Below are 69,842 nucleotides of genomic sequence, written 5' to 3'. Positions count from 1 at the left end.
AAATAAAGTGTTAAAAAGGTCAAACATGCGACCAGAAACTGTGTCCAGCGCCAAACTGAAGTGGAACACGGTTTCCCAGGGGGCAGCGAGAGGGGAGGTTGGACCTTGATCTCCTGGAGGGAGAGAGTAGTGACTGTCGGCTGGAAGGGGGCTAGATTGAATGGTGGAATTCAGTCAGGGTACTGAGCGTACCCTTCAGGGTTGGGAGCAGTGTCGGTGTTGTCTTTATGTCCCCGGGAATATCGAATTGACAGGAAGAAGAGACCAAGGAGTCAACGGATAGAGTTGTGTGCGTGGGTCACATGGCCATAGATGCAGTTGTTTTCTGAAGATGGTGGGTGGGCGCGGTGAGATGGGGCTGTGGTAAATGGGGAGAGAAGCAGCCCGGCTTCACCAATGTCTCCGAGAGCCAACCTACCACCTTCCGGATGCGGTCCAGGACCAGATCCACGATCTCCTTGCCGATGGAGCAGTGGCCCCGGGCGTAGTTATTAGCCGCGTCCTCCTTGCCGGTGATCAGCTGCTCAGGGTGGAAGAGCTGTCGGTAGGTGCCGGTACGGACCTCATCTGGGGGACGGGGAAACAGGGATTTACAAACGGGAACGAACAACAACCCGGCAAACGTCGGAGTTTCGGACCCGTATCGGAGAGTACGGCCTCACCGCGCCCCACGACCCGGACCCTCCCCCCTCTCCTCTTACCGATCACGGTGGGCTCCAGGTCTATGAACACCGCCCGGGGAATGTGCTTTCCCGCCCCGGTCTCGCTGAAGAAGGTGTTGAAGGAGTCGTCCCCACCTCCGATGGTCTTGTCACTGGGCATCTGTCCATCCGGCTGGATGCCATGCTCCAGGCAATACAGCTCCCAACAGGCATTCCCAATCTGTACGCCGGCCTGGCCAATGTGAAGAGAGAGACACTCGCGCTGCGGGTGGGGGGGGGGAAGAGAGAACATGGAACAATCTGCACGGTTCGGAGGCTAATGCTGCCTCCTGTCAGCTAAGAAGGAGCGAGAGACGTGGGGAGCAGCGAATTCACACCCGATGTGTGTTGTGTGTGACGGCAGCTTGGTTCCTGATGGGATCCTCCATCCCCTCCCTCCTTTGAGTTGGCCTCACTGTATCGGTAAAAATGGACGCCTCCTAGCAGAGCGCTTCAGGGAACATCTCCGGGACACCCGCACCAATCAACCACACCGCCCTGTGGCCCAACATTTCAACACCCCCTTCCCACTCTGCCGAGGACATGGAGGTCCTGGGCCTCCTTCACCGCCGCTCCCTCACCACCAGACGCCTGGAGGAAGAACGCCTCATCTTCCCCCTCGGAACACTTCAACCCCAGGGCATCAATGTGGACTTCACCAGTTTCCTCATTTCCCCCACCTCACCCTAGTTCCAAACTCCCAGCTCAGCACCGTCCCCGTGACTTGTCCGACCTGCCTAGCTCCTTTTCCACCTATCCACTCCACCCTCTCCTCCCTGACCTATCACCTCCACCCCCTCCCCCACTCACCCATTGTACTCCAAGCTACTTTCTCCCCACCCCCACCCTCCTCTCGTTTATCCCTCCACCCTTCAGGCTCACTGCCTTTATTCCTGATGAAGGAACGTCGATTTTCCTGCTCCTCGGATGCTGCCTGAACTGCTGCGCTCTTCCAGCCCCACTGATCCAGAATCTGGTTTCCAGCATCTGCTGTCATTGTTTTTATCAGGCCTCACTGTATCCCTCCTGTGTGGATCCCCATGCAGCATCTGTTTTATGGCCCTTTCTCCAGCACATTCCCAACATCCCTGTTGACTTACCTCTCTGTTAGCGCTTCCCTCGCCCCCGGCCCCCTTTTGGAGGTTTCTCATCTCCCTGAGGTCCCTGTCCTTGGGGATTACCTGGCTTCCCAATGGGCTCGACTTTCTCTTTCACAAAGGACCCCTTCCCTTGCTGTGGTTTCTCTCTGTCTCCCAGGGGATCTCCCTGTCCTCCTGATATACTCCTCCTCCCAATTGATTCCCATCCTTTGGTTCCCTGCTATCCCTGTGGCTTGATCCCTGCGTGTCCTCCCCTGCACGCGCTCACCATGATCTCTGGCTGTTCTAACCGTTCCTGAGAATGTGACGTGTGGGGCATCGCTCGCCCTATTTATACTGCGCCCCTGCCCAGCATTCCATTCCACGGAACCGCGCTCTGATTGGCCACCGACAACGACGCGCTGCGGTTACCGAGCGAATCAACAACAGCAAACGTTCGGCGTTGCTCGGCGCCGGCGACATCATCGCGCAAACGGCGGAACCATTCGATCGCGCGGTTCTGTTGTTCGCGGATCACTCGACAACGCGGCTGTCAAATGGTCCTTAAATCAAATCGCGACCCGTAACACGGCCCATCGGCCAGACCCACCTCAGTTACCAACTAAAAACCCAAAAGGGACCGGAATTGGAAACAAACCCCAGAAGTTGCCGGAAAAGCTCAGCAGGTCTGACAGAACCTGTGCAGAGAAATCAACGTCAGCCTTCTTCGTCCAGTCCGTAGAGACGCCGGATCCAGAACGTTACCTTTGATTTCTCTTCACAGGTGGTGCCGGACCTGCTGAGCTTTTCCAGCAACTTCCACCTCATTTTTGTTCCCAATTGTACCCTCATCTGTCAGATCCCAGCTCACCGCGACAACCATTATTCTGACACCATCCATGTGATGGTTCTGTATCAGAGATGCCAGTTGCTCTGTAGAGTGTGTGTTAGCTTTAGATCGGCTCATAAACTAACCATTCAACCCAGAGTCTGGGTCAGTGGTGCTGGAAGAGCGCGGCAGTTCAGGCAGCATCCAAAGTGCAGCGCAATCGACGTTTCGGGTAAAAGCCCTTCATCAGGAATAAAGGCAGTGAGCCTGAAGCGTGGAGAGATAAGCGAGAGGAGGGTGGGGGGTGGGGAGAAAGTAGCATAGAGTACAATAGGTGAGTGGGGGAGGGGATGAAGGTGACAGGTCAGGGAGGAGAGGGTGGAGCGGATAGGTGGGAAAGGAGATAGGCAGGTAGGACAAGTCCGGACAAGTCATGGGGACGGTGCTGAGCTGGAAGGTTGGAACTAGGGTGAGGTGGGGGAAGGGGAAATGAGGAAACTGTTGAAGTCCACATTGATGCCCTGGGGTCAAAGTGTTCCGAGGTGGAAGATGAGGCGTTCTTCCTCCAGGCGGCTGGTGGTGAGGGAGCGGCGGTGAAGGAGGCCCAGGACCTCCATGTCCTCGGCAGAGTGGGAGGTTCTTAAGCGTCCTCCCATCTTTCCTCACATGACCGTTCATTATAGCTCTGACCTTGTACAAAGCTTGGTTCATCAGGAAAGTGTGCTGTAGTCTACCTTGACCGAAAGCATTTGGACAACTCTCGATGTCCAGGTGTTAGAAACAAAATTCAATAAAATTTAGATGAGACCACCAAAGTTGGAAACAAGGCAATTTATTCTACGATCTTGCAAGAAAGGACCCCAATTGCAGAGAGCAATTGAGGTGATGATTATTCAAGCTATTACACAGTTATACTTTTGAGCTGCGTGAGGCCACCTCTTCCGATCCCTACATGAGCTGAAAATGGGTTGCTGAAAAAGCGCAGCAGGTCAGGCAGCATCCAAGGAACAGGAAATTCAACGTTTCGGGCATAAGCCCTTCATCCCTACATCACCCAATCTTTCTTACTGTTTCGCCTCGGCCCATCTGTGCTCCATGCCCATTGCCCCTGCTTTCCAAATTGGCAATTTTCCCCTTTGCGCGTGCTGTCATGAGGCTAAACTTTTATCTCGATGTTCCCCTTTGTAACTTCTTTCATTGTCCATAGGTACATTCCAACTCAACAATATATCTTTCTCGTGCTTCGCTTGTATGTTTCAGTAATCTTAGTTTTTTGCTGAAACTGTTATGATAAAAGGAAGTATTTTCTTTAATAAATTACATTAAAGTTAGTACTTTATTATCTACTGAAAAGTAGAGATACTCTTCCCTAAATACCTGTAGAGTTAATAGATCTCTTGCGGGACCCCTTTTTCTGTATGCTTTTTCTATATTTGCAAAAACAACACTTTTCCCCATTCCTAACAACTCCCCCATTTCCTTTCTTAAACCATTTGTTGTCTTGGCAATTTTAGTTTCGGCCCTCTTTTCATCCGGTGGTGCTGAGGTTCACAATCTTGCCATTTCTGTCCTTCTAAGTCTCTTTTCCAAACTCTAGGAGTAATCTGCTCCTCTCTCTTTATTGCGCTTGTGCTATACTGTCATGGCCATTATTGGTCGTTGTTCTCCCAAAGACATTACCAGCTTAGTCACTGTCCATTTTAACACGTTCAATCCTATCAGTAGACCTACGATTATTAGTAATACATGAACGCCTAAATGAACGAACCATTTTCCCCAACCGGTCAGTCCCCAGTTACCCCATCCTTTTTTCGGAGTTCATTCCCAATTTCTCTTCACCATTTCTGCTGTACCTTCCACTGTGGGAGAGGTGTCTGGGATGAGGGTGCAGCATTCCTTCCCAATCAGAGCACAGGCTCCCCCTTTCTCGGCCAAGAGATCGTCGAAAGCCATTCGATTCTGTAAAGCTGTCGGTCCTGCGGCGACCATTTCGGTGGTTATGGCCGATATTTGGGATTGAGTTTCTCCCATTGTATCATTAATTAACTTTTCAAGGACAGCCGCTAGTTTCTACCCCTGCCCTCGTAGTGCCGTAACTTGGGAGTAGTGTCCACAGCAGACGGTCCTCTTCAGAGACCTCTCGGGCCTTATGTCTTATCCTCCCCTCCTTTCTCAGGTTGGGTTCATGTTTTTCTATTCGGAGGTGAGGGACGATATAAGCGAGGTAACAGCAACCACTCTAGCCTTTCTGGTCTTGCAGCAGTGTTTCGTCAACTTCATAACATACATGTATTTCTCTACATTCGATCACACGAACATGTTTTCCCCCGGGAATAAATGGGTAGGCCTTCAGACCGCATACCCAATATGTTCCGTTTAATATTCGGGGGGTTGGTTGTGACAGTGGCTCAACTGGTGTGGACGCAAGATGATTGTCCGAATTGGAAAGGTGCGGGGTCATTCCGATTACAGAAACAGGTGGGATTCACTGCTCCTTTCGGTGGGGAAATTCTGAGGCTATCGATAACGCCCTGGGTTTTCGGGGCTGGACTTGGGAACCATCCCGCAAAGTTATATTTGCTCCTTTCAGATTCCCATTTTGTATTATTTGAGGCCCTGGTCAAATTGTTGTACACCGTCCACTTCTTTTTTAGTGAGCTGTATTACAGGGGTAGGGATCCCAGATTTGCCATGGTGTGGGACCTCTGCACAGACCCAACAAGTTCCTCTTGTTTAGCGTAATTTCGGCAGAGTGTAGTGAAGTGATTTTTCCCGCTTCCTTGAACAGTTAGTACAACTAACATTACAATACTATACTTGTACCCTCCCATCTCTGAACCCTGCCTATCACCCTATCTTAATCTTTTAAGCGCCAGGGAAGAGGTGAGTCCACGCAACCCTTACAATTTATAGATCATCAAACATTAAAAGAGTCTTTAATCGGAGTTTATTCCCTCTTTCTCAGGGGGTTGTCTGTAGGATGAGTGTGCCATTCCGCCAGTTTAGATTTAGATTACTTAGTGTGGAAACAGGCCCTTCGGCCCAACAAGTCCACACCGACCCGCCGAAGCGCAACCCACCCATACCCCTACATTTACCCCTTACCTAACACTACGGGGACAATTTAGCACGGCCAATTCACCTGACCCGCACATCTTTGGACTGTGGGAGGAAACCGGAGCACCCGGAGGAAACCCACGCAGACACGGGGAGAACGTGCAGTCAGTCGCCTGAGTCGGGAATTGAACCCGGGTCTCTGGCGCTGTGAAGCAGCAGTGCTAACCACTGTGCCACCGTGCCGCCCACAATGGGACGTTCACAGGACCTTTGACGCGAGTGTAGTGACTCCACCCTTTCTCAGCAGTTCGGATAGCTGTCAGGAGGGTTAGGAATGGTCCCTCCCAGCTCGGGTGGAGTTTGGTATCTTTCCAAGTCTTGATCAGGAGCCAATCACCCCGTCGTACCCGATGTGCTCCACACTCGAGTGGCGGTGTCTGTACCAACAGGCCTTTATGCCGAAGAATAGATAATGAAGAGCCAAGCACCACACTATAATCTTTCAAAAACTTGTCATTAAATTCAGCTGTAGCGTTTTCCCTGGAGCGTCGGAGGCTGAGGGGTGACCGAAAAGGGGTTTACCAAAATTATGAGGGGCATGGATAGAATAAATAGGCAAAGTCTTTTCCCTGGGGTCAGGGAGTTCAGAACTAGAGGGCATAGGTTTAGGGTGAGAGGGGAAAGATATAAAAGAGACCTAAGGGGCAACTTTTTTCACACAGAGGGTGGTACGTGTATGGAATGAGCTGCCAGAGGATGTAGAGGCTGGTACAATTGCAACATTTTAAGAGGCATTTGGATGGGTATATGAATAGGAAGGGTTTGGAGGGATATGGGCCGGGTGCTGGCAGGTGGGACTAGATAGGGTTGGGATAGCTGGTCGGCATGGACAGGTTGGACCGAAGGGTCTGTTTCCGTGCTGTACATCTCTATGACTGGAGGACAGGTCTTATGAAGAAGAGTTGAGGGAAGTTTTTCTCATTGGAGCCAAAAAGGATGAGAGGTGACTTTGACAGAGATGCACAGGATGATGACAGGCAGAGATAGAGGGGATAGCCAGAGACGTTTACCCAGGGTGGAAATGACTATCATGAGGGGGCATAATTCTGAGGTAATTGGAGGAAACTTTAGGAGAGATGTCAGAGGTAGATTTTTACAGAGAATGTGGTGGGTGTGTGGAATGCGATGCCAGCAGTGGTAGTCGAGTCAGATACACTAGGGACATGTAAACAACTCTTGGAGAGACACATGGATGATAGTACAACGAGGGTTAGTCTGATCTTAAAGGCCGGCACAACATCGAGGGCCGAAGGGCCTACACTGGGCTGTATTATTCTACGTTCTATCCAACCGAGCAATCAATCGGTGCAAGGCAACGGAGGAAGAAACCGGAAGGGCCGTTTCTTACATCAGAAATTATTGACAGCTCGGTACGAGCGAGCGTTTACAAACTTCGCAGAGGAGAAAAGGATGTGCATTTTAAATTAAACTGAAATCTGTTGTGGTTCTGCTCGCCGAGCTGGAAGTTTTTGCTGCAAACGTTTCGTTCCCTGGCTAGGGAACATCATCAGTGCTGTTGGAGCCTCCTGTGAAGCGCTGCTTTGATGTTTCTTCCGGTATTTATATTGGTTTGTTCTTGCCGCTTCCGGGTGTCAGTTTTAGCTGTAGTAGTTTGTATGTGGGGTCCAGGTCGATGTGTCTGTTGATGGAGTTTGGGGATGAATGCCATGCTTCTAGGAATTCTCTGGCTGTTCTCTGTCTGGCTTGTCCTATGATAGTGGTGTTTTCCCAGTCAAATTCATGTTGCTGGTTGTCTGAGTGTATGGACTGCAAGGACTGCACAAAACACTATATAGGACAAACAGGAAGACAGCTAACAATCCGCATCCATGAACATCAGCTAGCCACAAAACGACACAACCAGCTATCTCTAGTAGCCATACACTCAGACAACCAGCAACATGAATTTGACTGGGAAAACACCACTATCATAGGACAAGCCAGACAGAGAACAGCCAGAGAATTCCTAGGAGCATGGCATTCATCCCCAAACTCCATCAACAGACACATGGACCTGGACACCATATACAAACCACTACAGCTGAAACTGACACCCGGAAACGGCAAGAACATCCATCAACAGACACATCGACCTGGACCCCATATACAAATCACTGCAGCTGAAACTGACACCCGGAAGCGGCAAGAACAAACCACTATAAATACCGGAAGAAACATTAAAGCAGCGCTTCACAGGAGGCTCCAACAGCACTGATGATGTTCCCTAGCCAGGGAATGAAACGTTTGCAGCAAAAACTTCCAGCTTGGCGAGCAGAACCACAACAACGGATACCCGAGCTACAAATCTTCAATCAGATTTTAAACTGAAATTTATACAAAACTGGAAGTGTACTGTCCATTTTAATCATCGGACAATCAAGTTGTGTACGTGAATTGCAGAGGACAACTGCGAAAGAACAAAGAGAGCGCTCACGGTGAACGAGTACAAAGAAAATGACAATAATTAAGACCGTCACGAGTTACAGGATATTCAAATGGAAACCGTGGGACAAGAATGGAGCTGAAACGAAAGACCTTTGAAGTTTAATGAGTGCATTGAATTTGCCCCTCACTGAAAATGATGATGATGCTCTCAATGTCCAGTGAAAGAAGGGGACGCAGGAGCTGAGTTTGGTCACAGACGTTAGTAAGGAGGAGAAAGTGAGGTCTGCAGATGCTGGAGATCAGAGCTGAAAATGTGTTGCTGGAAAAGCGCAGCAGGTCAGGCAGCATCCGAGGAGCAGGAGATTCGACGTTCCAGGCACGCGCCCTTCTTCAGGAATGAGGAGAGTGTGCCAGGCAGGCTAAGATAAAAGGTAGGGAGGAGGGACTTGGGGGAGGGGCGATGGAGATGCGATAGGTGGAAGGAGGTCAAGGTGAGGGTGATAGGCCGGAGTGAGGGTGGGGGCGGAGAGGTCAGGAAGAAGATTGCAGGTTAGGAGGACGGTGCTGAGTTCGAGGGATTTGACTGAGACAAGGTGGGGGGGAGGGGAAATGAGGAAACTGGAGAAATCTGAGTTCATCCCTTGTGGTTGGAGGGTTCCCAGGCAGAAGATGAGGCGCTCTTCCTCCAGCCGTCGTGTTGTTATGGTCTGGCGATGGAGGAGTCCAAGGACCTGCATGTCCTTGGTGGAGTGGGAGGGGGAGTTAAAGTGTTGAGCCACGGGGTGGTTGGGTTAGTTGGTCCGGGTGTCCCAGAGGTGTTCTCTGAAACGTTCTGCAAGTAGGTGGCCCGTCTCCGCAATATAGAGGATTGGGAAGAATAACAATTCTTCCGCCGCCTCCGTGCCTACTTTTTCAACCAAGACTCCCGCCCACCCTCTGACGACCCCTTCTCCCGCCTCCAACACACCCCATCCACCTGGACACCCCGTGCTGGCCTCTTACCCGCCCTCAATCTCTTCATAGCCAACTGCTGCCGCGACATTAACCGCCTCAACCTATCCACCCCTCTCACCCACTCCAACCTCTCACCCTCAGAACTAGGGCGGATTGGCCGTGCCAAACTGTCCCCGTAGTGCCCAGGGATGTGCGGGTTAGGGTGGACTGGCCGTGCTAAATTGTCTCCGTAGTGCCCAGGGATGTGCAGGTTAGGGTGGATTGGCCGTGCCAAACTGTCCCCGTAGTGCCCAGGGGATGTACAGGTTAGGGTGGATTGGCCGTGCTAAATTGTCGCATAGTGTCCAGGGATGTGCAGGTTAGGGTGGATTGGCCGTGCTAAATTGTTCCCGTAGTGCCCAGGGATGTGCAGGTTAGGGTGGATTGGCCGTGCTAAATTGTCCCCGTAGTGTCCAGGGATGTGCAGGTTAGGGTGGATTGGCCGTGCTAAATTGTCCCCGTAGTGTCCAGGGATGTGCAGGTTAGGGTGGATTGTCCGTACCAGACAACATCCCGGGAAATCTCCTCTGAACCCTTTCCAAAGCTTCCACATCCTCCCTATAATGCGGTGACCAGAACTGTACACTCCCAAGTGCGGCCGCACCAGAGTTTTGTACAGCTGCAGCATGACCCCGTGGCTCCGAAACTCAATCCCTCTCCCGATAAAAGCTAACACACTGTGTCCCTTCTTCACAACCCTGTCAACCTGGGCGGCAGCTTTCAGAGACCTACGTACACAGACACAGAGATCTCTCTGCTCATCTACACTGCCAAGAATCAAGAGGATGTGCAGGCTTGGGTGAGTCAGGCAGCAACTTCACTGCTGAAGCAAGGTTATGCCTGATCTCTGACCTCCAGCATCTGCAGTCAACATTCTCTTTAGGTGGGCTAGTCACGGGAAATGCAGGGGTTAAAAGGATGGGGTGGGTCCAGGCGGGATGCTCTTCCAAGGATTTGTGTGGACGCAATGGGCCGAATGGCCTGTTTCCACACCGTAGGGATGCTCTGACTCTGAAAACAGGAACAACATAAGCCTCGAGGTGCAGCCTGCAGCTGGGGGGGAACTAATCAGAAGAGGATGCTCATATAACATCAGAAATGGAGACGGGACAGACGAGAGACCAGGATCTAAAAGATCAGGGATCCGAGACGAGGGGTTAACGGGAATATTCCAGCGTTCACTCACCTTCTCCTTGGACTGCAGCCGAGAATTAACTCTGTCTGCCTCCATTACTCAGCTGTGGGGGCGAATATCACAGCTGAGCTGAGTCATGGAGATGTACAGCACGGAAACAGACCCTTCGGTCCAACCCGTCCATGCCGACCAGATATCCCAACCCAATCTAGTCCCACCTGCCAGCACCCGGCCCATATCCCTCCAAACCCTTCCTATTCATATACCCATCCAAATGCCTCTTAAATGTTGCAATTGTACCAGCCTCCACCACTTCCTCTGGCAGCTCATTCCATACACGTACCACCCTCTGTGCGAAAAAGTTGCCCCTTAGGTCTCTTTTATATCTTTCCCCTCTCCCCCTAAACCTATGCCCTCTAGTTCTGGACTCCCCCATCCCAGGGAAAAGACTTTATGTATTTATTCTATCCACACCCCCCTCATGATCTTGTAAACCTCTATAAGGTCCTCTGAGGACCTCAGCAATGCAGTCTCCAACAGCAGCAGCACCCCACTCGCTCGCAGTCCAGCGAAGGGGACTGGACAGTGATCGAGAGCAGGAACATGGCTGATTTTTAACACAGCCTGGGCTGCACCAGGGTCAGACGCAACCTCTTGTCCCACCACCCCAAGGAGGGGGGGAGGGACCAGTGAGTTTGGAACAGAGCCAGAACTATTCCCGCGGCACAGAATCTCACCAGGCAGTCCGCACAAAACCAACCCGGATTTATTTTCTCAAATGACCGAAGATGATCACACAATCCTCCTTGCTCTGCTGGTTTACAGCGCGCTCACAGGGGGGCCATCCCGACTCCCCTGCCACCCGCTGGCTCATCTCAAGACAGCAGAACCTGGAAAACGGAGATTTTAGCAAAGTCTGGGACGCTCAGATCCGCCAGAATGTTCCTTGGAATGGGCGGACCTGGGGGTTGAGGAGGGGAGAACATTCCCGAAAGAGGCTGACCTCTGGCTGGCGTGGGCAGAACCAAGCCACGCTCACACGCTCTGGGGTCCAATGAGTTTGTGCTTCTGTCGCAGGAGGGCCTGGTATTCTGCCTTGGCGCTGTCCAGTCTGCTCTGCAGAGTTGCCACCTCAGCCGCGAGCTCCATCACTGGAGAAAGGTGGGAAAAAGGAGAAGGGGAGAGAGAGAGAGAGAGAGAGAGAGAGAGACAACGATCAGCAGGGAGCAAGTAACACATGGGTCACAGAAGCAAGTATTGGAAACAAAAAACAAAACTGGAAAGACTCAGCAGGTCCGGCAGCGACTGTGGAGAGAAAGCAGTGTACCCTTTTGTGCCCGCCGAACCTCTTCAGAGCCAGACTTGACGCTGCTTTCTCTCGGCAGTCACTGCCAGGCCTGCGGAGCTCCACCGGGAATTCCTGTCTTGGTTTCCAATTGCCAATATCCTTGGTTCTGTGTGTCTCTGAGCAGTAAGGGACGGCACGGTTGGTTCAATGGTCAGCACCGCTGCCTCACGGCGCCAGGGACCCAGGTTCGGTCCTACCCTCGGGTGTTTGCACATTCTCCCCCTGCCCAGTGTCTGCCATGGGTTTCCTCCCACAGTCCAAACGACGTGCAGGTTCGGGTGGAATTGGCCATGCTAAATTGTCCCCCTGGTGCCCAGGGATGTGCGGGTTAGGGTGGAATGGCCGTGCTAAATGGTCCCCGTAGTGCCCAGGGATGTGCAGGTTAGGGTGGATTGGCCGTGCTAAATGGTCCCCGTAGTGCCCAGGGATGTGCAGGTTAGGGTGGATTGGCCGTGCTAAATTGTCCCCGTAGTGCCCAGGGATGTGCAGGTTAGGGTGGATCGGCCGTGCTAAATTGTCCCCATAGTGCCCAGGGATGTGCAGGTTAGGGTGGATTGGCCGTGCTAAATTGCCCTGGTAGTGCCCAGGGATGTGCAGGTCAGGATGGATTGGCCGTGCTAAATTGTCCCCATAGTGCCCAGGGATGCGCAGGTTAGGGTGGATTGGCCGTGCTAAATTGTCCCCGTAGTGCCCAGGGATGTGCAGGTTAGGGTGGAGGGTCGTCAGAGGGTCAGTGTGGACTTGTTGGGCCGAAGGGCTTGTTTCCACACTGTGTGGAAGCTAATCTAATGTAAAGTACACTGCGTGGGCCACCGAGGAATAATACGCGCGAAAAACGTGCACATTCCAGCGAAGTAGAAAGAGGTCAGTCGAGACCAGGAAAGCCCAGAAAAGACTGCAAAGGGAAACCATCAGGAGCAAAGAGGAGACAAGTCAGCATGGCGCAGCTACGGCCGAGGGAGCTCATTACAACTTGAACGTTCCCGCTCGCTCACGTAGCCTCTCAACCACGTCTAACCTCACCTCCCGCTTTCCCAGCTCCTGACGGATCGGAGGGGGGGGGGGGCGTTGGGAGCCGTACCTTCTTTGAAAGCCGCCTGAGCGTCTCGTAGACTCCGAGGCACCAGGACCCCAAACCAGCGGACGGGGTCCTGGCCGGGCTGGTGTCCGCCTCCGCGCCCCGCCGGCTTCTCGCCCGACGCCCGCGGACCGCTGGCCGGCTCCCCTTCCGGTTTCAGCTGCTGCCCCTCCTGGGCTCCCCGCCTGGCCTTTCTCCTCCGCGCTGTACGGGACAACAGGCCAGAAAAAAGGTCAAGCTGGCGCCAGTCACTGGCATCGGCAAAGCCACGCTGCACCCTCCATGCCCAAGCCTGGCACCACTTGGCACGGGGGTCAGGTCTCAATGCCACGAAGCCGTCGCGTAGCACGACGCGGCCAGTTTCACGCACAATCCCAGCCCTTGCGTTGCAAGTATGGGTTCAACAGCAGGATTGCCCTCTCAACGGGATACACCGCATAGCGATGGCGGCACGGTGGCTCAGTGGTTAGCGCCGCTGCCTCACAGCGCCAGGGGGGGGAAACCCGGTTTCGGTTCCAGCCTCGGGCAGACTGTCTGTCTGGAGCTTGCACGGCCTGCGTGGGTTTCCTCCGAGTGTTCCCACAATCCAAAGACGTGCAAGTTGGGGTGGATTGCCTGTGCTAAGTTGCCCGGCGTTCAGGGACGTGTAGGTTGGGTGCATCGGTCAGGGGTTAAACGTAGGGGAATGGGTCTGGCTGGGTTACTCTCTGGAGGGTCAGTGTAGACCTGTTGGGCTGAAGGGCCTGTTTCCGCACTGTCGGGATTTTATGAATAACCACGGGTTGAACCCTGGTTAATGCTTCTCCCTCATCAGCAGACGCAGTCCGTAAAACTGTACTGCTGACAGGATTCCAGGGGCTCTGCGCAGAGATTTATTACATCTGCTGTTAGGTTGCAGTCTCTCTGAGCTGAACACTCACCCTGCCCTTGGGCTCCAACCTCTAGCACGTCCTTCTGATCTTCCTCGACACCTCCTGCACTTGTCGTTAGTTCCCCAGAGTTCACTCTCTCAACTTTGAAGCAGCGATGACCATCTTCGTTCGGACTGCAACAGAAGCAGAATTATGAATCCCCTGCGGAACTAGGTGCTTCACGCAGTTACTGAAAGTCAAAACTACCCTTTCCACAGGCCCTATCCCACAACACTAACGTGGAGGAGACCTCAATCACTGCCCAGTTCCACACGTGATGATGCTGCTGCAAGAGGGGCGCTTATTCTGGCTTCTTTGAGAGTGATTGGGGGACAGGTGCAGAGCTGTCTATGAGAAGATAAAGACCTTGTGAAGCCTTGGGGAAATTTTTAAATAAAAAAAGTTGGAACAATAGAAGCAACCTGAACGGGTGTGGTAGGGCTCCCACCCACAGATCTAGGATTTTTAGTCCAGCTTTTAGCAGTTGTTGTGAGGGGGGGCATGAGTTGTCATATCTCCCTTTGGTACAGTTGAAAGCTGGAGTTGACACACACACACACACACACACAGTTTTCCTTTGATGTTCTTTCCTCCGGGATTGGAGAACTGCATGTCAGATAATCGGATTTCTGAATTTGCCCTTTCCCAAGTATCGGTTTACAGGATGTTTCTATACTGGAATAATTAGAAATAGTTACTATTTACTATTGAGTTTTCCTTCAGAATTAGGTTATTCCAATATCTTCTTCCTTTTCTTCAGAAAAGATTGACAAGGATGTTGCCAGAGTTGGAGGGTTTGAGCTACAGGGAGAGGCTGAACAGGCTGGGGCTGTTTTCCCTGGAGCACCTTATAGAGGTTCACAAAATTATGAGGGGCATGGATAGGATAAATAGACAAGGTCTTTTCCCCCTGGGGTGGGGGGAGTCCAGAACTAGAGGGCATAGGTTTAGGGTGAGAGGGGAAAGATATAAAAGAGAGCTAAGGGGCAACTTTTTCACACAGAGGGTGGTACATGTATGGAATGAGCTGCCAGAGGAAGTGGTGGAGGCTGGTACAATGACAACATTTAAGAGGCATCTGGATGGGTATATGAATAGGGAGGGTTTGGAGGGATATGGGCCGGGTACTGGCAGGTGGGACTAGATTGGGTTGGGATATCTGGTCGGCATGGACGCGTTGTTTCCGCGCTGTACGTCTCTTGTATTTTAATTGTAGTGGGATGAATAACATGCACTTTGTTTTAAATCTGGCAGCTTTACCAATCCCACTACATCTGGAATGCTACACCTTACATGTACCTTTAAAAGAAGGAACGTTAGGGTCTAGACTATCTTCTGAATGGGTTGGGGGGATTTGATCTTGTCCAAAACGCACAATACTCAAAGAGGAGGGTGTCACTCACCACCCATCACAGAAGTACTAACGTTAACGGGGACTTCAATTACTGTCTCCAACACTCACAGTGAGGGGACCCTCACTCACTGCCCCTTCCCACCCAACACTCACAGTGAGGGGACCCTCACTCACTGCCCCTTCCCACCCAACACTCACTGCCCCTTCCCACCCAACACTCACAGTGAGGGGACCCTCACTCACTGCCCCATCCCACCCAACACTCACAGTGAGGGGACCCTCACTCACTGCCCCTTCCCACCCAACACACACAGTGAGGGGACCCTCACTCACTGCCCCTTCCCACCCAACACTCACCGCCCCATCCCACCCAACACTCACTGCCCCATCCCACCTAACACTCACAGTGAGGGGATCCTCACTCACTGCCCCTTCCCACCCAACACTCACAGTGAGGGGACCCTCACTCACTGTCCCATCCCACCCAACACTCACAGTGAGGGGACCCTCACTCACTGCCCCATCCCACCCAACACTCACAGTGAGGGGACCCTCACTCACTGTCCCATCCCACCCAACACTCACTGCCCCTTCCCACCCAACACTCACAGTGAGGGGACCCTCACTCACTGCCCCATCCCACCCAACACTCACAGTGAGGGGACCCTCACTCACTGTCCCTTCCCACCCAACACTCACAGTGAGGGGACCCTCACTCACTGCCCCATCCCACCCAACACTCACAGTGAGGGGACCCTCACTCACTGTCCCATCCCACCCAACACTCACTGCCCCTTCCCACCCAACACTCACAGTGAGGGGACCCTCACTCACTGCCCCATCCCACCCAACTCTCACTGCCCCATCCCACCCAACACTCACTGCCCCATCCCACCCAACACTCACTGCCCCTTCCCACCCAACACTCACAGTGAGGGGACCCTCACTCACTGCCCCTTCCCACCCAACACTCACAGTGAGGGGACCCTCACTCACTGCCCCTTCCCACCCAACACTCACAGTGAGGGGACCCTCACTCACTGCCCCATCCCATCCAACACTCACAGTGAGGGGACCCTCACTCACTGTCCCATCCCACCCAACACTCACAGTGAGGGGACCCTCACTCACTGCCCCTTCCCACCCAACACTCACAGTGAGGGGACCCTCACTCACTGCTCCATCCCATCCAACACTCACAGTGAGAGGACCCTCACTCACTGCTCCATCCCACCCAACACTCACAGTGAGGGGACCCTCACTCACTGCCCCATCCCACCCAACACTCACAGTGAGGGGACCCTCACTCACTGCCCCTTCCCACCCAACACTCACAGTGAGGGGACCCTCACTAACTGCCCCTTCCCACCCAACACTCACAGTGAGGGGACCCTCACTCACTGCCCCTCCTCACCCAACACTCACTGCCCCTTCCCACCCAACACTCACAGTGAGGGGACCCTCACTCACTGCCCCTTCCCACCCAACACTCACAGTGAGGGGACCCTCACTCACTGCCCCATCCCACCCAACACTCACAGTGAGGGGACCCTCACTCACTGTCCCTTCCCACCCAACACTCACAGTGAGGGGACCCTCACTCACTGCCCCACCCCACCCAACACTCACTGCCCCTTCCCACCCAACACTCACAGTGAGGGGACCCTCACTCACTGCCCCTTCCCACCCAACACTCACAGTGAGGGGACCCTCACTCACTGCTCCATCCCACCCAACACTCACACTGAGGGGACCCTCACTCACTGCCCCTTCCCACCCAACACTCACTGCCCCATCCCACCCAACACTCACTGCCCCTTCCCACCCAACACTCACAGTGAGGGGACCCTCACTCACTGCCCCATCCCACCCAACACTCACAGTGAGGGGACCCTCACTCACTGCCCCTTCCCACCCAACACTCACTGCCCCATCCCACCCAACATTCACAGTGAGGGGACCCTCACTCACTGACCCTTCCCACCCAACACTCACAGTGAGGGGACCCTCACTCACTGCCCCTTCCCACCCAACACTCACTGCCCCTTCCCACCCAACACTCACTGCCCCTTTCCACCCAAAACTCACAGTGAGGGGACCCTCACTCACTGCCCCTTCCCACCCAACACTCACAGTGAGGGGACCCTCACTCACTGCCCCTTCCCACCCAACACTCACTGCCCCATCCCACCCAACACTCACAGTGAGGGGACCCTCACTCACAGCCCCTTCCCACCCAACACTCACAGAGGGGACCCTCACTCACTGCCCCTTCCCACCCAACACTCACAGTGAGGGGACCCTCACTCACTGCCACATCCCACCCAACACTCACAGTGAGGGGACCCTCACTCACTGCCCCATCCCACCCAACACTCACTGCCCCATCCCACCCAACACTCACAGTGAGGGGACCCTCACTCACTGCCCCTTCCCACCCAAAACTCACAGTGAGGGGACCCTCACTCACTGCCCCTTGCCACCCAACACTCACTGCCCCTTCCCACCCAACACTCACAGTGAGGGGACCCTCACTCACTGCCCCTTCTCACCCAACACTCACTGCCCCTCCCCACCCAACACTCACAGTGAGGGGACCCTCACTCACTGCCCCACCGACACTCACATTGGATACGAAGATATTAAGGGAGCCCAGGACCTTGATAGTTCCCAAAGATGCACGATCCGAGAGAGTGCAGCACGATTGCAATGTGTACCTGGTTCACTGATAGTGGGGTTTGCATCGCCCTGACCGTTCTATCCTTCATCCACAGAATACCACGCAAGAACTGTTTGCCCACTTCACCGGGATGGCGCGTCAGTCTGAGGTATCGTTAGAACTGCAGTGAATCAGGGCTGACTTGATGGCATTGGCACAGTGTGGGTACGTGGAGCCTTCAGGTTACAGACTGTTCAGTACAATTCAGCGGAGACTGAGCTCAGAGCCCACAGCGCCGCACCAACGGCTGTGCTCAGGATCGACCTCAGCGAGCAGGGTGGTAGAGGCAAGACACAGGTTTGTGGAGGTGGCACTGAGACCCTCTCACTCCGAGTGTTGGAGGAGTGCCAGGGGGAGTGGGGCAGAGAGTGAGTGAGGGTCTCCTCGCTGACAGTGTAGGGGGGAAATGGGGCAGTTTCAGTTATAATCATTACTCATTTCACAGAACGCCTGTACTGTCCACCAATGTACAGTGATGTGCGGGTTAGGGTGGACTGGCCGTGCTAAATTGTCCCCGTAGTGCCCAGGGATGTGCACGTTAGGGTGGATTGGCACATCCCTGGGCACTACAGGGACAATTTAGCACGGCCAATCCACCCTAACCTGCACATCCCTGGGCACTACGGGGACAATTTAGCACGGCCAACCCACCCTAACCTGCACATCCCTGGGCACTACGGGGACAATTTAGCACGGCCAATCCACCCTAACCTGCACATCATTGAATCTTTGAAGGGGTAACGTGGACTCGATGGGCCAAACGGCCTGCCTCCACACTGTTGGGATTCTATGCTATGATAAACTGGAAGGTCTTAAGGATAGTAAAGTTTCCAAAGTTAGTGGTGGGGGAAGCACACGACATGGAGGATGCAAGGCTTAAAAAATCAAGGTGTTCCTGGAACAGGACCTGATGCTGGTCAGACGGGAGACGGGTGAATGAAACATCCCCAACGGGGAACCCCAATCCATTAGCAAGGGACGCATCCAAGCAGACTGTCAGCCAACTCCGGGTGGGCAATCGGAAACTACGTCTGGATCGGGCTGGCCTTTCCGGGTTTGTCACGTCGAGCCCTGCTTTCGGAAATCCCCCGCTCTGAAGGAAGGGGTGAACAGCAAGCGTCCGCACCTACCTCACATCGACATGGGCCAAAGGTACCATCTGTGGTCCGTACTGCAAGGACGAAACCCACTTGTTTCCCATGGCGTAGCGAGCTTTGGACAGCGAGAACCAGCCCTACAGGGAAGAGGGAGCTTGGGTTAGAACCGCAGAGCGGCCGGCGCAGATCCCCCCATCGGGTCAGAGCGCTCCCACAATGCCGGCATGGGGAGAGGGAGTGGGGGGGCTGGAGGCAGGTCAGAGAGTGGTGCAAAGCCACGTCGTGCGGCTTCCGTTAAAGACGTGCGGACTTCACAGCAGGTCCCAGAGCCACATTTTGTGCGTCTTAAGGGAAGCATGCCACCAAAGACTGAAGGTACCCAAGCGGAGCTTGGTAACCACAGGACACAGTCAAGCTCAGAGCGGTGCTGGAAAAGCACAGCAGCGTCAGAGGAGCAGGAGAATCCACCTTGCAGGCCTTCATCAAGGTCGACGACCCACCCGAAACGTTGATCCTCCGATGCTGCTGCACTTTCCCAGCACCGCTCTAACCTGGACTCTGAGCTCCAGCACCTGCAGTCCTCGCTTTCGCCTGGCCGACCTTAACCACAGAACGCGGCAAAGTCAATGGGATTGTCCCCGGGACAAGGCGCTAGTTAAAGTTAAAGCTGTAAACAGATAGCCAGTGGCAAACAAAGCATGCGAGGACAAAGTGAATAACAAAGTGATAGCTAAGTTCCATACCCAAAGGGTGGGCCTCAACCAGGAGCTTGGGTTCATCTGACACTACAGGTGACCACCACTGCACTGTACACACACACTCCCACACACACACTCCTGTAGACACACACTCCCACACACACACTCCTGTAGACACCCACAAACACACCCCTATAGACACCCACCCACACACACTCCTATAGACACACACTACCACACTCCTATAGACACACTCCTATAGACACCCACACACTCCTATAGACACACACTCCCACAGACACACACTCCCACAGACACACACTCCCACAGACACACACACTCCTATAGACATCCACACACACACACACACACACACACACTCCTATAGACACACCCACACACACACTCCTGTAGACACACCCACACACACACCCACACACACTCTTATAGACACCCACACACACACACACACTCTTATAGACACCCACACACACACACACACACACACACTCTTATAGACACCCACACACACACACCCACACACACTCTTATAGACACCCACGCACACTCTTATAGACACCCACACACACACACCCACACACACTCTTATAGACACACCCACACTCCTATAGACACCCACACACACACACACACTCCTATAGACACCCACACACACCCTCTCACAGACTTAGACAACTTTACTTACACACACACACACACACACACGTATGTGGGGTGAATTTGTACTTGCAGAGTTACATTGTACTTTGCTCAAAAACTGCATGAATCCATATAAGACTCTTAACTCACGTTTTAAGATTAGAACTGGTCTAAACATGACACAGACAGGGAACACAAGCGCCTAACACCTTCAATATCTCAACATCTCACCTGCTGACACCAATTGTTACAGTAACCTGAAAATGTAACTTTTAAAAAAAAGGTTTTGTGATTTATATATGAAAGAAGTGAAACTAACATGGTCATTCTAACAGAGGACAGACTTAACAAACAATCAAGGCCTTTTTCAGTTACATCACACTGTAAACTTTTGCTATAAATTCTGTGTCTTACAATTGTGTTCTCCACAACTACCTGATGAAGGAGCGTCGCTCCGAAAGCTAGTGCTCTCAATTAAACCTGTTGGACTATAATCTGGTGTTGTGTGATTTTTAACTAGTAACAAACAAGGTTAGTCACCGGGAGCAGTACGAAAGACCGTGGGAACAAAGATGATACGGGACACATGGGATGTTGAGAAGTGGGAATTATAATTTATTTTTAAATTCACTTGCAGGGAGTGGACAGCGTGGACAGGGCCAGATTTTATCACCCATCGAGAAGGTGATGATAAGCTGCCTTCCTGGATCACTACAATCCCCGTACTGTCGACAAAACTACAATGACATCAGAGAGGGAGCTCCAAGATTTTGACCTGGTGATGGTGAGGGAACGGTAATTTATTTCCAAGTCAGGGTGGCTTTGAGGGGAAGTTGCAGCGCTCCCGTACATCTGTCCTTCAAGATGGCTGTGGGTTTAGAAGGTACTGTCTCAGGAGCCTTGGGGAATCCCTGCAGTGAATCGTGTACACAAACTGCTGCTAGTGAGCTTTGGTGGTGGAGGGAGTAGGTGTGTTGTTGACTCCAGTGAGCCCAGTCACACAAGTGAGGAATACTCAGTCACCTTCCTGGCTTGTAGCTGGTGGACAGGCTTTGGGGAGTAAGGAGGTGGGTCAGTTGGTGCAGGGGTCCCAACCAGTTCAGTTTCTAGTCAACAGTAATCTCTAGGACGTTCACAGCACGCTGTAATCTCGATGAAGGTGTTCTGTAACCCACTGGAACAAACTTTAACCTGCACACAGCATTGACCAGAGTCACAAAAGGTCTGCAGCACAGAAAAAGACCCTTTGGCCCATCCAGTCTGTGCAACCACCTCACTATTCTAATCCTATTTCCCAACAATAGGCCAAAGTCCCATATTGCCTTGGCATTGCAAGGGCGCATCTAACTCTTTCGGCAACGTTATGGCGGTTTCTGCCTGAGTGAGGTCTCCCTCTCCACACATCTAGAATAAACCCCGTTTTCCATCGAGTTGCCCCGATGCCACCCCAGACCCATCGGTATCAACGGCTCAGGAAGCAGTCAAGGCTCTCATATGTTCCTCACACAAACAGCACAGGAGACTTTATACCTGTGAAAACTCTCTAACCTCCCCCCCCCCACCGTGAGCCATTTCCTCTCATTCAATTTCCTAGTACCTCTTACCAAATGATAAAACGCACCGCCTGCATTTGTATATCGCCATTCGTGGTCAGCAGACATCACAAAGTAGTACTTTTGAAGCCAGATTGCTGTTACAATACAGTAAACACGACCACTGGCGAGAGCAAGGAAAGTCCCACGAGTAAAAATTGGTCAGATAATGCTTCCTTCCTGGTCTTGAATGATGACATCCAGAACTTAAACCACAACCAATTACAGAGTACCAGGCTAAAAGGAGGACAAATCAAAAAAGATTGACCTGTCGAGCGAAGTCCCTCAATTCCAAGCACCTTTCTCAAACACTGTCCAATCTATACGCAGAACAAATATGCAGAGATACATTGCTAATAGTATACAAACTGATGATACTGCACACTTTCAGAGTTGGAAAAGGTCCTACAAAGGTATCGCAGATCAATTAAAATTGAGAAATTTAGAAAATGCTTTGAGCTTCAACACTAGAAAACAATGAGTCTAGTTTCAGAACCGTTGAAATAGGGGTCATCAAAGGAGGGGTCGTTTTGTGCAGCTTTGTTGCATTAAGAGTGCAGCCAGAGTTTTCTCTCTCCTCTCTGACTGGTAAACAGGAGAAAGCGAGGGTGCTGGAGATCACAGTTGAGAAGTGTGGCGCCGGTAAAGCGCAGCATCCGAGCCGGCGTTTCAAGTGTGAGCACTTTGTCAGGAAACTGGTGAACACTTCTCCTGTTTAAACTGAAAAGAAAAGGTCTCAGGGATATTGGAGAGGAACCGTAGCCTAAGGAGGTCGGAGGGTGAGCAGCAGCTAGGCAGGGCAGTGCTCCTCAGACAGTATCAGGGTTCAAAGTGAGAACTGCTGATGCTGCAAATCGCAAACAGAAAACAGAGGAAGGGTCACTGGACCCGAAACGTTAACGCCGAATCCTCTCCACGGGTGCTGCCGGACCTGCCGAGCTTTTCCAGCAACTTCAGGACCGGAAATGGCGAGTGGAGGCCGTTGATCGGGTGACTACAGGCGGACTACACGAATCGTTTGTAAAGTCTTGACTTGTGGTTTACGGTTTGCAATGGGATATATCATGGACTGACAAGTCAGAGGAAAAAGGACCCTGAAAGTAATTGATATTAGTTGATTTTTTTTTTAAAAAAAAAGACAGTGTCATAAAGGTTTAGTCCAAAGCGATAAGTCACCGGTAGGAGCCGTGGTTTGCGTATTTTGCTCCCCTTGAGAAACTGGGTCCAGAGCAAGCATGCAGACAGGAAACACCTTGAACAGCAACCCCCGAAAGTTCCTACAGCAGCAGCTTGGTGCACTCCGGAGCATCCGAAAGGGATCAGCCTACTCCCAGTTGGATGTTGTGATATAGTAATTACAGACCGGAACCAATACTCTCCACACCAGACTCTCTCTCTCTCTCTCTCTGTGGTTTTTAACACCTAACCTGTCAGAAAATGCTCAACTGATACAAAAATTTCCGACTATCGGCTAACTGGGAAAATGCATCATCGCCTTGTTTTTACTATTAGGCAAAAGTGAGGACGGTGGATGCTGGAGATTAGAGTCGAGGGTGTGATGCTGGAAAAGCACAGCAAGGTCAGACAGCATCCGAGGAGCAGGAGAGTCGACGTTTCGGGCAAAAAGCCCCTCATTCCTGATTTTCCTGCTGTGCTTTTCCAGCACCACACCCTCGACTTCTTTTTTTCTACCTGGTGTATAAAATCCAGAATTTATTTTGCCTTCTGACTTCCTCTTCATTACTTTAACACAGACCTGTTGCCCCGTCGCCAATTCGAGTGGATAATAAGCTGGTTCAGAGGGCAGATTAGAGACAACCATGTTACCGTAGACTCAGAATAACACATAGGCCAGACCTAGTGCGGGCTGGCAGATCGGCTTTTGCCCGAAACGTCGATTTCGCTGCTCCGTGGACGCTGCCTGAACTGCTGCGCTCTTCCAGCACCACTGATCCAGATTCCCTTCCCTGGCAGACATCAATAAACCAAATGGGGTTTTACAACAATGACAATTTTATGAGTTCCCGCTACCGAGTTTTAGTTTTGAATTCCAGATTTATTATTTGTTGTGTTTGTTTGAACTCTTGCGCTCAGAGAACTAGCCAGGGCCTTTAGGATGAGCTCCACTTCCGTTGCCCCAGGAGCTCCCCATTCAAAGGGCTCATCTCCCTCCAAATATAACGCCTGGCCGGGTTCATTACCCAGTACCAAATCCAACGTGGCCTGACCCCTTGTCTACACACTGTGTCAGGAAACCCTCCTGCACACACTGGACAAAACCTGGCCCATCTAAAAGTACGAACTATAGTATTCCCAGTCAATATTTGGAGAGTTGAAGTCCTCCATAATAACTACCCTGTCACTCTCGCTCCTACCTTTGCTATCATTTTCTCTAAATCTCTGGAACTATTCGGAGGCCTATAGAAAACTCCCAACAGGGGTGACCTCCCCTTTCCTGTTTCTAACCTCAGCCCATACTACCTCAGTAGACGAGTCCTCAAACATCCTTTCAGCAGAATAGAGAAACCTCTTACAAACTGTTTAGTTTAATTTTCGTCATCCCCTTTATTTATCAATAGCATCAACATTACACTGACACGACTCGACTCTAATCTCCAGAACGTGCAGTTGTAATACTGAGGAGCACGTGCGGACTGCAGATGCTGGAGATCGGAGCTGAAAACGTGTTGCTGGAAAAGCGCAGCAGGTCAGGCAGCATCCAAGGAGCAGGAGAATCGACGTTTCGGGCATGAGCCCTTCTTCTCCTGCTCCTTCGATGCTGCCTGACCTGCTGCGCTTTTCCAGCGACACATTTTTAAGCTCTGATCTCCAGCATCTGCAGTCCGCACTTTCTCCTAGACAACAGTGAAGGACAATACTTCGGGAGAGAAGTTAAATGAAACTCGGTATCAATTCAAGGTCAGAATCAAACTGCCTAATTAATTTCACAAGGGAACGGCCGTGACTGTTATCACTCAGCATCCTGTTTACACAGATTCACTGCTGTTAAGGCAAATACCCTTTAACTGCCTTACCGTCGCTGCCTGCCTATTTTCTAGTGGGCAGCAAATGTGTTCCAGAATTCAACATTACATTTTAGTCTCGAGGTTTAAGGACAAGTTTTAAGGCTATAGACATTCTCAGAAAGACTGAAAGACAGCGCGAAGGGCAGCCAGGAGGGGACATGAGATGTTTTTGGCAGATAGGATAAGGAAAAACCCTAAAGCCATGTCAGGAATAAAAAGGTGACCAGAGTTAGACTCAGGCCAATCAAGGACAGTCATGGGGAGTCAGAAGAGGTAGGGGAAGGGTTAAATGAACATTTTTAGTCAGTATTTACACTGTGGAGTGTGGAGACTCAGATCTTATCGAATGACCTCTGGTCTGTTTTTATTTCTCTCTCCAGAAGGGAACATAAAAAGTCATTAGCAGGTAGGAGCAAGGAAAACCCTAAAGCTTTCTGTAGGTATATCAAGAATAAAAGAGTGACCAGAGTAAGATTAGGGCCTAAAAATGTGTTGCTGGAAAAGCGCAGCAGGTCAGGCAGCATCCAAGGAGCAGGAGAATCGACGTTTCGGGCAGGAGCCCTGCTTCAGGATCCTGCCTGATCTGCTGCGCTTTTCCAGCGACACGTTTGTAAGCTCTGATCTCCAGCATCTACTTTCTCTTAAGAGGAGGGCCTGTCAAGGATACTTGTGGGAAGTCAGGGGAGATAAGGGCAAGGTTAAATGAACATTTGTCATCAGCATTCACACCGAGAAAAGTGGAAAGCCATATCTTGTTGAGTGATAGGATGGGCTAGAGGGGACGAATGGCCCGCAAGTTCAGTGCCTGCGTTTGTTTTTGTTCTCTTTTTTTCTCTCCTGCCGACACCTGGGTCTGGAAACTCATCTCCGGTGTGTTTTCTTTTTAAATTTCTCTCTCTCTCTCTCTCCGGGAGAGGGATAGGATCCAGGAAAACCCTAAAGCTTTGTACAGGTACGTCAGGGGTGAAACAAACGACCAGAGTTTAGATTAGGGACAGCAGTGGGGAGTCAGAGGAGATGGGGAAGGGGCTAAATGAACTATTTGGTCAGTATTCACACTGAGAAAAGGGGAAAGCCAGATCTTGTTGAGTGATAGGATGGGCTAGATGGGACGAATGGCCTCAAAGTTCTGTTTTTGTTCCTTTTTCCTGCTGTAAAAGACACCTGGATCTGGAAATTCCTCTCTGGCTTGTTTTATTTGTTTATTTATTTATTTTTCTGTCTCTCTTCCCCTTCTCCCCCCTGACCCTTGACCCCTGACCCCCCAGGGGCTCATTCCAGAACATTCGGCTGAGGGTGGGGGGGGGCCTCACCTGCTCCATCAGCCTCTCCAGCCGCCCCCGCCGCTCCGCCAGACTCTCCACATCCCGGAGGTAGCGCAGCAGCAGCCGGTCCAGGCTCTCGCACAGCGGCCCCAGGGCCGGCTCGGCGTCCATGGCCCGAACCGAGAGGAAGGCCCCGACGTCCGGCGGACCAATCGGCGGCGGGCGCCGCTGACCGGCAGCGGCGGGGGCCAATCGTAACCGGGCGGGCGCGGAGGCCCGCCCACTCACCGCCGATCGGCAGGCGCTAGGGCCAATCGTATCGAGGAGACGCAGAATCACCCGCCCACCTCCCGCTGAACCGGACAAGCACTCCCGCCCACGTCCCGCAGATCGGCGGTGGCCGGGGCCAATCACCAACAAGGCCGCGCTCAAATCCCGCCCACCTACCGCTGACCGGCAGGCGCCAGGACCAATTACACAAGGCCCAGCTCAAACACCCGCCCAATTGCCGCGGACTGGCAGGCGCCAGGGCCAATGGTACAAGGGCGCGTTTTACAACCCGCCCTTTGGCGACTCCACCAATCCAGAATCAGTCCAGTTAGACCGACGGCACTCTGCACCAATCGCCCTCGTGCCTCCGCCCCCTGAACCCCGCCCTCTCACGGCTTCAGCGTCTGACGGTGATCCTGCGTCTGTGTCACGTGGGACCCTCTGCGCAGGCAGCCAATGAGATTCACCGTCCCTCTGACTGACAGCCACGTAGACCAATAACACGGACGGTCTCCTCGGCTCAGCCCGCCCCACAGGCGCGTTGGCTGGCCTGAACCGCCCGCCTCCCGATTGACAGCAGGATTCACCATTAACCCTCGGGTCCCTCCGGGCGTCCGCCAATCCAAGGACACGGCGGCTCCAGCCCCGACCGTTAGCAGCGAAGGGCGCGCGCAGGAGCGTCGGATTGGTCCCAGAATCAACCAATGGCGTGGCTTGGTACTGGGTCAGTGTGAAGTTGGTCTTCAGCAGGAAGCATGGTGAGGGGAGGGGGGAATGAACTGGGGGGGAGGGGGAGGGGGAGGGGGAGGAGAGGGGGGAATGAACTGGGGGGGAGGGGGAGGAGAGGGGGGAATGAACTGGGGGGGGGAATGAACTGGGGGGAGGGGGAGGAGAGGGGGGAATGAACTGGGGGGGAGGGGGAGGAGAGGGGGGAATGAACTGGGGGGGGGAATGAACTGGGGGGAGGGGGAGGAGAGGGGGGAATGAACGGGGGGGAGGGGAGGGGGAATGAACGGGGGGGGAGGGGGAGGAGAGGGGGGAATGAACGGGGGGGGGGGGGGGAGGGGAGGGGGGAATGAACGGGGGGGGAGGGGAGGGGGGAATGAACGGGGGGGGAGGGGAGGGGGGAATGAACGGGGGGGGAGGGGAGGGGGGAATGAACGGGGGGGGAGGGGGGAATGAACGGGGGGGGAGGGGAGGGGGGAATGAACGGGGGGGAGGGGAGGGGGGAATGAACGGGGGGGAGGGGAGGGGGGAATGAACGGGGGGGAGGGGAGGGGGGAATGAACGGGGGGGAGGGGAGGGGGGAATGAACTGGGGGGGGAGGGGGGGAATGAACTGGGGGGGAGAGGGGGGAATGAACTGGGGGGGAGGGGGAGGGGAGGGGGGGAATGAACTGGGGGGGAGGGGGAGGAGAGGGGGGAATGAACTGGGGGGAGGGGGAGGAGAGGGGGGAATGAACTGGGGAGAGGGGGGAATGAACGGGGGGGAGGGGAGGGGGGGAATGAACGGGGGGGAGGGGAGGGGGGGAATGAACGGAGGGGAGGGGGGGAATGAACGGGGGGGAGGGGAGGGGGGGAATGAACGGGGGGGAGGGGAGGGGGGAATGAACGGGGGGGAGGGGAGGGGGGGAATGAACTGGGGGGAGGGGGAGGAGAGGGGGGAATGAACGGGGGGGAGGGGAGGGGGGGAATGAACTGGGGGGAGGGGGAGGAGAGGGGGGAATGAACGGGGGGGAGGGGAGGGGGGGAATGAACTGGGGGGGAGGGGAGGGGGGAATGAATGGAGGGGGGAGGGGGGAATGAACTGGGGGGGAGGGGAGGGGAGGGGGGAATGAACTGGAGGGGGGAGGGGGGGAATGAACTGGAGGGGGGAGGGGGGGAATGAACTGGGGGGGAGGGGAGGGGAGGGAATGAACTGGAGGGGAGGGGAGGGGGGAATGAACTGGGGGGGAGGGGAGGGGGGGAATGAACTGGGGGGGAGGGGAGGGGGGGAATGAACTGGAGGGGAGGGGGGGAATGAACTGGGGGGGGAGGGGGGGAATGAACTGGAGGGGAGGGGGAATGAACTGGGGGGAATGAACTGGGGGTGTGGGGGGGGGGAATGAACTGGGGGGGGGGAGGGGGGGAATGAACTGGGAGGGGAGGGGGGAATGAACTGGGAGGGGAGGGGGGAATGAACTGGGGGGGAGAGGGGTTGAACTGGGGGGGAGGGGGGATGAACTGGGGGGAAGGGGAGGGGGAATGAACTGGGGGGGAGGGGAGGAGGGAATGAACTGGAGGGGGAGGGGGGAATGAACTGGGGGGAGGGGAGGAATGAACTGGGGGGGAGGGGAGGGGATGGGGGGAATGAACTGGGGGGGAGGGGGGAATGAACTGGGGGGGAGGGGAGGGTGGATGAACGGGGGAGGGGAGAGGGGATGAACTGGGGGGAGGGGGGAATGAACTGGAGGGGGAATGAACTGGGGGGGGAGGGGATGAACTGGGGGGGAGGGGTGGAGGAATGAACTGGGGGGGAGGGGAGGAGGAGTGAACTGGGGGAGGGGGGAATGAACTGGGGAGGGGAGGGAATGAGCGAAGGGAGTGAGGGGATGGAGGGGCAAGAATGAGTGGAGGGAGGTGGGTGAGTGGATAAGGGTGGGGGGGTTAAGTGGGGCAGGAGAGGGTGGGAAGGAGGAAGATATTGGTGGGGAGTGGGAGGGCGGGAGGGGGTGGAGAGAATGTGGTGTGGGTAGTGGAATTGTAAGTGAGGTGGCGGGGGGGAGGGTAAGATATTGAGGAAGGCGAAAGGAGCGAAATGCAAAGGGTGGCCATCTCCCCCAGCAGCTCTGCTCAGGATGTGAGGTGTGCAGCCGCTGAAGGATGCTGCTGAGAGTCTGTTACTGTCGAGGGAATGATTCGCCTCGCTCCTCAGAGGGTGTTGCTTGCCACCGCCCTTCCCTGGTGCAGATACCTGGATCGCTTACCCCGGCCCTGGTTTGGGGGTTTTAAATTGTGATCGTCGCAGCCAGAGAACGCTCGCTGCTGTGTGATCGCGTCTACTTGTCGACCTTCGCTATTGGTCTTCTGCTTGTGGTCATCCCCTTTGCATCTTGTTCCTATTCCTCGCTGAGGTTGTGTGTGGGGCTGCCCTGCGTGCTCTCATTGACCTGATCTCCCATTGACCCTGTCCAGCTGCGTCGTGAGGCGAGAATGCGGAGGGAATACCTCTACCGTAAGGCGCAGGAGGACAGGCTGCGGAGCATCGACGAGAAGAAACAGCAGCTCAAACACGCGCTCGAAGGTGAGATCCAATCACGTGCAGGGCTCGGGCTTCTGGGCTCTGAGGGTGGGGGAGCTTTGCTCCTGATCTCAACCTGGGTGGTACCCGACCCAGGAGCCTTTGAAATGGTTTCTAATCGAACTCCAGAGCTGCCACTAAATAGCTCGGGGGTGGGCACTGCTGCCACACCACGCCAGGGTCCCAGGTTCGAACCCGCCCTCGGGTGGGTCGTCTGTATGGGGTTAGGACATTCTCCCAGGGTTTCCTCCCACATGTCCAAACGGTGGTTGACGAAACCTCGGGAGAGCTGCCTGTGCTCGCTCGTGCTCTGTCTCCCGCACTCCCACGGCAAAGTGGTTGACTCCTCACTGCCCTCTGAAATGACCCCATTGAGTTCGGGGTCAGTCGGGGAGGGGGACAGAGCAGGATTCGAATCGCTACAGCGTGGAAACAGGCCCTTCAGTCCAACGGGTCCACACCGACCCGACGAAGAGTAACCCACTCGGACCCATTCCCCTACCGCATCATCCTAGGTTTACCCTGTGATTAATGTACACCTCCCTGGGCACTACGGCGACAATTTAGCACGGCCTATCCACCCTAACCTGCACATCCCTGGGCACTACGGGACAATTTAGCACGGCCAATCCACCCGAACCTGTACATCCCTGGGCACTACGGGGACAATTTAGCACGGGCAATCCCACCCTAACCCGCACATCCCTGAGCACTATGAGGAAATTTAGCACGGCCAATCCACCCTAACCCGCACATCCCTGGGCACTACGGGGACAATTTAGCACGGCCAATCCACCCTAACCTGCACATCCCTGGGCACTACGGGGACAATTTAGCACGGCCAATCCCCCCTAACCTGCACATCCCTGGGCACTACGGGGACAATTTAGCACGGCCAATCCCCCTAACCTGCACATCCCTGGGCACTACGGGGACAATTTAGCACGGCCAATCCACCCTAACTGCACATCCCTGGGCACTACGGGACAATTTAGCACGGCCAATCCACCCGAACCTGTACATTCCTGGGCACTACGGGGACAATTTAGCACGGCCAATCCACCCTAACCGCACATCCCTGGGCACTACGGGGACAATTTAGCACGGCCAATCCACCCTAACCTGCACATCCCTGGGCACTACGGGGACAATTTAGCACGGCCAATCCCCCCTAACCTGCACATCCCTGGGCACTACGGGGACAATTTAGCACGGCCAATCCCCCCTAACCTGCACATCCTGGGCACTACGGGGACAATTTAGCACGGCCAGTCCACCCTAACCTGCACATCTTTGGACTGTGGGAGGAAACCGGAGCTCCCGGAGGAACCCCACGCAGACACGGGGAGGGGAGAATGTGCAAACTCCGCTCAGTCACTCGAGTGCAGCAATCGAACCGGGTCCCTGGCGCTGTGAGGCAGCGGCACTAACCACTGAGCCACTGTGTCGCCCCCACGGCAGGTTCTGACTTGGGAGGCTGGAGCACGGAGGTTGTGAGTGCTGCTTTGCGAACGGCGCAGAGTCAAAGGGCCCAAGGGCCTTTCTCTGTCTCTAAATGGCGGGCAACCGGGAGATCGGGTCAGGTCCTTCTTACAGACTGAGGTGAGGTGTCATTGTACCAGCCTCCACCACTTCCTCACACATACCACCGTCTGTGTGAAAGCTTTGCCCCTTGGTCCCTTTTATATCTTTACCCCTCTCACCCTAAAACAATGCCTTCTACATGTGGGCTCCCCCACCCCAGGGGGAAAAGACCTTGTCTATTTACCCCATGATTTTATAAGCTGATATGTATCACCCCACCCTCTACATGAAAAAGAAGCCCCTTGGGTCCCTCCTGTATCTTTTGTCTATCCTCCACCTCTCTCGGCCATGGGTTCCAGATTCTTCCTCTCCCCCACCTCTGTTTTTAAAAAAAAAACACTTGCCCCTTGTTTGATCCTTCGCGGCCCTCACCTTTAAATCTCTACCGCCTAGTTTCAACTCTGGGGGGGTGGGGAGGGAACGAAACAACGTCAGCCCTGTCTGTGCATCTCGTTGACTTGGACCGAGTCTCCAATCCCAGAGAAGACAGCTCCGATTTTTCCCAGCCTCCTCCTCCTCCTCATCCGTGGGCGGCACGGTGGCACAGTGGTTAGCACTGCTGCCTCACAGCGCCTGTAGACCGGGTTCAATTCCCGACTCAGGCGACTGACTGTGTGGAGTTTGCACGTTCTCCCCGTGTCTGCGTGGGTTTCCTCCGGGTGCTCCGGTTTCCTCCCACAGTCCAAAGATGTGCGGCTCAGGTGAATTGGCCATGCTAAATTGCCCGTAGTGTTAGGTAAGGGTAAATGTAGGGGTATGGGTGGGTTGCGCTTCGGCGGGTCGGTGTGGACTTGTTGGGCCGGAGGGCCTGTTTCCACACTGTAAGTCTAATCTAATCTAATCCTTGAAGTTCACAGGATGGCCAGACGTGAGGGAAAGAGACTTGGCCTCCTTTCCTGCGGGCGGTTGGCCAACCAGATGGGACTTAACGGCGATTGGCTCAAGTATTTTAACGCCCCCCCTCCCCATGATCCCCGTGGGTCTTGACGCCACGTGTCTGCTTGCACCTCTCTGTTACTAGGCCCGTTCCCGTCCCCTCCCCATGTGGGGTGGGTGGGCGAGGGTCCCGCGGTTGCCACGGTTACCCAGGCACTCAGGTTAACGGCTCCCTCCCTCCCTGAACCCCCTCCCCGCAGAAAACCGCCTGATCCCCACGGAGCTGCGACGCGAGGCGCTGGAGCTGCAGAAGGTGCTGGAGTACGACGACGAGGGGGGCGAAGGTGAGCCCAGCCCACCCCCCCACCTCAGGGGGTGGGGGGAGGGGAATAGCAGAACGGGAGATTCGCGGGAAGGGAAGGTGGGGGTATGGTGAGATGGGGGAGGTGCAGTACGCACTGGTCAAGCTGGGTGGGTGGGGGTGTAGCGTGGGGCAGAGAGTGTGCGCGAGGAGCGGATAAGCGTGGGCCCTGGGGTGGCGATAAGGTTTGGGGTGGGGGGTGCGGTGCCCGGTTGGGGGATTGCGGTGAGGGGGCATTGTCTGGTTGGGGGATTGCGGTGAGGGGGGGCGGTGCCCGGTTGGGGGATTGCGGTGAGGGGGGGTGGTGCCCGGATTGGGGATTGCGGTGAGGGGGGGCGGTGCCCGGTTGGGGGATTGCGGTGAGGGGGGGCGGTGCCCGGTTGGAGGATCGCGATGAGGGGTGCGGTGTCTGGTTGAAGGATCGCGGTGAGGGGGTGCGGTGCCCGGTTGGGGGATTGCGGTGAGGGGGGGTGGTGGTGCCCGGTTGGGGGATTGCGGTGAGGGGGGGTGGTGGTGCCCGGTTGGGGGATTGCGGTGAGGGGGGGCGGTGCCCGGTTGGGGGATTGCGGTGAGGGGGGGCGGTGCCCGGTTGGGGGATTGCGGTGAGGGGGGGGTGGTGGTGCCCGGTTGGGGGATTGCGGTGAGGGGGGGTGGTGGTGGTGCCCGGATTGGGGATCGCGGTGAGGGAGGGGCGGTGCCCGGTTGGAGGATCGTGGTGGGGGAGGGGCGGTGCCCGGTTGGGGATCGCGGTGAGGGGGGCGGTGCCCGGTTGGGGATTGCGGTGAGGGGGGGTGGTGGTGGTGCCCGGATTGGGGATCGCGGTGAGGGAGGGGCGGTGCCCGGTTGGAGGATCGTGGTGGGGGAGGGGCGGTGCCCGGTTGGGGATCGCGGTGAGGGGGGCGGTGCCCGGTTGGGGATCGCGGTGAGGGGGGCGGTGCCCGCTTGGGGATCGCGGTGAGCGGGGTGGTGCCCGCTTGGGGATCGCGGTGAGCTGGGCGGTGCCCGCTTGGGGATCGCGGTGAGGGGGGCGGTGCCCGCTTGGGGATCGCGGTGAGGGGGGCGGTGCCCGCTTGGGGATCGCGGTGAGGGGGCGGTGCCCGGTTGGGGATCGCGGTGAGGGGGGCGGTGCCCGGTTGGAGGATCGCGGTGAGGAGGGGCGGTGCCCAGTTGGGGGATCGCGGTGGGTGGGGTGCGGTGCCCGGTTGGAGGATTGCGGTGAGGAGGGGCGGTGCCCAGTTGGGGGATCACGGTGGGGGCTGCTGTGCACGGTTGGGGGATTGCGGTGAGGGGGTGTGATGCCCGGTTGGGGGATTGCGGTGAGGAGGGGCGGTGCCCGGTTGGGTGATTGCGGAGTGGGGGGGTGGTGGTGCCCGGTTGGGGGGTTGCGGTGATGTGTGCGGTGCCCGGTTGTGGTTGGTCTCTGTGTGCCGCGGTTCCCTCACTAACCCATCGCCCGTCTCAGGGGTGAGCACCCAGATTGATGACGAGTACAAGTGGGCTGGCGTGGAAGATCCCAAGATCATGGTGACCACCTCGCGGGACCCCAGCTCCAAACTCAAGCAGTTCGCCAAGGTGAGAGCGCGGGGCACTGCCGCGGTGGTGGGGGGGGGGAGGTGGCTGCCTGCATCGGGTTGGAGCCGTGAGTCTCTGGCCGTCTCTCAGTCCGTGGCCTTTTCCGTCTTTGTTTCAGGAAGTCAAGCTGATTTTCCCAAACGGCCAACGCATGAACCGAGGGAAACATGACATCGGCGCGCTGGTGCGGGCGTGCAAGGCCGGAGGGGTGACCGACCTGGTCATCGTTCACGAGCACAGAGGGGTACCAGGTCAGGCACTGCGCAGCTCGCGTTAGCCAGGGGCGCGCTGGGTCACTGGGCATCCACCGTCACAAATGATGGGCGCGGGATTACGGAGAGCACGGTGGCTCAGTGGTTGGCACCACTGCCTCACGGCGCCAGGCGCCTGGGTTCGATTCCAGCCTCGGGCGACTGTGTGTGTGGAGTTTGCACATCCTCCCCGTGTCTGCGTGGGTTTCCTCCGGGTGCTCCGGTTTCCTCCCCAGTCCAAAGATGTGCAGGTTAGGGTGGATTGGCCGTGCTAAATTGTCCCCGTAGTGCCCAGGGATGTGCGGGTTAGGGTGGATTGGCCGTGCTAAATTGTCCCGTAGTGCCCAGGAATGTGCAGGTTAGGGTGGATTGGCCGTGCTAAATTGTCCACATGGTGCCCGGGGATGTGCAGGTTAGGGTGGATTGGCCGTGCTAAATTGTCCCCGTAGTGCCCAGGGATGTGCAGGTTAGGGTGGATTGGCCGTGCTAAATTGTCCCGTAGTGCCCAGGGATGTGCAGGTTAGGGTGGATTGGCCGTGCGAAATGCCGGGGTAGGGTCGGGAGAGTGAGTCTGTGTTAACTGTTCTTGGGGGGGTCGGCTCAGCCATCTTTGGCCGAATGGCCCATGATAGAATTCTTGGCAAGGTACCTCGTGTAAGTACTTCACAGTAGTAATTGAGAGTGAAATCCGAAAACCCCTGGAACCCCGGGGGATTCGAACACCCCCTGTCGACGTGGTGTGGATGGCGAACGTGCAAACTCCACGTGGTCAGTCACCCGATTGAGTTGAATCACACCCGTGAGGCAGCAGCAGCGCTAACCACTGAAACGCCCTGTACCCAACGGTTGCAGGAGGAATAGCTACAGCCAGCACGCTCGATTTGGAGAAAGGAGCGCACTCGTCAGCTTGGGAGTTTGCAAATACAATGCTCCTTTCTCGAGGAACTGGCAATGATGAGCCATTTCGGCCGAATGATGAAGAGGCTGGGATTTATTATCAAGGAACTCTCTCGCAAAGCATGACGTTATTAGAACCACGCGCATCTTCACGAAAGGGCTGACCTCTTTGACGAATCAATGGGCGCGTTTTTCCAGAACGCAACTCTGGAGGGTAGACACAGGGGGTGTCAGTAGATGTACTCTATTGGGCTGTCAGTGCGACACCGCAGGCCCAAGGAAGGGCTGAGGTGTTGAGGGTGAAGAGATTGGCTAACCTTTTTTCTTTTTTTCTCTTCTCTCTCCCTCCTCCGTTCCGTCCTTTACTCCCCCCAGACGGGCTGGTGGTCTGCCACCTACCCTTTGGTCCCACCGCGTACTTCACCCTCGCCAACGTGGTGATGCGTCACGACATCCCAAAGATTGGCACCATGTCCGAGGCCTACCCGCACCTCATCTTCCACAACCTGACCTCAAAGCTAGGCCTGAGGGTAGGTACCACAGGGTGTTTGGGGGGGAAGGGTGCGAGGGAGAGTGGGGGTTGGGGAAGGGAGCGGAGGAGGTTTCCGTGCCTGTCCGGGGAAAACCAAAGCTCCAGGTTAGGGTGGATTGGCCGTGCTAAATTGTCCCGTAGTGCCCAGGGATGTGCAGGTTAGGGTGGGATTGGCCGTGCTAAATTGTCCCGTAGTGCCCAGGGATGTGCAGGTTAGGGTGGATTGGCCGTGCTAAATTGTCCCCATAGTGCCAGGGATGTGCGGGTTAGGGTGGATTGGCCGTGCTAAATTGTCCCGTAGTGCCCAGGGATGTGCAGGTTCGGGTGGATTGGCCGTGCTAAATTGTCCCCGTAGTGCCCAGGGATGTACAGGTTAGGGTGGGTTAATCAGAGGTAAATGTACAGTAATAGGGGTGGGGAAGGAGTCTGGGCGGGTTACTCTTCGGAGGGTCGGTGTGGACTCGTCAGGCCAAAGGGCCTGTTTCCCCACTGTCGGGATTCTCGGATTCTGTGCTGACAGCTGCTTTGTCATTTTGCAGGTCACCAGTATCCTCAAGTATTTATTCCCCGTCCCGAAGGAAGACAGCAAAAGAGTAATCACATTCGCTAACCAGGATGACTTCATCTCTTTCAGGTACGTGTTGGGTGGGAATCCGTCCGTGTGTGGGGTGGGGCTCGATTTTAATTTAATTTATTACTGTCACATCTACCTCGGGACAGTGAGAACGACCTGTTTTGCGTACAGTGCAGGCAGGACGCGCTGTGCAAGAACAGAGCGGGGAATAAGATGTCAGGGAAGGCAAGGTAGCGGTCCGTTCAGGAGTCTGATTACAAAGGGGAAGCAGCAGTTCTTCAATCGGTTGGCCTGTGTGTCTGCGCTTCTGCCCGATGAAGGAGGCGATCACCGGGGTGGGAGGGGGCCTTGATGTCTTCCCGAGGCAGCGCGAGGTGGAGACGTCAGGTGGAAGGTCGGTTCCCAGCGCCAGGTTCGATTCCAGCCTCGGGAGACTGTCTGGGTGGGGTTTGCACGTTCTCACCCCACCGTGTCCGTGTGGGTTTTGTCTGGAGATCCCGAAGACGTGCAGGTCGGGGTGGACCGGGCAAAAGCCAGGACAACAGATGCCGGAGATCAGAGTCTAGAGTGTGGTGCTGGAAAAGCACAGCCGGTCAGGCAGCGTTCGAGGAGCAGGAGAGTCGATGTTTCGGGTGAATGCCCTTCCTGATGAAGGGCTCCGGCCCGAAACGTTGACTCGCCTGCTCCTTGGGGTGAATTGGCCGTGCTAAATTGCTCATAGTGTTCAGGGACGTGTAGGTGAGGTAGATTAGTCAGGGCTAAGTAGAAGGATAGAATAAAAGAATCCTGACAGTATGGAAACTGGCCCTTCAGCCCAATGAGTCCATACCGACCCTCTGAAGATAACCCACTCAGACCCATTCCCCTACCCCCTCACTCTACATTTACTCCTGACTAATCACCTCCGTTACACATCCCGGAACACACTAGTCAATTTAGCACGGACCATCCACCCTAACCTGCACATCCCTGGGCACTACGGGGACAATTTAGCACGGACCATCCACCCTAACCTGCACATCCCTGGGCACTACGGGGACAATTTAGCACGGACCATCCACCCTAACCTGCACATCCCATGGTGGATTGGCTGTGCTAAATTGTGCCGTAGTGCCCAGGGATGAGCAGTTTGGCCATGGGGAATGCAGGGTTACAAGGATAGGGGTGTGCTTCTGGGTGAGCTGCTGTTTGAGGGATCAGTGTGCATCCGATGGGCTGAGGGACACAGTCTGGATTCTGCTATCACCGTTCCTGAGGGAGGAAATACTCGCCGTGGAAGGGAAAGGTTCAGTGGGCTAAATTTCCCCTTAATGCGGGTCTGCCCGCAAGGGGAGGTTGATGGTCTTCCTGCATTCTGTAGCGTTTGGGTGAATGGGAGGTAATTTATTCACACGTGAAGTTAGAGGGTGTTAGGCTGGACAGCAGCAACTGAGCGTGGCCAATGGACTGAGAAGTCTGTATGCAAGCCAACAGTGTTCCCCATTGTGCCACGTCCCTCTTTCGATTGGTGGCTCTTCATCCTTGGCTTCCCATTGGCTGCTCCCCTGCCCTGGCGTTGCTAGGGGGCCGAGAGCAGTGCTTCATGGGAGGATTAGGTAGAAGGTCAGGTGGCCCCCATCCCTCACTGTGCGGGCGACGGTGGGAGAGTGGCAAAACCGGCCACTCTCTGGCCTGGGGGAGGGGGGCGCAGATAGGATCCGAAGCAGGTTAGCAGCTGCCAGGGGGGGCACTTTGTCGTGGGGTGGGTGACCGTAGTTCTGCCCGTATTTTAAAATAGCGATGGAAAAGGATCGACGGGATCTAAAAGTTGGAAGTTTTAAATTGGAGGGAGGACAATTTTATCACCCCAAGGCAAGTCCTTTGGAAGGTGGATTGGGGGCGGATGTTTGCAATTAAAGGGAAGCCTTTAGAAATGAGGTAATGTGGAACATTCTAGAGCCCTCGATGTTGCGCCGATCTGTGGCACCAATCTGAAACCCCTCTCTCCTACACCATTCCATTCTCACCCATATGCCCATCCAATGCCCATTTAAATGCCCCTAAAGTTGGCCAGTCTACTCCTGTTACAGACAGTGTGTTCCACGCCCCCTCCTACTCTCTGAGTAAAGAAACTCCCTCTGCCCTCTGTCCTGTATCTATCACCCCCTCAGTTTAAAGCTGTGTCCCCTCGTGCTAGCCATCACCATCCGAGGGAAAAGCCTCTCCCTGACCACGAGGGTCCAGAGAGCGTGTGTTCCTGTTCAGGCTGGTAGGCCTGGGGAAGGTTGGGTGACTAGAAAAATTGAGGTTTAGATTAAGAATAAGAAGGAAGCGTATGTCGGGTATCGTGAGCTGAGATTAGATTTCCTTACAGTGTGGAAACAGGCCCTTCAGCCCAACCAGTCCACACTGACCCTCCGAAGAGTAACCCACCCAGAACCATTACCCTCTGACTAATGCACCTAACACAATTTAGCATGGCCAATTCACCCTGACCTGCACGTCTTTGGACTGTGGGAGGAAACCGGAGCACCCGGAGGAAACCCACACAGACACGGGGAAAACGTGCAAACTCCACACAGACAGTCGCCCGAGGCTGGAATCGAACCGGGACCCTGGTGCTGTGAGGCAGCAGTGCTGACCACTGAGCCACCGTGCGATCAAGTGAATTCTTAGAGTGTAAAGGCTGGAAGGAAATCAGGAGGGTGAAAAAGGGACATGAGATAGCTTTGGCAAATAGGGTTAAGGGGAATCCAAAGGGATTTTATAAATAAGTTCAGGGCAAAAGGGTAACTTGGGAGAAAACAGGGCCCATTAAAGGTCAGCAATGCAGCCTACGTGTGGAATCGCAGGAGAGAGATCAGATCCGATTCCCTACAGTGTGGAAACAGGCCCTTCGGCCCAACAAGTCCACACCGACCCTCCGAAGAGTAACCTACCCAGACCCACCTCCCTCCAACTAACGCCTTGGACAATTTAGCACGGCCGATCCACCCTGACCTGCCCCTAGGGGAGGTGCTAAACAAGAGTTTTGGGGTGGCGAAGGATATGGAAGGTGGAAAACTTGGGAAATAAATCGCGACTTCTTGAAACTAAGAGGAGGGAGGGAGTCGTGAGTTGCCCCCTCCCCGGCGGACCCGGTAAGTGATGGCGAAAACCAGGCAGTCCTTCAGCCCGCTGTGAAGCCGACTGGGTGGATTAGCCGTGGGAAGGGCGGGCTGGCAGGGATGGGGCAGGGGTTGGGTCTGGCTTTAACACTGGGCGAAAGGGAGGACTGCAGACGCTGGAGGTCAGAGTCTAGATTAGAGCGGTGCTGGAAAAGCACAGCAGGTCAGGCAGCGTCCGAGGGGCAGGAGAATCGACGTTTCGGGCAAAGGCCCTTCCTGATGATGGGGGGGAGGGGAGGGTGAGGACGGGGGGGGGAGGAGGGTGAGTGAGGACAGGGGGAGGGTGAGGGAGGACGGGGGGAGGGGAGGGTGAGGATGGGGGGAGTGAGGATGGGGGGAGGGTGAGTGAGGACGGGGGGAGGGAGGACGGGGGAGGGTGAGGGAGGACGGGGGGAGGGAGGACGGGGGGAGGGTGAGGGAGGACGGGGTGAGGGAGGATGGGGGGAGGGAGGACGGGGGGAGGGTGAGGGAGGACGGGGGGAGGGAGGACGGGGGGAGGGTGAGGGAGGACGGGGGGAGGGTGAGGGAGGACGGGGGGAGGGGAGGGTGAGGATGGGGGGAGTGAGGACGGGGGGAGGGGAGGGTGAGGATGGGGGGAGTGAGGACGGAGGGAGGGTGAGGGAGGACGGAGGGAGGGTGAGTGAGGACGGGGGGAGGGTGAGGATGGGGGGAGTGAGGACGGAGGGAGGGTGAGGGAGGACGGGGGAGGGAGGACGGGGGGGAGGGTGAGGGAGGACGGGGGGAGGGAGGACGGGGGGGGAGGGTGAGGGAGGACGGGGGGAGGGGAGGGTGAGGGAGGACGGAGGGAGGGTGAGGGAGGACGGAGGGAGGGGAGGGTGAGCGAGGACGGGGGGAGGGGAGGGTGAGCGAGGACGGGGGGAGGGGAGGGTGAGCGAGGACTGGGGGAGGGGAGGGTGAGCGAGGACTGGGGGAGGGGAGGGTGAGCGAGGACTGGGGGAGGGGAGGGTGAGCGAGGACTGGGGGAGGGGAGGGTGAGCGAGGACTGGGGGAGGGGAGGGTGAGCGAGGACTGGGGGAGGGGAGGGTGAGCGAGGACTGGGGGAGGGGAGGGTGAGCGAGAACGGGGGGAGGGGAGGGTGAGCGAGGACTGGGGGAGGGGAGGGTGAGCGAGAACGGGGGGAGGGGAGGGTGAGCGAGGACTGGGGATGGGGAGGGTGAGCGAGAACGGGGGGAGGGGAGGGTGAGCGAGGACTGGGGATGGGGAGGGTGAGCGAGAACGGGGGGAGGGGAGGGTGAGCGAGGACTGGGGGAGGGGAGGGTGAGCGAGAACGGGGGGAGGGGAGGGTGAGCGAGGACTGGGGATGGGGAGGGTGAGCGAGAACGGGGGGAGGGGAGGGTGAACGAGAACGGGGGGAGGGGAAGGTGAGCGAGGACTGGGGGAGGGGAAGGTGAGCGAGGACTTGGGGAGGGGAGGGTGAGCGAGGACTTGGGGAGGGGAGGGTGAGCGAGAACGGGGGGAGGGGAGGGTGAGCGAGAACGGGGGGAGGGGAGGGTGAGCGAGAACGGGGGGAGGGGAGGGTGAGCGAGGACTGGGGGAGGGGAGGGTGAGCGAGAACGGGGGGAGGGGAGGGTGAGCGAGAACGGGGGGAGGGGAGGGTGAGCGAGAACGGGGGGAGGGGAAGGTGAGCGAGGACTGGGGGAGGGGAAGGTGAGCGAGGACTTGGGGAGGGGAGGGTGAGCGAGAACGGGGGGAGGGGAGGGTGAGCGAGGACTTGGGGAGGGGAGGGTGAGTGAAGACGGTGGGAGGGTGAGAGGATGCGTCCTTCCCCACCCCTCACGTTGCCCCCACCCCTCACGTTGCCCCCCACCCCATCGTTCTGGGCAGCACCGTGCGGATTTTGCGAAGTGAAATGCGACCACAAAAACCTGGGTTGGGCACGTTCCGAAGTGTGTGATCTCTCCAAAGTCCGTGTCCACGGCCAGAGCCGCCCCGGCTTCCGGAAGGTCTGGGGAGGGGCCGGGGTGGAACGGTCAGGGAGTCTGTGGTGCCCTGTCTCGGGCCCGGCTGGTCTCCCACCGCTCCCCGCCTGCGCGGCCGAGTCACTCTGTCCCGTGCAGGTGGTGGGGAGGAGGGGAACGGCGTCGGTCTGAGAGGTGGGCTTCTGTCAGGCTCTGCACGGGGTGGAGTTGCAGCTTGGGCCGCGGTGTGTGTGTGTCTGTGTGTGTGTCTGTAACGGTCCTCTGTCATCCTCTTCCCAGGCATCACGTCTACAAGAAGGGCGATCGCAAGAATATCGAGCTGTCTGAGGTTGGGCCCAGGTTCGAAATGAAATGTACGTGTGTTGGGGTGACCGGTCTGTTCCCTCACCTGCCCTGCCCAGTACCCTGTGGGCATCGCTTGTATATCACCGTCCCGTGGGGAGGTTACCAGAACAGGACCCAGCCGTATCGATACAGTGACTGACAAGTGCGGATCAGAGGCTGGGAATCCTGTGTCAAGTTATTCCCCAGCGCCTGTCCACTGCTCCCCACTCACTTGGAGGAGCACCGCTCCAACACTACGCCTGGTGGTAACGGCAGACTCCCGCGAGCATGGAAGTAGGCCATTTGGCCCATCTTAAGGGCATTCTATCCATCCCTGTAACCCTCCTGTGTCGAATCCACCCAGGACACTACAGGGACAATGTAACACGGCCAGTCCACACTAACCTGCACATCCCTGGGCACTACAGAGGCAATTTAGCACGGCCAACCCACCCTAACCTGTACATCCCTGAATTGTGGGAGGAAACCGGAGCACCCGGAGGAAACCCACGCAGACACTGTGTGGGAGAATGTGCATAGACAGTTGCCCGAGGGTGGGATCGAACCCAGGTCCCTGATGCTGGGAGGCAGCGGTGCTAACCACTGAGCTGCCTACCTCTGTCTTAAACGCACTCAAGAAACCGTGGTGTCCCCAGCCCTGTGTGGCCGTGTGTTCCACAGAGGCACCTCCCTCTGGCTGGAGGGATCCCTCCTCTCATCGCTGAAGGAAGGTCCCCTCACTCTGAGGCTGTGCTCTCACATCCCAGTCTCTCCCACCGGGAGGAGCATCTTACCCACGTCGGCTCTGTGCAGTTTTGGCAAGAGTTCCTTTTCCTTCTTTCCACCGGGGGGGCGGGGGGATGGGGGTGGGGGGTGGTGGCGGGGGGGTGGTGGGGGAGAGAAGTCATCATAGGCCTTACTTCTGTCCCCGTGATAGAAGCTGTGGGAGTTCAGTAACCCTACTCTCTCTCTCTCTCTCTCTCTCTCTCTCTATCTTTTTCTCTTTCTCTCTCTGTCTTTCTCTTTCTCTGTCTCTCTTTCTCTTTCTCTGTCTCTCTTTCTCTCTCTCTGTCTTTCTTTCTCTCTCTCTCTCTCTGTCTCTCTCTGTTTCTCTCTCTCTCTGTTTCTCTCTCTCTCTGTCTTTCTCTCTCTCTCTATCTTTTTCTCTTTCTCTCTCTTTCTTTCTTTTTCTCTCTCTTTCTTTCTCTCTCTCTCTCTCTCTGTCCCTCTTTCTCTCTCTCTCTCTTTCTCTCTCTGTCTCTCTTTCTCTCTCTCTCTCTGTCTCTGTCTCTCTTTCTCTCTCTCTGTCTTTTTCTCTCTCTCCCTCTCTCTCTCTGTCTCTCTTTCTCTCTCTCTCTCTTTCTCTCTCTCTCTGTCTCTCTTTCTCTCTGTCTCTCTCTCTCTCTTTCTCTCTTTCTGTCTCTCTCTCTTTCTTTCCTTTTCTTTCTCTCTTTCTGTCTCTCTCTTTCTCTTTCTCTCTCCCTTTCTCTTTCTCTCTCCCTCTCTCTCTGTCTCTCCCTCTTTCTGTCACTCTCTCTCTCTCTGTCTATCTCTCTCTCTGTCTCTCCCTCTCTGTCTCTCTCTCTGTCTCTCTTTCTTTCTCTCCCCTCCCCCTCTCTCTCTCTGTGTGACCTCCTCCCCGTCTCTCTGTCCCTTTCCTCCTCTCCCGCGGCAGTGTATCAGATTAAGCTGGGAACGCTGGAAAACGAGAGTGTCTCTGACACGGAATGGCGTTGGCACCCGTACACCAACACCGCCAAGAAGAGAGGGTACCTGAGTGTGGAGTCGGACGCATCTTCCCGCCCCCTGCCCTAGCCCGCTGCTGAGAGGGGTAGGGGGGGGAGCGACACAGTCGCTGTCGGAGCGCCTCACCGCGCGGTGAAGTGGCAGAAACGGGTTGGCGCTGGCCCCTCTCCCTGGACTGACCGACCCCGGCGTGGGTGACCACCCAGCGATCCTGTCCCTGACGGCCATTCGGACCCTGCTGCTGCTGGTCAGTGAGCGGGCTGTGGCTGGGCCCCGGGATGTGGACACTCAGCTGCCTGTCTCTTGTTGTTTCATGGCGCGGTGGGTCATCAGGGGTTAGGCTGTTCGAGTGTACCTTCACCCTCCATTCATGCTGTCTCTCCCTCACTCCCCCTCGCTGTGTCCCCCTCCCTCCCTCTCTCCCTCGCTTTGTCCCTACCTCCCTTCCTCGCTGTGTCCCTCTCTCCCTCACTGTGTCCACCTCCCTCCCTCCCTCCCTTCCTCGCTGTGTCCCCCTCCCTCCCTCGCTGTGTCCCCCTCCCTCCCTCACTGTGTCCCTCCCTCCCTCGCTGTGTCCCTCCCTCCCTCGCTGTGTCCCTCCCTCCCTCGCTGTGTCCCTCCCTCCCTCGCTGTGTCCCCCTCCCTCTCTCCCTCACTGTGTCCCCCCTCACTGTGTCCCCCCTCCCTCGCTGTGTCCCCCCCTCACTGTGTCCCCCCTCCCTCGCTGTGTCCCCCCCCCTCGCTGTGTCCCCCCCCCCTCACTGTGTCCCCCCCTCCCTCGCTGTGTCCCCCCCCTCCCTCGCTGTGTCCCTCCCTCGCTGTGTCCCTCCCTCTCTCCCTCGCTGTGTCCCTCCCTCTCTCCCTCGCTGTGTCCCTCCCCCTCTCTCCCTCGCTGTGTCCCTCCCCCTCTCTCCCTCGCTGTGTCCCTCCCTCTCCCCTCGCTGTGTCCCTCCCCCTCTCTCCCTCGCTGTGTCCCTCCCTCTCTCTCCCTCGCTGTGTCCCTCCCTCTCTCTCCCTCGCTGTGTCCCTCCCCCTCTCTCCCTCGCTGTGTCCCCCCTCCCTCTCTCCCTCGCTGTGTCCCTCCCCCTCTCTCCCTCGCTGTGTCCCTCCCCCCTCTCTCCCTCGCTGTGTCCCTCCCCCTCTCTCCCTCACTGTGTCCCTCCCCCTCTCTCCCTCGCTGTGTCCCTCCCTCTCTCCCCCTCGCTGCGTCCCTCCCTCTCTCCCTCGCTGCGTCCCTCCCTCTCTCTCCCTCGCTGCGTCCCTCCCTCTCTCTCCCTCGCTGCGTCCCTCCCTCTCTCTCCCTCGCTGTGTCCCTCCCTCTCTCTCCCTCGCTGTGTCCCTCCCTCTCTCTCCCTCGCTGTGTCCCTCCCCCTCTCTCCCTCGCTGTGTCCCTCCCTCTCTCTCCCTCGCTGTGTCCCTCCCTCTCTCTCCCTCGCTGTGTCCCTCCCCCTCTCTCCCTCGCTGTGTCCCTCCCCCTCTCTCCCTCGCTGTGTCCCTCCCCCTCTCTCCCTCGCTGTGTCCCTCCCCCCTCTCTCCCTCGCTGTGTCCCTCCCTCTCTCTCCCTCGCTGTGTCCCTCCCTCTCCCCCTCGCTGTGTCCCTCCCTCTCTCTCCCTCGCTGTGTCCCTCCCCCTCTCTCCCTCGCTGTGTCCCTCCCTCTCTCTCCCTCGCTGTGTCCCTCCCTCTCTCCCTCGCTGTGTCCCTCCCCCCCCCCCTCGCTGTGTCCCTCCCCCCCTCCCTCGCTGTGTCCCTCCCTGTCTCCCTCGCTGTGTCCCTCCCCCTCTCTCCCTCACTGTGTCCCTCCCCCTCTCTCTCCCTCGCTGTGTCCCTCCCCCTCTCTCCCTCGCTGTGTCCCTCCCCCTCTCTCCCTCACTGTGTCCCTCCCCCTCTCTCCCTCGCTGTGTCCCTCCCTCTCTCCCCCTCGCTGCGTCCCTCCCTCTCTCCCTCGCTGCGTCCCTCCCTCTCTCTCCCTCGCTGCGTCCCTCCCTCTCTCTCCCTCGCTGTGTCCCTCCCTCTCTCTCCCTCGCTGTGTCCCTCCCTCTCTCTCCCTCGCTGTGTCCCTCCCTCTCTCTCCCTCGCTGTGTCCCTCCCCCTCTCTCCCTCGCTGTGTCCCTCCCTCTCTCCCTCGCTGTGTCCCTCCCTCTCTCTCCCTCGCTGTGTCCCTCCCCCTCTCTCCCTCGCTGTGTCCCTCCCTCTCTCTCCCTCGCTGTGTCCCTCCCCCTCTCTCCCTCGCTGTGTCCCTCCCCCTCTCTCCCTCGCTGTGTCCCTCCCTCTCTCTCCCTCGCTGTGTCCCTCCCTCTCCCCCTCGCTGTGTCCCTCCCTCTCTCTCCCTCGCTGTGTCCCTCCCCCTCTCTCCCTCGCTGTGTCCCTCCCTCTCTCTCCCTCGCTGTGTCCCTCCCTCTCTCCCTCGCTGTGTCCCTCCCCCCCCCCCCCTCGCTGTGTCCCTCCCCCCCCTCCCTCGCTGTGTCCCTCCCTGTCTCCCTCGCTGTGTCCCTCCCCCTCTCTCCCTCACTGTGTCCCTCCCCCTCTCTCTCCCTCGCTGTGTCCCTCCCCCTCTCTCCCTCGCTGTGTCCCTCCCCTCTCTCCCTCACTGTGTCCCTCCCCCTCTCTCTCCCTCGCTGTGTCCCTCCCCTCTCTCTCCCTCGCTGTGTCCCTCCCTCTCTCCCTCGCTGTGTCCCTCCCTCTCTCTCCCTCGCTGTGTCCCTCCCTCTCTCTCCCTCGCTGTGTCCCTCCCCCTCTCTCCCTCGCTGTGTCCCCCCCTCCCTCACTGTGTCCCCCTCCCTCTCTCCCTCGCTGTGTCCCTCCCTCTCTCTCCCTCGCTGTGTCCCTCCCTCTCTCTCCCTCGCTGTGTCCCCCTCCCTCTCTCCCTCGCTGTGTCCCTCCCTCTCCCCCTCGCTGTGTCCCTCCCTCTCCCCCTCGCTGTGTCCCTCCCTCTCTCTCCCTCGCTGTGTCCCTCCCTCTCTCTCCCTCGCTGTGTCCCTCCCTCTCTCTCCCTCGCTGTGTCCCTCCCCCTCTCTCCCTCGCTGTGTCCCTCCCTCTCCCCCTCGCTGTGTCCCTCCCTCTCTCTCCCTCGCTGTGTCCCTCCCCCTCTCTCCCTCGCTGTGTCCCCCCCCTCCCTCGCTGTGTCCCTCCCTCTCTCTCCCTCGCTGTGTCCCTCCCTCTCTCTCCCTCGCTGCGTCCCTCCCTCTCTCTCCCTCGCTGCGTCCCTCCCTCTCTCTCCCTCGCTGTGTCCCTCCCTCTCTCTCCCTCGCTGTGTCCCTCCCTCTCTCTCCCTCGCTGTGTCCCTCCCCCTCTCTCCCTCGCTGTGTCCCCCCCCCTCCCTCGCTGTGTCCCTCCCTCTCTCTCCCTCGCTGTGTCCCTCCCTCTCTCTCCCTCGCTGTGTCCCTCCCTCTCTCTCCCTCGCTGTGTCCCTCCCTCTCTCTCCCTCGCTGTGTCCCTCCCCCTCTCTCCCTCGCTGTGTCCCCCCCTCCCTCGCTGTGTCCCTCCCTCTCTCTCCCTCGCTGTGTCCCTCCCCCTCTCTCCCTCGCTGTGTCCCTCCCCCTCTCTTCCTCACTGTGTCCCTCCCCCTCTCTCCCTCGCTGTGTCCCTCCCCCTCTCTCCCTCGCTGTGTCCCTCCCCCCCCTCCCTCGCTGTGTCCCTCCCCCTCTCTCCCTCGCTGTGTCCCTCCCCCTCTCTCCCTCGCTGCGTCCCTCCCCCTCTCTCCCTCGCTGCGTCCCTCCCTCTCTCTCCCTCGCTGTGTCCCTCCCTCTCTCTCCCTCGCTGTGTCCCTCCCTCTCCCCCTCGCTGTGTCCCTCCCCCTCTCTCCCTCGCTGTGTCCCTCCCCCTCTCTCCCTCGCTGCGTCCCTCCCTCTCTCCCTCGCTGTGTCCCCCTCCCCCTCTCTCCCTCGCTGTGTCCCCCCCTCCCTCGCTGTGTCCCTCCCCCTCTCTCCCTCGCTGTGTCCCTCCCTCTCTCTCCCTCGCTGCGTCCCTCCCTCTCTCTCCCTCGCTGTGTCCCTCCCTCTCTCCCCCTCGCTGCGTCCCTCCCCCTCTCCCCCTCGCTGCGTCCCTCCCTCTCTTCCCTCCTTTTGAATGTCTGTGTTTCTTCCTTTCCCTCCCTCCCTCCCCCCCTGCCGCCTCTATCTCTGTCCCTTTCCCCCTCTCCATCTCTGGGCGAGCGGAGGAGTTCCTCTCTGGTCTAGCTTCAGTTGTGCCCGAAACCCCAAGGGGGGAGCCGTGGAAAGTCCGAGACGCGAGCGAGCAGTGCTGGAGAAACTCATCAGGTCCCACTGTGTCGGTTGGGGGGAGAGAGAGAGAGTGCGACCCAGTGTCGAACTGGGGGAGCAGTTAAAATGGTGACCCAGAGAGGAACAGAATACCTTCGGAGCGAGCGGAGAGACTGTGCCGGATACTACGGAGGAAGGGAGGAGGGGATGCAGACTCGTGTCAGAAAGAGCCGTGCGGTGCTGCAGCGTCCGCGCGGTCCCTCTCCGCTGAGTTTTCGGCAGCACGTCCCGTCTCTGCTGATGGGTTTGACTGTCAAGAGCCCTCTCTCTGCCAGAGAGAGACGGTGCCTCCAGGACACGTGCCTCAGAATTAAAGCCTGCTCTTCCCGTCCCGCCATCTGCTCATGTTTTTGATTTCGAGCGCAGGGTGTGGTAGCCAGACCCTCGGGACAGACAAGACAGGGGAGAGGGGCTACCTCAGCGCACAGATACCCCCTTCCCTGAGAGGGTGAGGACCAGCCCACTCTGACCGTGCGGCGGTCAGGTCCATCTCAATCCGCTGATGGTTTGGGTGAAAATATGGCCGTACAGCAGCTGTTCGAATCATAGACTCCTGACAGTGTGGAAACAATGTGGGACAATTTAGCACAACCAATCCACCCTAACCTGCACATCCCTGGGCACTACGGGGACAATTTAGCACAACCAATCCACCCTAACCTGCACATCCCTGGGCACTACGGGGACAATTTAGCACGACCAATCCACCCTAACCTGCACATCCCTGGGCACGACGGGACAATTTAGCACAGCCAATCCACCCTAACCCGCACATCCGCGGGCACTATAAGGCAATTTAGCACGGCCAATCCACTAACCTGTACATCCCTGGGCACTACGGGATAATTTAGTATGGCCAATCCACCCTAACCTGCATATCCCTGGGCACTGCAGGGACAATTTAGCATGGCCAATCCACCCTAACCTGCATATCCCTGGGCACTACGGGGACAATTTAGCACGGCCAATCCACCCTAACCTGCACATCCCTGGGCACTACGGGGACAATTTAGCACGGCCAATCCACCCTGACCCACACATCCCTGGGCACTACGGGGACAATTTAGCACGGCCAATCCACCCTAACCCGCACATCCCTGGGCACTACGGGGACAATTTAGCACGGCCAATCCACCCTAACCCGCACATCCCTGGGCACTATGGAGACAATTTAGCACGGCCAATCCACCCTAACCCGCACATCCCTGGGCACTACGGGGACAATTTAGCACGGCCAATCCACCCTAACCCGCACATCCCTGGGCACTACGGGGACAATTTAGCACGGCCAATCCACCCTAACCTGCACATCCCTGGGCACTACGGGGACAATTTAGCACGGCCAATCCACTCTAACCTGCACATCCCTGGGCACTACGGGACAATTTAGTGCAGCCAATCCACCCTAACCTGCACATCCCTGGGCACTACGGGGACAATTTAGCACGGCCAATCCACCGTAACCTGCACATCTTTGTGACTGTGGGAGGAAACCGGAGCACCGGAGGAAACCCACACAGACACGGGGAGAATGTGCAAACTTCACACAGACTGTGGCCCGTGGCTGGGATTGAACCTGGGACCCTGGCACTGCGAGACAGCAGTGCCAACAACTAAGCCACCGTGCTTGAACTATAGAAACCCAAACTGGCTATTTAACTAAATAAATAAATAGTAATGACTCAGCCCAGCCAAACAAAAACCCTCAAACGTTCACAGTTCCTCCTCCCTGGATATTGGACTCGTAAAACCCAATTGTTACGGCTATGCGAAAGCCTGGGTAAGCGCAGGAGATAAATCCGTGGTCCAGGTATTACAAAAAGCACGGCCACGCCTTCTAGAAATTCTCAGTTTAGTGGCGTACCACATTTGTGAGAAAATCTAAGGGAAAACGCTCTTGCAATCATCCGACAGGCCCGGGAGTGGAGGGGGGGAAAGCTTTTTGGATATCCAACCTCTTTCTTTCACAGAACGTGAGAATCGATTTTGTTTTTTTTTCCTTAATGCACGGGGAATACAGCAGGCTGACCCAGAAGGAGAGGGGTAGTGTCCGTCTGTACCCAGAATCCTCTCCATTGCGCCCACCACCGCGCTCCAGTATGTTTGAAGGCCAGACACCGTGCCCGTACCAACCTTGCGCTTGGGACGTGCTGAAGACACCCCTGGTTTAAATTTTGACAAATGATGTGGACCCTGTGGAGAATCTTTAACTGGAAAGCCTGTGTCCTATTGCAAACAGATCTTTCTTGCATTCTCCCAAATATCTTCCCATGCAAATCTCTCTTGAATGTTGTAAGTGTGCCCGCGTCCACTCCTTCCCCTGAGTGTTTGTTTCTACTGTGTGCACAAAAGTTTCCCCACGTCTTTTTCAAATCTTCCCCCTCCTCACCTTAAAAATATGCCCCCTAATCTTGAAAATCCCCCCCGCTCGCGGGAAAAGACACCCACTTGCCCCCTCGTGATTTTACAACCCTCTATACGGTCATCCCTCAAATTTTCTGCATTCCAGTGAAAAAGATCCCAGTCTCTCCTTCTAACTGAACCCTCTCCGTAACCAGCAACACACTGCTAAATCTGTTCCGAACCCCCTCCAGCTGAGTAATGTCCTTCCTGTAACAGGGTGACCAGAACTGGGGACCCAGTATTCCAGAAAAGGCCTCGCCAATCTCTAAGGTAGCTGAGAGTGCAGTAGGTGGATGGCGGTGGGGGTAAAGGTGATAGGTCGGAGGTGAGGGTGTGGTGGATAGGTGGGAAGGGAGATGGGACAGGTCATGGGGACGGTGCGGAGCTGGAAGGTTGGAACTGGGGGGAAGGGGAAATGAGGAAGCTGTTGAAGTCCACATTGATGCCCTGGGGTTGAAGTGTTCCGAGGCGGAAGACGAGGCGTTCTTCCTCCAGGCGTCGGGTGGCGAGGGAGCGGCGGTGAAGGAGGCCCAGGACCTCCATGTCCTCGGCAGAGTGGGAGGGGAAGTCGAAATGTTGGGGGCCACGGGGTTGATTGGTGAGGGTGTCCCGGAGAGGTGCTCTGCGATGAGGCGCCCAGTCTCCCCAATATAGAGGAGGCCGCATCGGGAGCGACGGATACAATAAATGATATTAGTGGATGTGCTGGTAAAACTTTGATGGATGTGGAAGGCTCCTTTAGGGCCTTGGATGGAGGTGAGGGAGAGAGTGTGGGCACAGGTTTTGCAATTCTTGCGGTGGCAGGGGAAGGTGGGTCGCTGGGGGGGGCGTGGACCTGACCGGGTAGTCACGAAGGGAATGGTCTTTGTAGAAAGGGGTGGGGGAGGAAAATATATCCCTGATGTCGGTGGATGATGCAATTCATGCAGATGTTAGTGGGGTGGAAGGTGAGGACCGGGGGGGGCGGTGGTTCTGATTTGTTGCAGGTAAATAGGAAGGCCTGTGGATTTTTGACATTTATTGCGAAAGGAATCGAGTAAAAAAGTGTTGCTACAACCAGCTTCGTGCAATTTTCTCCACCTTTATAATCAGATCCCATCACCACAGACATGATTTCCCTCCCCACCCTTTATCTGTGTCCCAGAGACCATACCCTCCACAACTCCCTCATTAGGCCTGTGACTCCCCTCCACCAACCCAGCCACGGCCTCCAAAGGATGTTTTCACATCCAGTGGAGATTTTCCTGCACATGCACCCCAGCTCGTCGACACTCTCCGTTGCTCTCGATGTGGTCTCCTCTACCTGGGGGAGACAGGACGCCAACTCGCCTCCCGGGGCACGTCCACCCCACCGCCCTGTGGCCTTCTCACTTCACCCTCCCACTCCCACCAAGGACGCGCAAGTCCTGGGCCGCCCCCACCGCCAAATCCGAGCCTCCCTCCGACTGGGAAAACACCACCTCACCTTCAGCCCCGGGACCCTCCAACCACACGGCGCCGACGTCAACCTCACCAATTTCCGCATCTCTCCTCCTTGCCACCTCATCCCAGAACCAACCCTCTTGACCTACCTATCTGCTCCCCACCAACCTATCACTGTCACCCCCACCTGCATCTACCTATCACCTTACCCCTCCCCCCCCCCCGCCACATTCCTGATGAAGGGCTAATGCCTGAAACGTTGACCCTCCTGCTCATCGGATGCTGCCTGACCGGCTGTGCTATTCTAGTGCCATGTTTTCCAACCCTTGACACTGCAGCATCTGCCGCCCTCACTTCCTCCCAGCCCAGGGGTGGGGGGAACCTGCGGCCATCTTGTGCGGCCTTTTGAATGAGTCCATATCTTGCAGAACAAATCTTTTGTTTCTTTTCTTAATACGTTTTCTTTGTCCTTTATTACATTTATTCTAATCTTAAAATGAACGTAGTTAAAATACCAGAGAGTAAAAGAAAATTCAACAAAATAATCCTCACAGACTGACCGCCACAATTTTAAAAAAATTGGTAAGTCATAAGGGCTATTTTGACACCTGCGGGGACAGGTGTTAGCATAAATTTTATCTTTGTAAGAACAGATAATTAAATTTTAAGAAGAACAGCGTCCAATGCGAATTAGTGAAAGAAGATTTCTGTAGAAATGCTGCATTTCGGTGTGGTGTCAAAGCAAAATGACTAAAGCTATCTGTTTTCAAAACTCTTCAAAAGGAAATTCCGGATGAACGTTTTTCCCCAGTTAGCAAGGGTCATTGATGAACAGGAGTGTTCCTCCGGGTGCTCCGGTTTCCTCCCACAGTCCAAAGATGTGCGGGTCAGGTGAATTGGCCATGCTAAATTGCCTGTAGTTTTAAGTAGGGAGTAAATGTAGGGGTATGGGTGGGTTGCGCTTCGGCGGGTCGGTGTGGACTTGTTGGGCTGAAGGGTCTGTTTCCACACTGTAAGTAATCTAAAAAAAAGGAGGACTCTTGTGAACCACTTGAAGAATATGCAGCGGTTATAGACTTATTAATCGGAGAATACAATGAAAGGCACTCTGACTTTGAGAATCATGACCTCACGCTCAAATTAGCACCTAGTTGATGTCTCCAAGACTCCTAAAGAACTACAGATGGAAATGATGGATCTCTCAGAAGATGACATTTTAAAGTCCTTATTTGACGCTAAGAAAGATTTAGGGTGTAGGTTTGCTCGCTGAGCTGTCGGTTTGATATCCAGACGTTTCATTACCTGGCTAGGTAACATCATCAGTGGCGACCTCCAAGGGAAGCGAAGCTGTTATCTCCTGCTTTCTATTGGTATCTTTCTCCTGGATGGGGTTCCTGGGGGTTTGTGGTGATGTCATTTCCTGTTCCTTTTCTGAGGGGTTGAGAGATGGCATCTAGATCTATGTGTTTGTGGCGTTGTGGTTGGAGTGCCAGGCCTCTAGGAATTCTCTGGCATGTCTTTGCTTCACCTGTCCCAGGATAGATGTGTTGTCCCAGTCGAAACGGTGGGTTTTTTTCCCTCCGTGTGTAGGGCTACGAGGGAGAGAGAGGGTCGTGTCTTTTTGTGGCTAGCTGGTGTTCGTGTATCCTGGTGGCTAACTTTCTTCCTGTTTGTCCTACGTAGTGTTTGAGGCAGTCCTTGCATGGAATTTTGTAGATGGCATTGGTTTTGTCCATGGGTCTTTTAAGTTTGTTAGTTTTTGTTTGAGAGTGTTGGTGGGTTTGTGTGCTACTGGGATTCCGAGGGGTCTTAGTAATCTGGCTGTCATTGCTAAGAAAGATCCAATAGAATACCCAAGTTTTAGGCAACGTGCACCAGAAATGTTTTTTTGCTTTTTAACCACTTATTTCTGCGAATCTACATTCTCCGCCTTAACCAAAATCAAGACGCCCTTAAGGTCACAAATGACAGATACCCATCGAGAGGATCCACTAAAACTGCAGAGCTCTAGGCCACAACCAAATATTCGAATGCTTTCCTACAAAAAGCAGTCACGACAAAGTCATTAAAAGGTTAGTTAACTTTAGAATGAACATTTTCTTTAATTAGTTAGTACATTGTAGTTAGATTTTTGCAAAATAATGTGAATTTTGAAGAATGTGGAATTGAAGTTTCTTGGATGCGGCCTTATTAGATTGCAACTAACACAATGCGGCCTTACAACGTGAAAAGGATGCCCCACCTCTGTCCTAGCCCTTACACAAGGCCTTAGCCAAACCTGGAAGAGGGCACCGTTGGTCTGATCAGTAAGTCTGCAGATGACACGAGGATTGGTGGAGTAGCAGAAAGTATAAGGGACTGTCAGAGAATTCAGGAGGATATCGATAGACTGGAGAGCTGGGTGGAGAAGTGGCAGATGGAGTTCAATCCAGGCAAATGTGAGGTGATACGTTTTGGGAAGTCTAATTCTCGAGCCAACTATCCTGTAAACGGAAGAGCCTTGGGATAAGTTGATGGGCAGAGGGATCTGGGAGTTCAGGTCCATTGTACCCTGAAGGTGGCTGCACAGGGGGATAGAGTGGGCAGGAAGGCATAGGGTATGCTTGTCTTCATCGGGCGGGGTATTGAGTATAAGAGCTGGCAGGTCATGTTAACATTGTACAAGACGTTGGTTCGGCCGCATTTAGAATACGGTGTACAGTTCTGGTCACCACATTACTGACAGGATGTGGGCGCTTTGGAGAGGGTGCAGAGAAGGTTTACGAGGATGTTGCCTGGGATGGAAGGTGCTAGCTATGAAGAGAGGTTGAGTCGGTTCGGATTGTTTCCATTAGGTAAAAGGAGATTGGGGGGGGGGACCTGATTGAGGTTTACAAGATCATGAAGGGTATGGACAGGGTGGATAGAGACAAGCTTTTCCCCAGGGTGAAGGATTCAGTAACGAGAGGTCACGCTTTCAAGGTGAGAGGTGGAAAGTTTAAGGGGGATACACGCGGCAAGTACTTCACACGGAGGGTGGTGGGTGTCTGGAACGCGTTGCCAGCAGAGGTGGTAGAGGCAGGCACGGTGGATCCATTTAAGAGGGGTCTGGACAGATGCCTGAGGAGGTGGGGGAGCAGAGGGATACAGATGCTCAGGAATTGGGCGACAGGTTTAGAGAGTGGATTTGGATCAGCTCAGGCTTGGAGGGCCTGTTCCCGGGCTGGAAACTTTCTGTGTCCTTTGACAACACCAGGGCTTTGGTTCCCTCCTAAGGAAGTGCATTGGGGGGCAGTTCAGACAAGGTCCACTCAATTGATTCCAGAGATGAGGGGGTTTGTGCGACCAGGAGAGATTGAGCAGTACGGGCTGATACGCTCTGGGTTCGGGAAGAGATTGGGTTGAGGCGTGTGATTCGCTAAAGGTGGGGGGTGGGGGCTGGATTGGCAAAGCAGACCAAGTTGGGGAAGGACAGTTCCTCGTGAGGCGATCCAGAACTGGGTAGGGTTCCCAGATTGCGGATCGGGCGGGAAATTTAAAACGGAGACATCCGCACCTCTCGCAGTGAATCTGTGACGGTCGCTACCCCCAGCCTGTGGTCAAATGCTGGGAAATTTAAGGAGGAGACACTGTCTAATTGACTGATGGGCAAGAGGGGAGAGGGCACCCAGTCGGAAATGAGGCCAGTTATGGTGGAGCTCCTGGTCCTTGTGGCAGCTACCCCTCCGCGATGGTCACCGTGCCAACGGGCAGTTGTCAGAAAAGCCCACTGATGCCCTCGAACGAAGGAAACCCGCAATCCCTCGTCTGATCTGCTCTCACCTTGTGAGCCCAGTCTCTCTGTGTGGTGAGTGAGGGTGGGGGTGCAGGAGATGGAAATGCATCCAACGGCGTTAACAATGTCTCATTCGCTCAAATAAACGGAGCTCGCCCATTACTGGACACTCTTGGTTTCATCAGGACACTTTGCAAGAATGCCAACGCCAAGGGGTGGGGGGTGGGTCAGACGCTGTGATCATGGGAGCAGAGGCGCGCTGATTGGTTGGAGTCATTGCCCGGGTGGGGACGTGCCAAAGGGACGTACTGCTCGATATGGACTGGTGGTGAACGGGTATGCTGCCCACTGACACCTATAGACAACCTTCCCTGTTTGTAACGCTTTCTATGCGTCTTCATGGTAGCAGGTGAGGCTGCCACTGTACAGTAGCAGCCTCACCTGCCTCTTGCCCAGTCTATACCTGAGACAGAGGTCCATACTCAGGATGCTAACAGGATGGTTTGAGTTGTGAGCAGGCAGGGGAACGCAAGCGCTAACAGCGGTCACAGAACCATCGTGACGCACAGTACGTAACAGACCCTTCGGCCCAACTCGTCCATGCTGACCAGATATCCTAAATCAATCTCGTCCCATATCTCTCCAATCCTTTCCTATTCGTAAACCCCTCACCCAACCCACAGAGAAGTGCACCTTAATCTGTTAAATGGATGTAGGTTTGCTCACTGAGCTGGAAGGTTCATTTTAGATTCCCTACAGCGTGGAAACAGGCCCTTCGGCCCAACAAGTCCACACCGACCTGCTGAAGAGTAACCCACCCCCAGCTCTGACTAATGCACCTAACAACAATTTCCTGTCCTCTGGAATTCTAACCAGAACTCTACCAACAAGCATGTTGACTTGGACCCCATTTACCACCCCTCCTGAGAAAAGGAACGGGAAATGACATCACTACAGGAAATTACATCACCAATCCAAGGAAACCCAAACATATGAATAGAAAGCGAGAAACACCAGCAGGGCTTCATCTGGACGCTCACTGAGGATATTGCTGAAAATGTGTTGCTGGAAAAGCGCAGCAGGTCAGGCAACATCCAAGGAGCAGGAGATTCGACATTTCAGGCATAAGCCCTTCTTCAGGAATGGTGACGAAACGTCTGGAAATGAACCCTTCCAGCTCAGTGAGCAACCCTACATCCAGAACCTCAACCTAAGCTACAAATCTTCTCAAAACTCGCTAATTTTAAATTCTTTCTGCGCACTCTGTGCCCCTCTACATCCTTGCCAGTCTCTCTTAAAGGTACAGCACACGCTTGCGCGTTCACAAGATTCTTTTCCCCAACATTCCAAAACAACGCAACAACAGCTCCAAAAACGGGAATTACTGCTCCAAAGAAAAGAGACGAAAATTCGAGGAAATCAGCTCCAACGCTGAAAAACAAACTGCAAAAAGAAACTAGCGAGTCTTGACAAACCACCGTTTTCTCCGGTCCTCCATCTTGGATTCCCCGCAGTCCTCCTCTGGCCTTTCCTCCTCTCCGTTGAGCTGGATCGGTCGGATGTATAGAAATCCCTTAAAAAGGGGGAGGAGCGCACGATGTTTTCGAATGTGTAGATCTTGAATTACAGGGCGCCCACAGTGGCGCGTCATGTTACGGGAATAAAGAGAGGACGTCGCTCAAAAAGAAATCTCCAAGGTGGGAGGGAGTGGTGTTGTTCCTTAAAGTTGGCATCACAGGTAGACAGGGTGGTAAAGGCGGCATTTTGGCACACTTGGTCAGAGCACTGAACGGAGGTGTTGCGATGTCACGTTAACGGCCATCAAGGATAAGGTCACTTGTGGAATATTGTGTTCAGTTCTCTTTGGAGAGTCTGTCGGAAGATGTTACCGGGACTGGAGGGGTTTGAGATTTAAGGAGATGCGATTTGAACATCCGAACCGATCCAACTCAACGTGGAAGAGGAAGGATTGTGGGGAATCCAAGATGGAGGACTGGAGAATGCGGTAGTTGTAAGATCTGCTCATTTCTTTTTGAGGTTATTTTTTTCAGTGTTGGAAGCTGATTTCCTCAATTTTCTTTCTTGAGCTACGCTGAGACGATTTTCCCTGGAAGCGTAGGAGGTTGAGGGGGAGGGACTCAACATGGAAACAGACCCTTCAGTCCAACTCCTCCATGCCGACCAGATATCCTAAATTAATCCAGTCCCATTTCCCTTTATAAAACCATCAGGGGTATAGATGAGGCAGGCGGGTCTCAATGAGTCTCTCTCTCTCACTGCAACCGCCAGATCATCTCCTCTGCCCTGAAGCTCTTCAACCATGTACTCCATCCTCCCCTCTGACCTATCACCTCCGTCCCCACCCCCATTCACCTATTGTACTCTTTGCTGCCTTCTCCTCACCCTCCCCTCTGACCTATCACCTCCATCCCCTCCCCCATTCACCTATTGTACTCTTTGCAACCTTTCCCCACCCTCCCCCTGACCTATCACCTCCGTCCCCACCCACATTCACCTATTGTACTCTTTGCTACCTTCCCCCACCCTCCCCTCTGACCTATCACCTCCGTCCCCACCCACATTCACCTATTGTACTCTTTGCTACCTTCTCCTCACCCTCCCCTCTGACCTATCACCTCCATCCCCACCCACATTCACCTATTGTACTCTTTGCTACCTTCCCCCACCCTCCCCTCTGACCTATCACCTCCATCCCCACCCCCATTCACCTATTGTACTCTTTGCTACCTTGCCCCACCCTCCTCCCTGACCTACCACCTCCATCCCCACCCCCATTCACCTATTGTCCTCCCCATCCCGGGCAAGTGGGGAGTATTCCCACACACTCCTGACTTGTAAGTGGAAAATAGGCTTTGGGAGTCAGGAGGGGAGTTACTCACTGCAGTCTCCCTAGCCCAGGGTAGAAGACAGTGTGGGGATGGAGGGTTGTTTTTCAGACTGGAGGCCTGGGACCAGTGAAGTGCCACAAGGATCGGTGCTGTGTCCACTACTTTTTGTCATTTACATAAATGATTTGGATGTGAACATAGGAGGTACAGTTAGTAAGTTTGCAGATGACACCAAAATTGGAGGTGTAGTGGACAGCGAAGAGGGTTACCTCAGATTACAACAGGATCAGATGGCCAATGGGCTGAGAAGTGGCAGATGGAGTTTAATTTCAATAAATATGAGCTGTTCATTTTGTCAAAGCAAATCTTAGCAGGACTTATACACTTAATGGTGAGGTCCTAGGGAGTGTTGCTGAACAAAGAGACCTTGGAGTGCAGGTTCATAGCTCCTTGAAAGTGGAGTCGCAGGTCGATAGGATAGTGAAGGCAGCGTTTGGTATGCTTTCCTTTATTGGTCACAGTATTGAGTACAGGAGTTGGGAGGTCATGTTGCGGCTGTACAGGACATTGGTTAGGCCACTGTTGGAATATTGCGTGCAATTCTGGTCTTCCTATCAGAAAGATGTTGTGAAACTTGAAAGGGTTCAGAAAAGATTTACAAGGATGTTGCCGGGGTTGGAGGGTTTGAGCTACAGGGAGAGGCTGAACAGGCTGGGGCTGTTTTCCCTGGAGTGTTGGAGACTAAGGGGTGACCTTATAGAGGTTTATAAAATCATGAGGGGCATGGATAGGATAACTAGACAAGGTCTTTTCCCCCTGGGGTGGGGGAGTCCAGAACTAGAGGTTTATAAAATCATGAGGGGGGGGCATGGATAGGGTAAATAGACAAGGTCTTTTCCCCCTGGGGTGGGGGAGTCCAGAACTAGAAGGGTGTAGGTTTAGAGTGAGAGGGGAAAGATATAAAAGAGACCTAAGGGGCAACTTTTTCACACAGAGGGTGGTACGTGTATGGAATGAGCTGCCAGAGGAAGTGGTGGGGGCTGGTACAATGACAACATTTAAGAGGCATTTGGATGGGTATATGAATAGGAAGGGTTTGGAGGGATATGGGCAGGGTGCTGGCAGGTGGGCCTAGATTGGGTTGGGATATCTGGTCGGCATGGATGGGCTGGACCGAAGGGTGCTGTACATTCCCTGTGACTCTTTGACCCTGACCTGTTTTTGTAGCCACTGTGTTTTCACAGTGAATCCAATTGAGTTTCTGGTCAATGGTAGCCCCCAGGATGTTGATAGTGGTGTATTCAGTGGTGGTAACGATGGGTAGATTGTCTCTTACGGGTGATGGGCATAGCTTGGCATTCTTGTAGTGCAAATCTAACTTGCCCCTTGTCAGCCCCGGCCTGGATATTGTCCGGATATTGGTGCATTTAGACACGGAGGGGTTCAGTACCTGAGGGAGGGGCCGAATGGTGCTGAACATTGTGTAACCGTCGGGGAACATCCCCACCCCTGACCTTACGGTGGAGGGAGGGTCATTGATGAAGCAGCTGAAGATGGTTGGGGGCCTAGGACACTACCCTGAGGGACTCCTGCAGAGATGTCCTGGAGCGGAGCAGACTGACCCTCCCAACAGCCTCAACCACCTTCCCTTACGCCAGGTATGACTCTAACTGGCGCAGAATTGGCCCCTTGATACCCATCGAGCCCCGTCTCGCCAGGGCTCGCTCGATGCCATGCTCGGGTGGAACGCACCCTCGTTGTCAAGGGCTGTCATTCTCTCCCCCCCCTCCCCCCTCCCCGGGGAACCTCAGCTCCATTGTTCCACGTCTAGGCCCGAGGCCTGGAGCTGAATGGAGCCTAAATGGGCATGGCTGGGGCGGGCACTGCTTGTTAGCACTGTCACTTTACTGATGATGGAGAGCAGACAGATGGGGCAGGAATTGGCCGGGCTGGATTTGTCCTGCTTTTTGTGTACAGGACGTACCTGGACAACTTCCCACATTGTTCAGGTCGATGCCAGTGTTGTAACTGTCCTGGGGCAGCTTGGCTGGTGGGCAGCGACAAGTTCTGGAGCACAAGTCTTCGGTAATATTGCCAGAACGTCATCAGGGCCCAATGCATTGAATTGGCTGGTATCTGTGACACCGGGGACCACTGGAGGAGGCCGAGATAGCTCATCCACTCAGCACTGCTGGCGAACGGTTCCTTCCAATGTTTCAGTCGTACCTTTTGCGATGCATTTTCCCTGAACTGGTTGTCAATGCAATTTGGCACACACTACGACACGGAGACAGATGGCATGAGAAGGTATTTGGCACGAAATGAGACCCTTCGGCCCCACTCTTCCATGCCGACTGGGTTTCCCTAACTGAACTAGCCCCATTTGCCTGGGTTTGGACCATCTCCCTCAAAACCTCTCCTATCCATGAACCTGGCCATATAAATGTGACGTACCCGCCTCTACCACTTCCTCTGTCAGCTTACGCCAATCACCTATCACCCGCTGTGTGAAAACGGTCACTGTACCCTCTCACCTTAAACCTCTTGTATTGGAACTCCCCTACCCCGGGCGGGAGAAGGAACTAGCTAATTCACCTAATCTATTCTCCTCGTGATTTTATAAACCCTTATAAGGCCATCCCCTCAGCCTCCGACGCTCCAGGGAAAACAGCCCTGGCCTGTTCAGCCTCTTCTAAACCAAAACCCACCCCCATTCCCGGCAACCTCCTGGTCAATCTCTCCCCCAAACTCTCTCCGTGTTAATAATGTCCGCCCTGTAACGGGGTGACCGGAACTGGACACAGCTCTCCAGACGAAGCCTCACCATGGTCCTGTATAACCTCGACGTGACGTTCCCCAGCTCCCTGTCCTTAAAGCTCTGAGTGTGCTGAACCCCTTCTTACCCGCCCTGTCTCCCTGTGCTGCTAACTTCAAAGAATGATGTTTAAAAATGACACAACACCAGGCTACAGTCCAACAGGTTTAATTGGAAGCACAAGCTTTCGGTGCGCTGCCCCTTCATCAGGAGGTTACAATTGTAAGGCACATGATTTATAGCAAAAATTTGCAGTGTGTTGTAACTGTAATTACACTTTGAAAAAGACCTTGATCGTTTGTTCGAGTCTTTCATCTGTTCGAATACCGTGATAGTTTCACTTCTTATCATGTATAAATCACAAAACCTATTTTTAAAAGTTGCATTCTCGGGTTAGCTGTTAACAATGGTGTTTGCTAGACGATATGTTGAAGGTAAAAGTGAGGTCTGCAGATGCTGGAGATCAGAGCTGAAAATGTGTTGCTGGAAAAGCACAGCAGGTCAGGCAGCATCCAAGGAGCAGGAGAGTCGACGTTTCGGGCATAAGCCCTTCTTCAGGAATTCTTGATGAAGGGCTTATGCCCGAAACGTCGAATTTCCTGTTCCTTGGATGCTGCCTGACCTGCTGTGCTTTTCCAGCAACACATTTTCAGCTATATGTTGAAGGTGTTAGCCCCCTGTGTTCTCTGTCTATGCCCTGATGTTTGGATTGATTCTAATCTAAAAAGTGAGATAAAACAGACTTTTAACATATTGTCTAGCTAACACCAATTGTCACAGTTAACCTGAGAATGTAGCGTTTTGTGATTTACACATTTACACAGATGAAAGACTCAACAATCCAGGACTTTTTCAGTGTATAATTTCAGTTACATCACACTGTAAACTTTTGCTATAAATTCTGTGTCCTCCGCAACCACCTGATGAAGGAGCGTCGCTCCGAAAGCTAGTGCTTCCAATTAAACCTGTTGGACTATAACCTGGTGTTGTGTGATTTTTTTTAACTTTGTACACCCTCCGTCCAACACCGGTATCTCCAAATCAAAGAATCATGTCACCGAACCCCACTAGGTCCCTCTGTTCTGTGACGTTACCCAAGGCCCTACCAATAATTGTGTAAGTCTGCCCCCTTGTTTGTGTTACCAAAATGCAATACCCTGCATTTATCCGAATTAAACTCTGCCTGTCACTCCTCAGCCTCTCGGCTCAATTGAGCAAGATGCCTTTGTAACCTTAGACAATCTTCTTCATTCTCACTGACACCACTTTTCACTTCCCTCTAAGGTGAGATGGTTCATTTTAAGCTGTGTCTTTGGCTCATTTTATCTGCCACGTCTCAATTTCAGGGTTCTCTTCTGCTGGTTCGACATATTCTGAAGAAGGACACGGGACTCAAAATATTCACTCTCTCTCTCTCTCTCCACAGATCTGCTGAGTTTCTCCAGCACTTTTTGTCTCTCCCATCCATTTCCTGAATCTAAATATGTGATTCTAAATATGTGAATCTAAATATGTGGGGCGGCACGGTGGCACAGTGGTTAGCACTGCTGCCTCACAGCGCCAGGGACCTGGGTTCAATTCCCGCCTCAGGTGACTGACTGTGTGGAGTTTGCACGTTCTCCCCGTGTCTGCGTGGGTTTCCTCCGGGTGCTCCGGTTTCCTCCCACAGTCCAAAGATGTGCGGGTCAGGTGAATTGGCCATGCTAAATTGCCCCTACTGTTAGGTAAGGGGTATATGTAGGGGTATGGGTGAATTGCACTTCGGCGGGTCGGTGTGGACTTGTTGGGCCGAAGGGCCTGTTTCCACACTGTAAGTAATCTAAACTCTATAGGTATGTCAAGAATAAAAGGATGACTAGGGTAGGTAGCGGTCCAGTCAAGGATAGTAGTGGGAAGTTGTGTGTGGAGGCGGAGGAGATTGGAGAGACATTAAATCAGTACTTTTCATCAGTATTCACTCAGGAACAGGACACTGTTGCTGATGTGAATATGGAATCACAAATAATTAGAATGGATGCCCTGGAAATATGCAGGGAAGAGGTTTTGGGAATATTGGAAAGGATGAATATAGATAAGTCTCCTGGGCCTGATGGCATTTACCCCAGGATCCTATGGGAAGCTAGGGAGGAGATAGCAGAGCCATTGGCCTGGATTTTTATGTCGTCATTGTCAACGGGAATAGTACCAGAGGACTGGAGGATAGCGAATGTGGTCCCATTGTTCAAGAAAGGGAGTAGGGATAGCCCTAGTAACTATAGGCCAGTGAGTCTGACTTCAGTGGTGGGCAAAGTCTTAGAGAGAATGGTAAGGGATAAGATTTATGAACATCTGGGTAGGAATAACGTGATCAGGGATAGCCAGCATGGTTTTGTGAAGGGCAGGTCGTGCCTCACAAACCTTATTGAGTTCTTTGAGAAGGTGACTAAGGAAGTGGATGAGGGTAAAGCAGTAGATGTTGTGTATATGGATTTTAGTAAGGCGTTCGATAAGGTTCCCCATGGTAGGCTAATGCTAAAACTTCGGAGGTATGGCATTGAGGATACATTAGAGGTTTGGATTAGGAATTGGCTGGCTGGAAGGAGACAGAGGGTAGTAGTTGATGGATTATGTTCATCTTGGAGCGCAGTTACTAGCGGTGTACCACAAGGATCTGTTTTGGGACCATTGCTTTTTGTTATCTTTATAAATGATCTAGAGGAAGGACTTGAAAGCTGGGTAAGCAAGTTTGCGGATGACACAAAAGTCGGTGGAGTTGTGGATAGTGAGGAAGGAAGTGGTAGGTTACAGCGGGATATAGATAAGTTGCAGAGCTGGGCGGAAATGTGGCAAATGGAATTCAATGTAGCTAAGTGCGAAGTCGTTCACTTTGGTAGGAATAACAAGATGATGGATTACTGGGCTAATGGTAGGCTACTTGGTAGTGTGGATGAGCAGAGGGATCTTGGTGTCTATGTACACAGATCTCTGAAAGTTGCCACCCAGGTAAATAGTGCTGTGAGGAAGGCATATGGTGTACTGGGCTTTATTGGCAGAGGAATTGAGTTCCGGAGTCCTGAGGTCATGTTGCAGTTGTATAAGACTCTGGTGAGGCCTCATCTGGAGTATTGTGTGCGGTTTTGGTCGCCATACTATAGGAAGGATTAGATTAGATTAGACTTACAGTGTGGAAACAGGCCCTTCGGCCCAACAAGTCCACACCGACCCGCCGAAGCGCAACCCACCCATACCCCTACATTTACCCCTTACCTAACACTACGGGCAATTTAGCCAATTCACCTGACCCGCACATCTTTGGACTGTGGGAGGAAACCGGAGCACCCGGAGGAAACCCACGCAGACACGGGGAGAACGTGCAAACTCCACACAGTCAGTCGCCTGAGTCGGGAATTGAACCCGGGTCTACAGGCGCTGTGAGGCAGCAGTGCTAACCACCGTGCAGAGGAGGTTTACCAGGATGTTGCCTGGAATGGTAGGAAAATCTTATGAGGAAAGGCTGAGGCACTTGGGGCTGTTCTCATTGGAGAAGAGAAGGTTTAGGGGAGATCTGATAGAGGTGTATAAGATGATTAGGGGTTTAGATAGGGTAGATACTAAGAACCTTTTACCGCTAATGGAGTCAGGTGTTACTAGGGGACATAGCTTTAAATTAAGGGGTGGTAGGTATAGGACAGATGTTAGGGGTAGATTCTTCACACAGCGGGTTGTGAGTTCATGGAATGCCCTGCCCGTATCAGTGGTGAACTCTCCTTCTTTATGGTCATTTAAGCAGGCATTGGATAGGCATTTGGAAGTTATTGGGCTAGTATAGGTTAGGTAGGATTCGGTCGGCGCAACATCGAGGGTCGAAGGGCCTGTACTGCGCTGTATCCTTCTATGTTCTATGATTATCACACTAAGCAACTCATTTCATTTGCCAGTGTTTGGTTATACAGTCATAGAGACGTCCAGCACAGAAACAGACCCTTCAGTCCAACCCGTCCATGCCGACCAGATATCCCAACCCAATCTAGTCCCACCTGCCGGCACCCGGCCCATATCCCTCCAAACCCTTCCTATTCATATACCCATCCAAATGCCTCTTAAATGTTGTCATTGTACCAGCCTCCACCACTTCCTCTGGCAGCTCATTCCATACACGTACCACCCTCTGTGTGAAAATGTTGCCCCTTAGGTCTCTTTTATATCTTTCCCCTCTCACCCGAAACCTATGCCCTCTAGTTCTGGTCTCCCCCCACCCCAGGAGGAAAAGACCTTGTCTATTTACCCTATCCATTTTCCCCCCCTCATGATTTTATAAACCTCTATAAGGTCACCCCTCAGCCTCCGACGCTCCAGGGAAAACAGCCCCAGCCTGTTCAGCCTCTCCCTGTAGCTCAAACCCTCCAACCCTGGCAACATCCTTGTAAATCTTTTCTGAACCCTTTCAAGTTTCACAACATCTTCCCGATAGGAAGGAGACCAGAATTGCACGCAATATTCCAACAGTGGCCTAACCAATGTCCTGTACAGCTGCAACATGACCTCCCAACTCCTGCACTCAATACTCTGACCAATAAAGGAAAGCATACCAAACGCCTCCTTCACTATCCTATCGACCTGCGACTCCACTTTCAAGGAGCTATGAACTTGCACTCCAAGGTCTCTGTGTTCAGCAACACTCCCTAGGACTTTAGCATTAAGTGTAAAGTCCTGCTAACATTTGCTTTCCCAACCTCGCATTTATCTGCCATCTCCCTCTAGACCCTTCCTATCCATGTCTCCATCCAGATGCCTTTTAAATGTTGACATTGTACCAGCCTCCACCACTTCCTCTGGCAGCTCGTTCCACACACGCACCACCCTCTGCGTAAAAATGTTACCCCTCACATCCCTTTTAAATCTTTCCCATCCCACCTTAATCCTATGCCCTCTCGTTTTGGATTCCCCTACTCTTGGAAAAAGACCTGGACTATTCACACTATCCAAGCCCCTCACACACACACTGAGAGCTTAGACTTTCTCATTTTTTAAACCTGGATTATTTACACACTGAGAGCTTAGACTTTCTCTTTTTTTTTAACATGGATTACTCACACACTTAGAGCTTAGACTTCCTTAGTATTTTACCTCAATTAATCACAGAACTAACAAGCTTAAATTTTCTCAGTATTTTTACCTGGATTATTTACACAACTGAGTGTTTAGACTTCCTCAGTATTTTATCTGGATTTTTCACACAATCTGAGAGTTTAGACTTTCTCAGCTTTTTAATAATCTGCAGAGTACTAACCAACACTCCTGGTCTGGAACATTCCTAAATGCCACAGAAGTAGCTTATTCCCTGAACGGCTCTGAAAAATCTTCTTTTTCCAAGAATGGCAACATTTGCATCTGACTTCTAATCTCCTTCTAAATGAACCTAAGCCTTTTTAGCCACTTTTTCAAAAAAAAACATGCCAAATTGTGATTGTGCTGAGGCTGTTATCTCTCTCCTTTGTAAGTCCCCACACAGTGCACATAGACTTCCATTAACACTGCAGGAAGCCTTCCAATCAACTTCTGCTACAATATCATGATGCTGGGAAGACTGACCATATTAATTTTTATTGTGTTCATAACACAATATGAGAAGAGGTGGGTTCAATTCCCGCCTCAGGCGACTGACTGTGTGGAGTTTGCACGTTCTCCCCGTGTCTGCGTGGGTTTCCTCCGGGTGCTCCGGTTTCCTCCCACAGTCCAAAGATGTGCGGGTCAGGTGAATTGGCCATGCTAAATTGCCCGTAGTGTTAGGTAAGGGGTATATGTAGGGGTATGGGTGGGTTGCGCTTCGGCGGGTCGGTGTGGACTTGTTGGGCCGAAGGGCCTGTTTCCACACTGTAAGTAATCTAAAACAATTGACTAACACCCACATGCCATTAGTTTGAGATGCAAACTTTTAAATCCATAAATCACATACCTTTAACAACTTTAACTGCATTCAATGAAGGAAGTCAGCTCATAAAGAGTCAACTGTTAAGATATTTCACTTTAGTCCCAGAAGAGAGAAAGATTCGACTGCACGCTTCAGACTTGTCTGTGGTGAGAGACAGCAGGGAAATACTCCCAGAGGCACAGTACAGTTTTCAACATCCCAGAAGAACCCCTGACTTGGTCTCCATCGCCGAACATATCCCAGAGGAACACAATGACCTCTTTGTTGCCCTAATTGACCTGTGCCCTGATCACAAAGATCTGCTGTCTCTTAAACAGAGTCTTTAGCTGGCTTAAACACACAGCTGAGAGTTTAGACTTTATCAAGCCTTTTATCTGGATTAATTATATAACTGAGAGCTTAGACTTCCTTGGTTTTTTTATCTGGATTTGTCACGTAACTGAGAGCTTAGACTTTCTCTGTTTTTTTACCTGGATTAATCACACAGCTAAGAGTTTAGACTTTCTCAGTATTTTACCCAGATTAAATACATAACTGAGAGCTTAGACTTTCTCTGTTTTTTACCTGGATTAATCACACAGCTAAGAGTTTAGACTTTCTCAGTATTTTACCCAGATTAATTACATAACTGAGAGCTTAGACTTTCTCTGTTTTTTACCTGGATTAATCACACAGCTAAGAGTTTAGACTTTCTCAGTATTTTACTCAGATTAATTACATAACTGAGAGCTTAAACTTTGAGTCTTTTACCTTGATTAATCACATGGTTAAGAGTTTTGACTTTCTCACTTTTTAACCTGGATTAATCACATAGCTGAGAGCTTCAGCTTTCTCAGTCTTTTACCTGGAGTAATTACATAATTGAGTGCTTAGACTTTCTCAGTTTTTTACATGGATTATTCACACAGCTGAGAACTTCGACTTTCTCAATCTTTTACCTGGATTAATCATATAACTGAGAGCTTAGACTTTCTCAGTTTTTTACATGGATTATTCACACAGCTGAGAGCTTTGACTTTCTTAATCTTTTACCTGGATTAATCACATCACTGAGAGCTTAGACTTGCTCAGTTTTTTTAAACCAGGATTAATTACATAACTGAGATCTTACACTTCCTCAGTATTTTACCTGGATTATTTCACAAAAGTGAGAGCTTAGACTTTCTGAGTCTCTTATTTTTCAGCACAGTGGCTCAGTGGTTAGCACTGCTGCCTCACGGCACCAGGGACCCGGGTTCAATTCCAGACCCAGGCAACTGTCTGTGTGGAGTTTGCATGTTCTCCCCAGGTTTCCATCAAGTGCCATTACAATCCAAAGGTATGCAGGCTAGAGTGGACTGGCCAATGTAAATTGTCCATAGTCTGCAGAGCCTTGGGAAATGCAGGGTTGCATGGCAGGGGTGGGGGGTTAGTCTAGGAGGGTTGCAACAGCCTTGATGGGCCGAATGACGTCTTGCTGCACTGGAGGGATTTCAGAATGTCACAGAAACTTGAATACCCCTACACGTTCAATAATCTTTCGTGAAAAAGTCACATTCGAATCCCAGACAGCAAATGTAAGAGGAGCAATTGGCCATTCGGCCCATCGAGTCTGCTTCTTCCCCCCCACCATTCAACGAGACTGTGACAAATATGATCATCCTCAACTTGACATTCCTCCCTTTACCCCCATGACCTTGGATTTTAAAAGCCTGACCATCTCAGCCTTGAACAACCACACTTGACAACAGTGCAGAATTCCACGGGTTCAGTACCTTGCGAGATACCTTCAACCGGCACTTCCGAACCGGAAAATAAAACGTACGTGGTGTGACGGTGATGAATATCAGGGGAACTTGTCAATGATGGCAATCCCATGACTTTCCAGGTCCGGTATTGTTCCCGGCAGGAGTCTACAGGTGCCATCAGGAGCAATCTGTCTGGAGGCGTCACTGCACCACTCAAGATCGGAGACGGTTACAGAGAGTGGGGAACTCGGACAATCCCAAAGGCCAACCTCCCATCTACAGAATCCACCAGCCAGGCCTCGCTGCCAAGGAAAGGCCCCCAGCGTTATCGCGAAGATCCAAGAGGTAAAAACAATGACAGCAGATGCTGGAAACCAGATTCTGGATCAGTGGGGCTGGAAGAGCGCAGCAGTTCAGGCAGCATCCGAGGAGCAGGGAAATCGACGTTTCGGGCGCGTCGGGTGCTGCCTGAACTGCTGTGCTCTTCCAGCACCACTGATCCAGATTCTCAAAGATCCGTCCCACCCTGGCAACGTTTCTCTACCATGGGGGAGAAGGTACGGAACACACGCACCGGGCGGTTTCGAAACACTTTCTACCCTGCTATTGCTAGAATCCTGAACGGACTCACAACCTCTTAACATTCGCCTGTATCTGTTTTCGCTGCTGTTTATCTAATATTTACTTATCTACGCCACTTAATTCTGAGATCTGGCCACAAAACAAAGCTTTCCGGTACACGTAGCAATAAATTCAATTCAATACAGGGGAGATCGGGGGGAAAGAGCGCATTTTATAACCACCAGAGACTTGACTTGTTTGTTCAGAAGACTGGAAGCTGCAGGAGTAATCCCAGGTCCTCTCAGTGTCTCGGGAGGTTTCACCGAGTGGTATAAGTCAGTGTCGTGATGTCAGACACAGACTCACAGCCTCCTCGGAAAAATGCATGGGCCCCTCACTGGACTGGGATACGCCATCTATTACCCAGCCTTGGCAGCCATCGGCATCCCAGGTAAGGCCGGCTCATAAACTCTCCGACTGAGTGCCCAGAACGGGGTCGGGGCGTCTCGACACCCGGGAATGTTTCGCATCGGAGAGCCAGAGGGCCGCCAGGGCTCGCTTTTCTGAGAGGGAGAGTTTTGACAGCAAGGGTCAGAGTGAATACGGGGTTCAGTGGTAGCGCGGGGACAGTGGGATTAGTTTGGGGATGGATACAGGGCTATGGGGAGAGAGCGGGGGGCAGTGGGATTAGTTTGGGGATGGATACAGGGCTATGGGGAGAGAGAGCGGGGGACAGTGGGATTAGTTTGGGGATGGATACAGGGCTATGGGGAGAGAGAGCGGGGACAGTGGGATTAGTTT

General features: G+C 54.2%; 3 protein-coding genes across 5 annotated transcripts in view; 1 reads left to right on the top strand and 2 right to left on the bottom strand.

Moving 5' to 3' along the window:
- LOC132809099 (tubulin alpha chain-like) overlaps positions 1-6,329 on the bottom strand; it is an 11,617-nt gene extending 5,288 nt beyond the window's left edge. The window contains exons 1-3 of one of the 3 annotated variants that reach the window (XM_060822501.1): positions 3,799-6,329; positions 702-918; positions 419-567 (exon numbers count right to left, since the gene is read on the bottom strand). In XM_060822501.1, the coding sequence (XP_060678484.1) occupies positions 419-567; positions 702-918; positions 3,799-3,822 (390 nt within the window). In that variant the 5' untranslated portion in view covers positions 3,823-6,329. Of the gene's footprint in view, positions 1-418; positions 568-701; positions 925-1,195; positions 1,214-1,360; positions 1,370-3,798 lie in introns of those variants that run through there. The other 2 variants (XM_060822503.1, XM_060822502.1) reach the window with 2 other exon arrangements.
- Positions 6,330-10,987: 4,658 nt separating this feature from the next.
- Positions 10,988-26,355, bottom strand: ccdc115 (coiled-coil domain containing 115). Its single transcript, XM_060822489.1, has 5 exons — positions 26,036-26,355; positions 18,780-18,883; positions 13,586-13,710; positions 12,669-12,869; positions 10,988-11,390 (listed from the first exon to the last, which is right to left on the bottom strand). The coding sequence occupies exons 1-5, from the start codon at positions 26,156-26,158 to the stop codon at positions 11,275-11,277; spliced, it is 669 nt and encodes a 222-aa protein (XP_060678472.1). The 5' UTR covers positions 26,159-26,355; the 3' UTR covers positions 10,988-11,274.
- Positions 26,356-26,928: 573 nt separating this feature from the next.
- On the top strand, positions 26,929-43,960 carry imp4 (IMP U3 small nucleolar ribonucleoprotein 4). Its single transcript, XM_060822485.1, has 9 exons — positions 26,929-27,015; positions 29,431-29,539; positions 32,257-32,340; positions 33,820-33,929; positions 34,048-34,180; positions 35,453-35,607; positions 36,149-36,243; positions 41,549-41,622; positions 43,269-43,960. Exons 1-9 carry the CDS (start codon positions 27,013-27,015, stop codon positions 43,406-43,408), a joined length of 903 nt encoding a protein of 300 aa, XP_060678468.1. The 5' UTR covers positions 26,929-27,012; the 3' UTR covers positions 43,409-43,960.
- Positions 43,961-69,842: the final 25,882 nt, after the last annotated feature.

Source organism: Hemiscyllium ocellatum, unplaced genomic scaffold (assembly GCF_020745735.1).
Source record: "Hemiscyllium ocellatum isolate sHemOce1 unplaced genomic scaffold, sHemOce1.pat.X.cur. R1, whole genome shotgun sequence".
Classification (NCBI taxonomy): domain Eukaryota; kingdom Metazoa; phylum Chordata; class Chondrichthyes; order Orectolobiformes; family Hemiscylliidae; genus Hemiscyllium; species Hemiscyllium ocellatum.
The sequence above is the reverse complement of the archived record's forward strand: the minus strand, read 5'-3'. Positions and strand labels throughout refer to the sequence as shown.

What these genes read in the sequence shown, in the direction of transcription:
- ccdc115 (XM_060822489.1), bottom strand. Translation starts at nt 26,158, where the DNA reads ATGGACGCCGAGCCGGCCCTGGGGCCGCTGTGCGAGAGCCTGGACCGG. An exon ending in TGGAGAGGCTGATGGAGCAG is followed by an intron (nt 18,884 to 26,035) that starts GTGAGGCCCCCC and finishes TCTTCCCTGTAG; the next exon opens with GGCTGGTTCTCGCTGTCCAA. An exon ending in GGTTGGAGCCCAAGGGCAGG is followed by an intron (nt 12,870 to 13,585) that starts GTGAGTGTTCAG and finishes TGTCCCGTACAG; the next exon opens with CGCGGAGGAGAAAGGCCAGG.
- imp4 (XM_060822485.1), top strand. An exon ending in CGACGACGAGGGGGGCGAAG is followed by an intron (nt 32,341 to 33,819) that starts GTGAGCCCAGCC and finishes CGCCCGTCTCAG; the next exon opens with GGGTGAGCACCCAGATTGAT. An exon ending in CGAGCACAGAGGGGTACCAG is followed by an intron (nt 34,181 to 35,452) that starts GTCAGGCACTGC and finishes TACTCCCCCCAG; the next exon opens with ACGGGCTGGTGGTCTGCCAC.